Here is a 72,089-nt window from a genome sequence, read left to right as displayed (position 1 = left end):
CATAGACAAGTGGTTTTGTAGGTTAATTGGCCTCTGTAAAATTACCCAAAGTACATAGGGAGTAAATGAGAGAGAGGGATAACATAGAACTAGAGTGAACAGCCAAGAGCTATCAATACAGCAAGGTGCCAGGTCAGGCATCATCTGTGCAGAGAAACAGTTATGTTTCAATGAGCTTTCACAAGAACAAGGAAAACTTTAAAATGACACATGTCGTAGGTAGAAATGAAAAGGAGGCTCGGAAAGAACAAAGAAAATGATAGGCTGCTCGTAAAAGATATTCAATTATACAACGGAAGATGGTCCCAAGTGAGTGAGTAGCAAAAGCTTGTTTGCTATAACTGATCAGCCTAGAGAGAGGTGCAACTAGATAGACAGATGAGAGAGAAAAACATGGAAATTGTTGAAAGTCGCCAAAGGTATCCAACAGGTCAAAGCAGTGCATGTAGAAAGAAGAACTTTGTCACTGTTACAGTTTGATAACCTTTCGTCAGAATCTGCTGGTTCTGAAGAATGCATCTCATTCTTCTAAACTCCAATAACCTATTGAACTTTTTGCCCCATCTGAGAATATCCTATTCACTCCAACACCTGCAGTGAAAGCATCATCATCAGAACAGATATAAAAAAGCTGGAGGAACTGGGATTTTCATTTACCACACAAATGGAATAGATGACAGAACAGAATATCATCATCCAGAGTGCATCACCTCCTGTCTATCCACTATCTATAGGCCACTGGAGGGCATGTCAGTAATAAATAAAAAAAACGTCACAAATAAATTAACACTGCGAAACATTTAAAATATATAATCTGTGATTTATTAGCAATAGGGAATTGAGACTACAGCTCAGAATAATTCATGATTACAATTCATTAAAATGACATGCCTTATTAGTAGTAATAATAATAATCAAATGTATGCATTTGCTTTATTTTTATCAATCATTATTAATAAAATGGTAGACATTTAAAATGTATTGCCATCTTTGGCTTAATAACTATTCAGTTCACATGGAGCTCCTTTTAAAAGTACCTGTATATATATTTTTTTCAATTTTGTCATTGATATGAAAATAAAATGCAAGATATGAAATCTTTCAATGTCCACGGGCCCTCAGCGCATCTCAGCAATCACAGCAAAAGAAGTTGAGTACGGAGTTGTATAATTATTTGCAAATTCTTGTATGCCAAGAATAAAGTAATGCCATCCAGCACGAAGCACTTTAACAATGTTCTATAGAGATTAAGAAAAATAATTATTTCGGTGAGTGAATATGAGAATAACATGTCATTATTATTCTATTTTTCAATTAGGAAATGTCTAACTTAACAATCACTTCAATTCATACTCCAGCAAAGTGCACCACACATAGTGTATAAAGTTATCATACAGTGAGCCCTTAATGCCAATTAGATCACAACACATAATGCCAAGAAGGGCCCAGGCATTTGCCCACTGGAAACTAGAAATACAGGCTCCTCGTATTTTACATGTGGCTTACGTTCTTGTTATTCCAAATGTACGAGCACATAAATCAGACTTTGAACGAACAAGCCCATTATTCCGAAAATGCATGATTCAAACACGCGTAAAGTGTGAGGTGTCTATATATAAATAGGCATAATGCGAATAGATTAATTTAGCTGTTTTTTTCATTTACTTAGATAGTAGGGCAGCAAGAAAATTTAACAGAACAAACACTATAAAATGTCAACTCTATCGAAAGCTAAAAGGGCTGTAGGTACTCATTTTGAATGCTTTATTTTTAACTAGATTATTATGGAACAAAACATAACTATGCCTGCAGTCCTGATTAATGTTATTTTGCAATATGATAGAGGCTGGGATTGGACTTCAGTCTGAAGAAGGGTTTCGGACCAAAACGTTGCCTATTTCCTTCGCTCCAAAGATGCTGCTGCACTCGCTGAGTTTCTCCAGCACTTTTGTCTACCTGGGATTGGACCTGTCTTGTGTACAAGTTCTATTAAATGTGGTAACACCAATGAGCACCAAAATATCTATTGCCCTAGATACTGTAGCATTACCCTCAGGACAAACAAATAAACCCATAATTGTGCAAGTTGTCAGAAATCAAATGCTAGACACCCATCAGAATCCCTGGGAATGTCCTGTTTCACTGGCATGCAAAACCCACCAGAGGAAATGGTGCAGTGGTGTGTGGACATCTATATGGTGTCAAGTTGGGAAAAGAGGAAGTACAACGGGATCTGGGGGTCCTTGCACTGCAACAAGAGCGGAACTCACTATCAAAACATGGGGGGGACGGGGGGGCACAATTTTTCGGCGGCCGCGCGCGTATGCGCACACTCACGCGAGGCTTTGGAGGCTCAATCCAGCGGTAAATGCAGCTCATCTGTGCCTGTCTCACCGGGATACCAGCGCTGCTTCTCCGCGCTGGCCATATTTCCCATAAGCCCAGGCAGGTTAACTTGGCGGGGATGTCGCCCACCTCTCAAAACATGGGGGGGACGTGTCCCCTCTGGCCCCCCCGGGTTTTCCGCCCCCGCTTGCACATCAGTCTATGAAAGTAAGCATGCAGGCACAGCAGGCAGTAAAGAAAGCGAATGGCGTGTTGGCCTTTATAACAAGAGGAATCGAATATAGGAACAAAGAGGTCCTTCTGCAGTTGTACAGAGCCCTAGTGAGACCACACCTGGAGTATTGTGTGCAGTTTTGGTCCCCTAATTTGAGAAAGGACATTCTTGTTATTGAGGGAGTGCAGCGTATGTTTACAAGGTTAATTCCCAGGATGTCATATGCTGAGAGAATGGAGCAGCTGGGCTTGTACACTCTGGAGTTTAGAAGGATGAGAGGGTATCATTGAAACATATAAGATTGTTAAGGACTTGGACACGCAGGAAACATGTTCCCGATGTTGGGGGAGTACAGAACCAGGGGCCACAGTTTAAGAATAAGGAAGAAGCCATTTAGAACGGAGACGAGGAAACCCAGAAATAGCGCAGCTGACGGACATGACATCACATTCGACGATACGTGAGATGACGGGCATGTTTGCCCGGAATAGCATTCCTGACTTGATGATGACAGACAGCGCAAGACAATTTGTCTGTGCTGAGTTTCGTAGGTTCCAGGATGACTGGGAATTTGCCCATGTCACCTCGTCCCATATATCCACAGAGCAATGGGCAGATAGAGCGCTGTGTGCAAACTATAAAAGGTATCATGAGGAAAGCCAAACGTAGTGGCCGTGACCCGATGTACACCATCCTCGAATACCGCAACACCCTCCTTGACCGGACAGGCGTCTATGCCTCCTCACAGTTATTGAACAGTGGACTGTTAAGAAGCAAATTGCCATTGCCTCTATAGTTCTTACTGCCACATCGTGTCCCACCCATGGGACCACAACTGGCCGTCCGGCATGAAAAACAGGCAGCATACTTCAATGAGAAGGCAAGCGCCGAGCTGCTGCCACGCCTGGAACAACAACAGCAGGTGTGGTTTCATGCCAAACCAACCGAGTGGCAACGTGGCAGGGTTGCAAGAGAAAACCTATCCCCTCGGAACTACGTCATCTCTACACCGGGCGGTGCTGAGTTCCGCAAAAACAGGAAGGACATACGACCTGCGCACGAAGCAGCGGAGCCGTGCCCTGGCAACACGCAGCAGACAATTGTGAACACGCTCCCAATAGGAGGAACCCCATTCCCAGAAGGAGCTTGTCTCCCAGGCTCAAGAGAACTATCACAGGCCACATCACCAGGTTCTGTGGTGGGGGAACTGGCTCGAAGTGTGCCAAGCCACACTCGCACACAACAGAAATACGACACAGAACACGGTGGAAATACGACTTGCACGAGAAGTGGGCGATGGTCGAAACCCCCAACTCGACGTTATGTAAAATTGATGGACAATTATTGTATAGTTCTGTAATATGAAGAGCACTGTGTTATTTGTGGTAATTTATCCACAGTAAATTGAGTAAAGGTTCCAGTTATTATTTTGAACCCAGTGGTGGAGGGGGAGATGTGATGTAATTAAAGTAAAGGGGGAGATGTGATGTATATGCAAATATGCCTGTACTTCGTGATTGAGGTCAGGTCACCTTCTAGAAATTTCCGTTGGTTGTTCAGATTAAATCTTACTTACAAGATGGCAGACGTGTATTCATTGTGCTAGTCACAACAGGGCCTTACAGAGAACATTACACCAGGGCTGCCAACTCTCACGCTTTGAGCGTGAGAATCACGCATTTGAACAAATTCTCACGCCCTCGCGCTGATCACAAATTTCTCACGCTCTGTCGTGAGAAATTCTGCGATCAACAAAAATGTCAAAATTTAGATAAACTGCATGGGAGCCGGGGCTGAGGGAGGGATGGAAGCCGAACCAGCGGTGGGGGACCGATGCGGGTTGCCGGCGCTGGCGAGTGTTTGTCGGGCTGGCGAGTGTTTGCCGGGCTGGCGAGTCACTCGCTGCAGCTCCGGCCATGGAGTAGTGCAACAGTCCCGGGCCGTTGGAGGCGTCGGAAGCATTGTGCCGCTGCCGTGAGAGTCTCTGTGCTGAAGGGACAGAGACTCTCAAAGGGAGGCGGAGAGAGAGAGAGGGGGGCAAAGAGAAAGAGGAGAGTTGGAAGCAGAAGCAGCGGCGGGGACAGATGCAGACGGGGAGCGGGACTGGCGAGTCGCTCACTGCAGCTCCAGCCATGGAGCAGCCTCAGTGCAAGAGTCTCGGGCGATCGGATGGCGTCGGAAGCGTTGCGCCGCTGCCGTGAGAGTCTATGTGCCAAATTTGCCCTGGTGACCAGCATTGAACAGGCTGCAGCTCGGTGCATCCTGGAGGACAACCAGTGGCTGCTGGAAGTAAGTACCAAGCACTGGGTAGAAATGGTGGAAGATAGTGGATTTAAAATGGGGGTGGTTGGAGAAAGCATCCTGCTTGCCTGCTAGATTTTCACTTACTGTAACTGCAGGAAAAATGTTCCCAATGTTGGGGGAGTTCAGAACCAGGGGTTGCAGTTTAAGAATAATGGGTAGGCCATTTAGGACTGAGATGAGGACAAACTTTCTTCGCGCACAGAGTTGTGAATCTGTGGAATTCTCTTCCACAGAAGGCAGTGCAGGCCAATTCACTGGATGTTTTCAAGAGAGAGTCACATTTAGTTCTTGGGGCTAACGAAATCAAGGGATATGGGGAAAAAACAGGAAAGAGGTACTGATTTTAGATGAACACCCATGATCATATTGAATGGCAGTGCTGGCTCGAAGGGCCGATGGCCTATTCCTGCACCTATTTTCTATGTTTCTATGCTTGAGTATATGGCAAAAAACTCGATCACTTGATTTTGAAGCATTCATGCATAGTGGAGGTATAATGTAGTCATAGAGTGATACAGTGTGAAAACAGGCCCTTCGGCGCAACTTGCCCACACCCGCCAACATGTCCCAGCTACGCTACCTGCTTTTGGTCCATACCTCCAAACCTGTCCTATCCATGTATCAGTCTAACTGTTTCTTAAATGTTGGGATGGTCCCTGCCTCAACTACCTCCTCTGGCAGCTTGTTCCATACACCCACCACCCTTTGTGTGGAAAAAGTTACCCCTTAAAAAGTTACCTCTTAAAAATACTTCATACAAAAAACATTGAAATCATACTTCTACAATGCACTAAAACATGATTTTACTACATCAAATTTCAAAAGGTCCCTACCCTGGGAGGGGGAACACCCTACTTCCACACCCTCTCCCCACTCGGTTGCTCCACTCCATCAACGGGTACCCCCAAGGCCAATGATCAGTGATCGATCAACCTCCCCTCTTTCAAAAACACTCCGCGGCCACTGGTTCAGACGGAGAACACTGCCAGATGTGAACGGGGAACTGAGGCCAGTTGTCCGTGATGTCTGGATCCCAATGCTCAGCGCTTCATGTTTCGGAGTTGGCTAATGTTATTGATTTGTAATTAGCCTGATTTGTAATTAGTTGACAAAACCTTAATTTATTCATCCGGACTATCTAGGGGGATGGGATTAGTGTAATATTAAAATGACATGTAAGGTGTCAGGCTGTCTGTCACAACATACAGCCCTGATAACCCATTATTTCCTTCAGTTAAATATTGGGAAGGTAGCACTATTGTCATTTGCCACTCAATTATTATGTTTGTTTACCTCACTGACTATTTCTAACCCACCCCAATTCCTTTGACAAGTTGAATAGAAATGTCCCCAATCTCGTTGTTTTATTAATTGAACACGTAGATGAACATCCTCAAGGAGTGTAATCAGATGGAAACTGATTCAGATGCGATATTTAAGAGCTTGTTCAAAGAAGGGGCATATTTTAAAGGAGTGACAGAGATACTTGCAGGGGAATGTGTGAGGAGATTATTATTTGTCTTTAGTTTTAGCTTGAACCAGGACATCTGAAGATTCAAAGTTTAATATAGTAATTGTGCTGATACTGACCCCAACCAGCCACGTAATGAATATCATCCATTCTGGAGGTTTTACTTTTATGATGTCATTTAAACTTCACTTGGATTTCAATCACTTCAATGTAAAAGTAATTGGGAATGGGGAGCATTGGAACAAATAATTGCCCTCGGTACATATTAACTGTAATGTAATAATGTATGCATGTTGGTAGGTGCAATCAAAACAAAGATCTTTTTATCATAGTTGTGTTATGAGTACCACAGAAAATATTATGTACTCTCAAGATCACATTTAATAGAATAATAGTGCTTAAATATATGGTTATTTGACTTTGCATTTCGGAAAAGTCCCAGCTGAGAGGAAGACAGCAAAATACTGAACATATTGGGGGTGAAAATGACATCAGGACAGTTTGTTACGTAAATGAAAGAAATAGACAATAGACAATAGGTGCAGGAGTAGGCCATTCGGCCCTTCAATGTGATCATGGCTGATCATCCCCAATCAGTACCCCGTTCCTGCCTTCTCACCATATCCCCTGACTCCGCTATTTTTAAGAGCCCTATCTAGCTCTCTCTTGAAAGCATCCAGAGAACCGGCCTCCACCGCCCTCTGAGGCAGAGAATTCCACAGACTCCCCACTCTCTGTGAGAAAAAGTGTTTCCTCGTCTCCGTTCTAGATGGCTTACTCCTTATTCTTAAACTGTGGCCCCTGGTTCTGGACTACCCAACATCGGGAACATGTTTCCTGCCTCTAGCGTATCCAAGCCCTTAACAAATGGTAACAGAATACATACAGCTGAGTGAGTATAATTTTATGGATGTGTTCAACCAATTGATGACTTTTTTTTACAAAGTAACTAGCATGTTAGATAACAAGGAAGCCAATGGGTGTAGCAAACTTTGTTATACATAATTTGGTATGTAAAGTGCCCCATAAAGGATTACTGCATTAGATAAGTACCTGTGGGCTTGAACGTAATAGGTTAAGTCCAGGGGGTCAGATATGGGGCTTTATGTGTGGGCCAGATATATTGTCAGTGCAAAGGTGCTAGGAGCAAGACCAAGTGTGCATCCAGAGTCAAGGTCTGGAATAGTATTAGGTGTGCAGTCAAAGCTGGGACCAGGGGAGTGTTCAGCACTGGGAACCTAAGCAGGTAAACAGCTATGATCAGGGCAGAATAGGGGGCCAGGTGTAAGGCTGGACTCAGGGTCAGGAAGTAGAGAGAAGGTATGCAACAGGAGTCAGGGCCAGAAGTAGTACCAGGTGTGCAGTGACCCAGGTTGGTCAGCATGGGCCAAGTGTTTGATTATAACCTGATATCCATCCATGAATACACTAAGCTGCATCATATGAATACAGTATGCACCATATTGCACAATTTCAAGCTGAAAAATGCAAAAGTTCCATACCAATGGGAGGGGACACACCCTCCTCGGTCCCCCCCCCCCCCCCCAGTCGCTTTGCCCCCTCGGGCTTGGTCTCTCGCAATTTCTCACTCACAGGGATGTTTAAAAACGTTTTAGTCTGCGCTGGCTCATTTTTCACGTCGTTAAATACATTATATAAAGTTATAAAGGGAATGTTAGCGATCCGGATGAGAACCAAGGGCATCTGATAAGTTCAATGCAAAATGTTCAATTTTATACACTATGAAACATGTTCTTAATCTATCATTCAAACCAAAGAATCTCACTAGTGAATCCAAACTACAGAATTTTGTCTAACTACTAAACGTATATATTTGAATTAAAAGTTCCATTAAACTATCATACCTGCCATGTAACTCATCTTCATCCACCTAATTTAAGGAAGGGTGTTTAACCAAGAGATAATGCAACAATTTATTTGTATACACATCATTCCAAGACACTTGAACAGAAACTCTGGCGCCAGAATGCTGATTTCGAATCGTTAAAGGGTTGATATTCTGCACACTTTCTTTGCTTACCTTCCTGCATTTTTTAAGCTTTTGTTTTCTTTTGTACTTTTTGTCTGCCCGGCTCTCCTCGTTCGCGCTCTCGGCCGCACACTCGACCAAAGGCTCGTATTTGTCAGGAAGGAAAGCAAGGTGAACCTTTTTACAATTCGGCCTGTTGATTTGTTCTGGTTCTTGAATGTTTTCGAGTGGATGTCCCTCTGCTTCCTGAAGCTCGTCCACAGTCGGCAGAATAGTGACCTGTCTGGACTGAGTTCTGCGGCGCTGTACATTTCTCCAGGTAGTTGCCCTTTCAATTGGCACCAAGTTTTCCCGGTCCGAATTATCCCTTTTGGCCACAAAGTTGCAAATCCCAATAAACGGCAACTGGCCTTTAACCATGTTTTTCCTATTTTCTGAAGGCATCGCTGCAATTCAATAAAACCCGACCTTTTGCACTGTCGCTAAGATAAACAATGCAACAGCGAATCTCGTAGAGTCCTAACCCTTGGACACTTCACCAACTTTATCGTGTTGACATTGTGTCAGACTGAAGCAATCGATGAGACCTGAATTCACAACATTCCTGCAGAGTTTTTTTTGGCAAAACACCTCCCAAGAGCTCAAAAGATCGAGTTAATAATATTTCTACTGAACGATGCAAAGTGTGGTCCCGAGTAGAAATGTCCTTATCCCCTGACTGTTTGAAAAAAGGTCTCGACCCGAAACGTCACCTATTCCTTTTGTCCAGAAAAGCTGTCTGACCCACGGAGTTACTCATGCGGTCTGTGCCTCTCTTCTATGGAAATATTTCTCGTGTTATTATCGCAGCATATTTACAAGGCATTTCCATAGACATATTCCAGGCACGGCCAAATAAAATAAAATGCCGAAACCTGAAAGGTAGGTTTCATGAAGCATTTAGTATGACAGTGGAATTGGGGAACAATTTGGATTAACTAGACCAAGTGCAGACCCGTTGGGTCTGTTCCCCCAACGTGCGGTTGTGGGTGGGGGGAGGCGGCATGCAGCGTCACACACTATCCCCCGCCCCGCACAATTTTTATACTGACGAATTGTAATGTTTATGTTGGCCTAAATTAGGACACCTTGATAGTGTCCTCTGTGATGTTCAAAGGAAAGACTCTGAACTCTCTGAACCCCCGCACTCACGCTAATTACCCCCCTTGATATTAATATTATTAATTTGTTCCTTTTACCCCATAACCACCCTATCTACTGACACATAGCCCCCAACTTGCAGTCACATCTAGAGAGGGTGAGGGGGGGTCGGGCGTAGGTAGAGAGTGAGGGCAGAGAGAGAAGGGGCAGAGACACAGAGAGACACAGAGAGGGGCAAGAGGGATAGGGGGGTGGAGAGGAGGGTAATAGTGGGGATGGGGGGGGGGGGGGGGGGGGGGAGAGAGTGCCTTTTTACTTCAACCCAAACCCAAACAACTATTTGCAGGCAGTGCTTTTTTACCTCTAACCATATTTTCATTTTCAAACCAAATTAAGGGTACTCACAGTGCTGCAGACATTTGTCAGTGTCATTCAAAGCTCTGATTGAGGCACACCACTTGCAGAGACTGATTGAGGCACATCACTTGCAGAGACTGATTGATTGAGAGACTGATTGAGGTACACCACTTCCTGGTTTTATAGTCGCTCCCCCTCCCTCCAGTAGGGGCAGCAGAGAGAATGGGGAATGTTGTAAAAACATTAATATCTCTGTCAATTTTCATCGACGGGAAAAATCCTCGGCACACACGCGGCGGAGGGGGGCTCTGAGCGAGGTGGCCAAAAATTACGGCCGTAGGTGGCGGCATACTCTCGGAAACCGCAGCACAGAAAGCCGAAACCGGTCAAGAACAGAGTTTTAGTAATATAGATTTGGAATATATTTGTTTATTGTCAAGTCAAGTCAAGTTTATTCGTCACATACACATACGAGATGTGCAGTGAAATGAAAAGAACATGTCACGAACATGGATGCAATTAAATTCCTTCTTCACACGAAGTTCACATGAAGGGTAAACAGTATACTTACAGTAATAAACAAACTGTTGAAACTCGATAGGTTAGGCAGCATATTTGGCGGGAAATTGACAGATGACATTTCGGGTGAGGACCCTTCTACAGACATCATCAGGTTATTTGTCTGAAATCTTCCAGCAGTTTGTCTTTCTGCTCAGTATTCCAGCATATGCAGTCTCCTGTGTCTCCATTCACACAATAGTGATAAATGCAATATATACAACCTGCAAGCAAAACATGTGTAGGAAGGAACTGCAGATGCTGGTTTAAACTGAAGATAGACACAAAAAGCTGGAGCAACTCATCGGGACAGGCAGCATCTCTGCCTGAAGAAGGGTCTCGACCGGAAATGCCACCCATTCCTTTTCTCCAGAGATGCTGCCTGTCCCGCTGAGTTACTCCAGCATTTTTGTGTCTACAGTGCAAAACATCAGCGTGGTGCAAGATTGTAGTGCAATCTGAAGTGGTGCAGTACAATAACAGAATAACTGAATGAGGAAGAGATCTAGCTCGGAATACGTGGTAGGAGTATCCGGGAAATAGGCAATTGGTTCAGGAATTCCGTCGCAGTAGGAAAGAAACCTTTCTTACCTCTGGACATCCAGGCTTTCAAGCTCCTGTGTAACCTCCCATAAGGTAGAAGCGAGAAAGAAGAGTGGCCAGGGTGGTCAGTAGCCTGGACTACACCTCCAGCGTTCCTGATGCAGTGCACTGTGGAGATGGACTGAATGGAAGGAAATTAAATACTTGTGATGGACTGGGCAGCATTCACCACTCTACACGTTCATAAGACGATAAGCTATAGGAGCAGAATTAGGCCATTCAGCCCATCTCTGTCCTTCAATCATGGCTGATCTATTTTTTTTTCCCTCTCTACCCCATTCTCCCACCTCTGCATAACCTTTGACACCCTCACTAATCAAGAACCTACCAATCTCCAACTTAAAAATACCCAATGTCTTGGCCCTCACAACCGTCTGGCAATTTCACATATTCACCACGCTCCTCACCATCATCACCATTCACCACCACCCTGCTCATCTCCAATCTAAAGGTCAGTCCTTTTATTCTGAGGCTGTTTTCTGATTCTAGACTATCCTATTACTGGAAACATCCTTTCCACATCCACTCTATCTAGACCTTTCATTATCCAGTAGGTTTCATTGAGATCCCTCCTCATCCTTATAAACTTCAGCGAGTACACTCCTTGTACTCAACCCATATCTCTGGGATCATTTTCGTAAACCTCCTCTGAACCCTCTCTTTTTTTAAAAATTAAAAGCATTGTACATACATCTTAATCACAATATGCAACATAATACGTTTCGTGTACAACTTCTCTTTTTTTTTTTTAAGCTGTAATAGAAAAAGAGAAAAGGGAAAGAAGAGAAGAATGAGGATAGTAGTGAAGTGTAGTCCTCAGTAATTGGCCTTAAATTAATGATGATGTTTAAGTAAACTGCGTTCTTGAGAATGTGAGAGAAAAAAAAAGGAAAGAAAAAAGAAAATAAAACAGGCCCCAAAGAAAAGAGGGCCTTAGAAAGGGAAACAAAATAAGTAAGAAATCCAAAGAAGGTAGAGCTATACAAAAACGAAAGGGAATGTGCCCGATTCATAACGACTCACGCCTATCACCTAGTTTGAACCCTCTCTAAAGCCAGCACATCCTTCCTCATTGGGGCCCAAACCTGCTCAGAATATTGCAAATGTGACCTCACCAGCACCTTATAAAGCCTCTAAATTACATCCTTGCTTTTATATTCTAGTCTCCTCAAAATGAATGTTAGACAGTCAAGATGTCTGTGTTTTAACTACACACTGCTCCCCGGTTCAGGAGCTGCTGACCATTCAAGCTAGACCTTTCTACCTCCCCAGAGAGTTCAGCTCAGTCCTCCTTACAGCTGTTTACATCCCCCCACAGGCTGATAAATCACTAGCCCTGGACGAACTGGATAGGACTGTAAATGAGCTGGAGAACTCCCACCCTGAGGCTGCGTTCATTGTTCTGGGAGACACCAGCAGAGCCAACATGAAGAAGGTTCTCCCAAAATACTTCCAACACATCACTTTTCCCACTAGGGGAGAGCAGACCCTGGACCATTGTTACACCCCATTCAGAGACTGCTATAAGGCCCTCCCCCGCCCTGCCTTTGGTAAGGCAGGTCACTGTTCCGAAACAAGAAACAAGGGTTTCGACCTGAAACGTTTTCCTATTTCCTTCGCTCCATAGATGCTGCCTCACCCGCTGAGTTTCTCCAGCATTTTTGTCTACCTTCACTGTTCCATTTTACTTCGGAGTCACGTGAGTGACTACGTGAAGATGACCCGGTCCAGCCGCACACGCGTCATATCGCCAGACGTATAGCGCAGCGACCGGTTGTAGAGGAGCAGCGGTGAGTGTAAAAAGCCTGAAGGTAAGTGGTTTCACTTTCCCTTTCAGGTCGCTTTCTGCCGGGAGACTTGTGCTGAGTGCCAGACAAGTTTACTATGGAGAAAGTGCGTAAAGGCAAGGGGAGGCGTACCGCAGGTACAACTCGAGAGGACCACGGGTCTGCGAGTAGCGGGCGTCCGATTAAGGAGTCGGTGGCAGCAAAGCCAGCGACTACAGAAGTGGTTACGCAAAGTACCGTTGCAGCGCCTTTAGGGTGCAAGGCCAAGGTAAAGTCTGTCCGGACAGTAGACTCTGAGGAGTCAGACCCGGAGGTTTCCCCGCCTCAGACAGACGTTATGTCTACTCAGGTCGCAAATCTAGAATTCCTCATGGGAAAAATGATTTATCAGGACCCACTCCGGGAAGAGTACAGCCCGCGTTGGCCTACGGGAGAGCCAGCGCAGGGAATACCTGGAAAAGGTCCGGCTCGGCATACAGGCAGAAACTAAAACAGGAAAAAACGATTTCCAGGGACATTTACAAATGGAACAATGAGGCTGATGAGGTCTTGCAGGACTGCTTTGACACAACTGACTGGCAGATGTTTGAGGACGCAGCAGAAGACAACATCAACAAATACACAGACTCTGTCTTAGGCTACATAAGTAAGTGTATCTACAATGCTGTTCCAAAAGCCACCATCTGCACTTACCCAAATCAGAAATCTTGGGTCGGACGGGAAATTCGTACTAAACACAAAGCACGGACCACAGCCTTCAACTCAGGGGACCTCAACACCTACAAAGTAGCCAGATGTGACCTCCGGACGTCAATCAGGAAAGCCAAGAGAGACTACAGAAACAAAGTGGAATCTACCTACTACAGCTCTGACCCCAGACGCATGTGGAGTGGATTCCGCTGCATCACAGACTACAAAGGGAAAAACAGGAGCACTGTTCAGCCTACTGCATTGCTCCCGGACGAGCTTAACATCTTTTACGCCCGGTTTGATGCAGACAACACAACGCCCACCATGAGTCCACTGGTGTGCAGGGGTACTACCACACTGACCCTACAAACAGCAGACGTGAGGCGGTCCTTCAAAAAGGTCAATGACTGCAAAGCTCCAGGGCCGGATGTAATTCCAGGGCGGGCTCTCAGGGAGTGTGCGCTGATCAACTGGCAGAGGTGTTCATCAACATCTTCAATCTCTCCCCGAGTCAGTCTGTGGTTCCCAACCCCTTCAAAGCATCCATCATTGTTCCTGTTCCAAAGAAGCGATTAATCTCCTGTTTAAATGACTACCGTCCTGTCGCACTGACATCAGTCATCATGAAGTGCTTCGAGCGACTAGTCAAAACTCACATCTGCTCCTCTCTCCCTGACACCTTGGACCCTCTTCAGTTTGCATATAGACCAAACAGGGCCACGGACGATGCCATCGCCATGACAACACACACTGCGCTCACCCACCTGGACAAAGGAAATACATATGTGAAAATGCTCTTCATTGACTACAGCTCGGCATTCAACACTATCATTCCCTCAAAACCTGTCCCCAAGCTCCTTGATCTTGGACCTGAGACCTCCATCTGCGGCTGGATATTCGACTTCCTGACGGGCAGGCCCCAGGTGGTGAGAATTGGCAGCCACACCTCTTCCTCACTGATCCTCAACACAGGCTCACCACAGGGCGTTGTTCTCTGTCCTCTCCTGTACTCCCTGTTCACGCACGACTGTACTGCTAAGCACAGCTCCAACATCATCTTAAAGTTTGCAGATGACACGACCATCTTGGGCCTCATCACAGACAACAATGAGATGGCCTATAGAGAGGAGGTAAAGCCACTAAAGAGCTGGTGCCAGGAAAATAACCTCTCTCTCAATGTCAGCAAAACTAAAGAGATGATCGTGGACTACAGGAGACAGCAGCGGAGTGGACACCTCCCCATCCACATCGGTGATACTGAGGTTGAAAGGGTCAGCAGCTTCAAGTTCCTCGGTGTGCACATCACTGAGGACCTCTCTTGGACACTGTACACAGCCACAATAACAAAGAAAGCCCGCCAGCGGCTCTTTTTCCTGAGAAGACTGAGGAAGTTTGGCATGAACGCCAGCATCCTCACAAACTTCTACAGTTGCACCATCTAGACTCTGCTGACGGGTTGCATCACAGTCTGGTACGGGAACTGTTCTGCCCACAGTCACAAATCACTACAGAGAGTGGTGAAGGAGGCACAGCACATCACTGTCTCACGGCCATTCATGACATTTTCCACCGGCGGTGCCTGCGGAAGGCACACAGAATCATCAAGGACCACAGCCACTTAGGACGCAGACTGTTCTCCTTGTTACCATCAGGCAGACGATACAGGAGCAGGGCTGCATGCACCACCAGACTTAAGAACAGTTTTTATCATCATGCCATCAGGCCTCTGAACTCAAAAACACATTTCACATCATATATGTTGATTATTTTATTATTGTCTTTTTACCTTACCAATGTCATTTTTATCTTATTTTATCCATGTAATATTATTGCTGAAGTGACCCGTTGTCTTGTCAAACACATTTCATTGTACCGTTGACCATGTGTTAACCTACATATGACAAATAAAACTGAATTGAATTGAATTAAATCAAGCAGTTGGCTTTACAGCCTGAAAAGGTTCCTGGCAGAATACTAAATTGGAGAAAAGTAGTGAAGTCATTATTGTTAGTGGTAGAACAGACATAGTTGGAGTAGGAGAACTAGAGAGTTTAGGAAGAATGTGATAGGGGCTCAAAGTAATTGCTTCAATGTCCTCTACATTCACTGGAGAAAGACTCATCCAAGGCTGGATTTCATACAAGCGATGTGACAAACAGCTGATGCTGTTAAGAGAGGTCATGGAATCATGCAGCAGAAATACAGGCCCACCGAGTGACCATCATGTACCCATTTACATTTATCTTATATTTTGGTCTCCCCACATTCCCATCAACTCCCCACATAGTCTGCCACTCGTACATACTAGGGACATTCCTAATGGCTAATTAACCTGCACTTCTTTGGAAAGTGGGAGGAATTTGGAGCAGCCTATCCACACAGACAGCAGCGAAGGTTGGGATCTAACCTGGGTCACTGACAGCAGCTCTGCTAACTTGGTTATTGTACTGGCTTTGCTTAACAAACAAGGTTGGAGAAGTGTTATCAGCATGGATCTTTCCCAGATCTCGCTCAGTCCTCATTGTCTCTGTGAGCAAGGCCGGCCTTAGGAGGTGTGCGGCCCAATTGGGAACAATTTTGGTGAGCCCCAGGTTCCCAGCCAAGGTCTGTAGATTCATAGAAATATAATTAAAGTCAATTTATATCTCTATGGTAGAATGGAAAGTAATCAAAATGTGCGCTTAAAAAGTGCATGCGACTTAATGGACCAAACAGATCTAAGCTACAGTTTAATATAAAATTGCATACATGTAAATCTACAAGTAACAAACAAAATGTGTAGATCAACTCTGAAGAGTACATAGTTACAATACCACTTGTTTTAGTGACTGTGAAATGGACAAAAAAAAAGTAATTTAATTAAATAGATCCTGGAAAACCAATAACCATTGGTGAAAAACCAGTCCAGGCATTACATTTTGGGCTTCAGCCCCATCCTACCCTTTGGGCTTCTACCCCATCCTAACTTAGTTGTGTGTGTTAATTGTCTGTGCGTGATGTGTGTGTGGGAGGGAAGGAGGGGAGGGAGGGGGAGAAGGAAGGGAGGAAGGGACAGGAGGTAGAGAAAGGAGGGAGGGAAGGAGCGAAAGAAGGGATGGAGCGAATGAGATAAGGGAACAGAGAGGGAGGGAGGGAAGGAGAGAAGGGAGGGAGGGAAGAAGGGAAGGAGAGAAGGGAGGGAGAGGGCCTGCGGCGGGAGCGGATGCCGGGGTCTGGGCGGACGGGTGTGAGCTGAGCCTGAGGGTTTATAAATGTTGCTCCAACCCCCAGCCCGGCCCTCTCTGTATTGTCAGGGCTGTGTGCGTGAAGCACGGCGACTGGAGGGGTGGCAGCGCTGCCCCAGGATCATGAGGGAACGACCAACCTCCCCCTTTCCCCCTTCTCCATTCCCCCTCATAACCCCCTCCCCGACTACCCCTTCCTTCCCCCTCCACCCCCCTACTCTCTCTCCGCCGCTCTCTCCCCCCGCCACCTGGGGTAGATCAACCCGAGCCGAGAGTAGATTACTCTGGCGCGGGGCCCAATTGGGAGCAATCGGTCCAATCAGCTTAAGGCCGGCCCTGTCTGTGAGTCACACTGCTTTCCTGTCAGACAGTGACCATAGCTCATGATGTCAGTACGGGAGGACAAAGTGGAAATCAATAAAAGGGTAGCATGAACAAGGATTAGGAATTTTGGGATGACGATATTGGATTTGGCCACTTTTCTTCTAGTTGGAAGACAAACCATTTCAAACAGTGTGTCGACATGCAATATAACTTTAATGTGTCTAAAAGCAGAATGATCCATAAAAGCTGAATTGATGGCAACGCTGTTGCCCAGAGTAGGTGAATCGCGGACCAGAGGGCGTAGGTTTATGGTGAAGGGGAAACGATTTAATCGTAATCTGAGCGGTAACCTTTTCACACAAAAAGTGGTGGGGGTATGGAACAAGCTGCCAGATTAAGTTGTTGAGGCAGGGACTATCGCAATGTTTAAGAAACAGTTAGACAGGTACATCGATAGGACAAGTTTGGAGGGATATGTACCAAATGCGGGCAGGTGGGACTAATGTAACTGTGATATGTTGGTCGGTGTGGGAAAACTGGGCTGAAGGTCCTGTTTCCATGCAGTATTACAATATTGCACACAGAGATCACAAATAATTAACTCCCCTACTAAATAAATGATTTACCAAGTCTGCTTAGTCTGGCTTTGGTAAAATGATAGTGGTTCCCAAATGGATTAACGCTGTTGTCCAGCATGATCGGAAATAAGAACCCACCCTGAATGTCCTTGGGAAACTGGTGCAAACTACTATTTGGATACTATGATGAACATTTTGCAATGCTGCTAGATAATGCATTCCAGGAAATTGTACCAGCAAGTTAAGAAACGGCAATATATTTCCAAATCAGTATGGTGCATGACCGGAAGACGAACTTACATGGTGAGATCCATGTTGATGTTTCCAAAGGTCTACCGTCAATGTTTATTATAACGGTGCTGGAGTTAGTTTGTAGAAGGTAGTCACTGCAAGCACAGTCTATTCCCAGTGAAGAAGAGTGTATTTTGACTTTGCTGGATGGTGTGCAGATTAAAGATGTGGCATTGATTTGGGTGGTTTCCAACCGCTTCAGTGTTGTTGAAACTGCACTCACCTACATTATTCCAATTCCCTCCTGTCTCTTGCCTTCTAATTGCAGACAGGCTTAGCAATGCAGGAGAATGAGGTATACCATTCCATTGATTGAACTCCCTTTGAAAAATAATTTTAGAAGAAATTGAATCTGCGAAATCATCATCAAATAATCCTTCTTCTAACATCATGATAAATAAAACAGATAAAGTGGCTAAAGATGGTTTGGCCTATCTGGCTGAAGTTTCCTGCGGCATTATTCCGATTCTGAAATGACTATCCACCATATTCCCTGATGCAAATTGTGGGAAGAGTTTCCAGCTTCATTCTCATTTCAAGCTTGTACCTTGCGTGGAGTTTTGGACATGTAACCAGGAATGAGAGCACGTATGAAAGAGCAGTAAAAGAGAGGAGACACAAAATGCTGGAGTAACTCAAGAGGATCAGGCAGCAAGTCTGGAGAAAAGGAGGTGGGTCAGAACCCTTCTTCATACTGAAAGTAGTGGGGGGGGGGGCGCGGGGAGGCCAGATAAACTAGAGGCGAGAAAAGGCTAGAACAAATCAGGGCCAGCTACAGACGACCCCAGGAAAGGTGGAGCCCATAATGCTTGGGGAAGGTATGGTAACAAGGGGATACAACCAGCGGACCAGGTAGGACTACTGGTAGGACAACTGAGGTTGGGGAGCATGGGGGAGAGGAATGCAAGAATTACTTGTTCATGCCGCTGGGTTGTAATGTGCAGGAAAGAACTGCAGATGCTGGTTTAAATCAAAGGGAGAAACAAAGTCTGAAGGGTCTGGATTCAAAACATTGCCCATTCCTTCTCTCCATAGATGCTGCTTGTCCCGCAGTTACTCCAGCATTTTGTGTCTACCCGTTAGGTTGTAAGCGAAATGTGAGGTGCTGTTCCTCCAATTTGCATGGAAGGAGAAAGCACGCAAGAGGGTCATGATAACATTGTATAGAGTGATGTGTTACTGTCAGCATTGCTGTGCCAGGAACATGAGGAGAAACCTCCCTGCTGCCGTACACTGCATTGCTGGAGGCACCAGGAATTTGACACCAAACTCTCACCTCCCCATTGCTGTGTGCTAGTGGACTGGAAACCTGCTTCCAACCCTTGTTCTCCAATGGTACTCCAGCAACTATGAACAGCCTATGACTCAGTTCTCAGAGATTGAGATGAGGTTGCACTCATGGTTGCACTCTGGTCAGCATGGAGAATGTGGACCAGTGTTTTGGTTTGACAGCTCTATGGCTGCTCTATCTGTTCAGATAGAATAATCAGAATCAGAATAATTTATTGTCATTTGATCATAAGTTCAAACAAAATTACGTTTCTGCAGTCATAATACAAACAAAAAAACCAAAACACACAATTGCACACAAACATCCATCACAGTGAATCCCCAAACACCTCCTCACTGTGATGGAACGCAAAAGTCGTATCTCTTCCCCGTTCTCTGTGCGCATTCCTCTCCCGCAGTCAAGCAGCCAAACTACTGCATCGAGCTGATCGAGGCTCCTGATGTTAAATGATAGAGCCGCCGGCGGGCGATGGTAAGTCCCGTGGCCGTTAAAGCCGCGCAGAGCGATGTAAGGCCCCGCTCCTGGGATTTAAATCCCTCGATTGGGCGGGCGAAGTTTGACGTTGCGGGAGCTCCGAAAAACGGTCTCCCACCAGGGACCCGCGAGCTGCCGATGTTACCGTCCACAGGGCCTGCAGCTAAAACCTCCGAGCTCCGGTCGGGTCGCAGCCGCGCGCCACCACAGCTCTCCGCAGCCCGAAGTCGGCCAGCTCCACGATGGTGAGTCCGCAGGCTCTGCGACTGGAGCACCAGGTCGATTCCAGTTGGAGGCCGCCGGCTCCACGATGTTAGGCCCCAACGACAACAGAGACTCGACAAGGAAAAAGTCGGGCCCCCCCTACAGGGAAGAAATTACAAGTCCCCCCCCCCCACCCACATTTACACAGCTAAAAATAATATACAAACTAAAACCAAGAAATACACTTAACAAGACAAAATCTTGTCCCTGCACAGAATCTCTTCTCCAGAGTAAGGGAATCGAGGACCAGAGGACATAGGTTCAAGGTAAAGGAGAAAAAATGTAATACGAATCTGAGGGATAACATTTTCACACAAAGGATGGTGGACGTATGGATCAAGCTGCCAGAGGAGGTAGTTGAGGCAGGGACTATCGAGACGTTTAAGAAACACGTTAGACAGGTACATGGATAGGACGGGTTTGGAGGGATATGAACCAAACACGGGCAGGTGTGGCTAGGGTAGCTGGGACATGTTGGCCGGTGTGGGCAAGTTGGGCCGAGGGGCCTGTTCCCACACTGTATCACTCTATGACTCTGTGACAGGTTGCCCGGGACCCAACAACAAACTCCCAGCACAGATTATCAGAGAGAAGGAAGCTGCTACCTCCCCCTGTCTGTTCTTGTCCATTGAGCCTGTTACCACAGGGAAGCCTCTGATCTTGGGGAACCTCACAGGCAGCCAAAGAAAAGGGGAAGACAGTCATCTCCATCACATCCAACGCAACATCCCGCGGCTGGAGCCTGGGTCGGCGTCTGGAGAGAGGCCCAGCGACAGCGGAGAGACCCGACCCGGCGCAGTGATCAATGATGGCGCCGACCGACTTACACGCCGCGTGTGATTGGCAGCTGGCCCCAAAGATCCTAGAGGAGCAAGATAGACCACTCCTCCGAAATCCAATGGACTGACGTGTAGTACGTGACGGAACGTCACGGCCGCCATTTTTTAATGCGACACGCGACTTCCGGTATGCCACCCGCTGTGATCCAAAGCAAAGATTATAGAGCTCCGCTATAATCTTTGATCCAAAGCAAATATCCTCGAGTATCTTGTAGCGGGAACAGCCCCCTCCTTTGCGTAGTTTCCCTTACATTGTATTGTGCAGTTTCCCTTGTATTGCTTTAACACACACCGCACAAAATTAAATTTAACGTATACATATTTTATATATTTATATGAATATGTGCCTGTGTGTGAGAGGCAAGTTAGAGATAATTAAGTTTATTCTCATGGATCAGAAGCAACTTTGATTTAAATAATCACTATTAATTTATTTGTCTTGTAAGATGATATACATAAACCATAAAGGCAATTATATATATAATTATATAGTAATAATATATATATGCATATATATATATTTATACACACATATATATACACATACATATATACACATACATATATACACATACATACATACGTATACACATACATATGCACACATACACATACATGCATAGAAACAGAAACATAGAAATTAGGTGCAGGAGTAGGCCATTCGGCCCTTCGAGCCTGCACCGCCATTCAATATGATCATGGCTGATCATTCAACTCAGTATCCCGTATCTGCCTTCTCTCCATACCCCCTGATCCCCTTAGCCACAAGGGCCACATCTAACTCCCTCTTAAATATAGCCAATGAACTGGCCTCAACTAAGTGGCAGCGAGTTCCAGAGATTCGCCACTCTCTGTGTGAAAAAAGTTCTTCTCATCTCGGTTTTTTCCCCCTTATCCTTAAGCTGTGACCCCTTGTCCTGGACTTCCCTAACATCGGGAACAATCTTCCTGCATCTAGCCTGTCCAACCCCTTAAGAATTTTGTAAGTTTCTATAAGATCCCCTCTCAATCTCCTAAATTCTAGAGAGTATAAACCAAGTCTATCCAGTCTTCCTTCATAAGACAGTCCTGACATCCCAGGAATCAGTCTGGTGAACCGTCTCTGCACTCCCTCTATGGCAATAATGTCCTTCCTCAGATTTGGAGACCAAAACTGTACGCAATACTCCAGGTGTGGTCTCACCAAGACCCTGTACAACTGCAGTAGAACCTCCCTGCTCCTATACTCAAATCCTTTTGCAATGAAAGCTAACATACCATTCGTTTTCTTCACTGCCTGCTGCACCTGCATGCCTACCTTCAATGACTGGTGTACCATGATACCCAGGTCTCGCTGCATCTCCCCCTCTCCCAATCGGCCACCATTTAGATAATAGTCTGCTTTCCCGTTTTTGCCACCAAAATGGATAACCTCACATTTATCCACATTATACTGCATCTGCCAAACATTTGCCCACTCACCCAGCCTATCCAAGTCACCTTGCAGTCTCCTAGCATCCTCCTCACAGCTAACACTGCCTCCCAGCTTAGTGCCATCTGCAAACTTGGAGATATTGCCTTCAATTCCCTCATCCAGATCATTAATATATATTGTAAATAGCTGGGGTCCCAGCATTGAGCCTTGCGGTACCCCACTAGTCACTGCCTGCCATTGTGAAAAGGACCCGTTTACTCCTACTCTTTGCATACATACACACATATAAAACATATATATACATACATATATACACACATATACATATACATGCATATATACACATACATGCATATATACACATACATATATATTTATACATATGATCATTTTCCAACGATCAATAGATTTACAATCAGTTACTGTGGATTGGAGGATAGCTAATGCTATCCCACTTTTCAAGAAAGGACCGAGAGAGAAAACGGGGAATTACAGACCAGTTAGCCTGACTTTGGTGGTGTGAAAGATGCTGGAGTCAATTATTAAAGATGTAATAATGGGGCATTTGGATAGCAGTAAAAGGATTAGTCCAAGTCAACATGGATTTATGATTTTACAATGCATTTAAGCCTCCCATTTGTATGAGATGCATTCCTGGAATATGTAGGAAGTTTATTGTAACCTAGTGCTACATGCCTGAACAATGGATGATATATCACTTAAATGCAATTGTTTTCAGTTGTGTGGAGAGACCTGTATATTGAAGATGCTTTTTGCCTCTAATATGTCAATTTACCTTAAATGTAGAAGAGCTTATTAAAATCTTCTTACAAAGACCATTAAGTATGTTCTTTCTATCCTCTTTTGGACCCAAGGCATAGCAGAGCTGCCAACTCTCACAAAGAGGTAAGGGAGGGAGAGAGGGAAGGGAGGGAGAGAGGGAAGGGAGGGAGATCGAGAGAAGAGAGGGGGAGAGAGAGAGAGAGATCGAGAGAGAAGAGAGGGGAGCGAGAGATCGAGAGGAGGGGAGAGATCGAGAGAAGAGAACAGGGAGAAGGGGGACAGGGAAGGGGGACAGGGAGAAGGGGGACAGGGAGAAGGGGGACAGGGAGAGTGGAACGATAGCACATTATAACGCGCAGCCGTCCCATTCCGACCAAAGATTATAGAGCAGAGCTCCACTAGTATCTTTGATTGCGGCCGCCGCCACCGAACCCCCCGACCCACCATTGCACCCAAAGATGATAGAGCAGAGTTATATAATATTTGATTGCACCCTTCTTCACGGCGGGCTTGTGATCTTTGCTTGTGATGTCTTGACAATTCGAGGGATATAACGGGTAACAGCCGCCCATTCTCGGACTTGAATCTGAGCTCGAAAAATCTCCTGGTCACTGGACCTAATGTGTCCGCGGGCCATATTGTGGAGACCAATCCCTTACAAGAACAAAACCAAAAACGTACAGAAGTGTTAAAATTGTCTTTATTATTATGGTAAGTAAAGATCTATTAAAAATAAGTCTAATAACTTTCTAATGTACCGACAAACCCAGTTTCCCAATGGCCGTTGATGGGAGAACAGAAAATAACATTTTCACGACAGAATATCGACTGAAAATAATAAAAATATTTTCTCACCTTTCTTTTTTATTGGGGAACCTAAAGAATGACAGGTCGGGTCGTTTAGATTTACGATTAGAATACTTGATAGCAGAGCAGTGAGATGAAATTTAGATAAGGACGCCATGACAGTGTGGGGGAAGCCCAATAAATGCCTCGAAAAATGGCGTCGACAATCACACACGTGATACTACGCGTTTTTCGAGGAGTGGTCGATCTTGCTCCTCTATAATCTTTGGCTGGCCCCGCCCCCAGCGAGCGCATGTGGCTCCGCCCACCGATGACCACCTTGGGCCCCGCCCCCTGATGATTGACAACCCACCCGCCAGTGATCGCAGGCCCCGCCTCAGGGTGGGCGGTCCTGTACACGAGGCCCCGCCCCGGGTGATTGACAACCCACCCGCCAGTGATCGCAGGCCCCGCCTCGGGGTGGGCGTCCCTGTACACGAGGCCCCGCCCCCTGGTGATTGACAACCCACCCGCCAGTGATCGCAGGCCCCGCCTCAGGGTGGGCGTCCCTATACACGAGGCCCCGCCCCGGGTGATTGACAGGCGCCTCCGCCCGCCAGTGATCGCAGTGGCCACAGGCCCCGCAGGGTGGGCGGTCCAGGCCGGAGAGTGGCCCCGCCCCGGTGATTGGCAGGCGGGTAACCGAGGGCTCCGCCCCGCCCCCCAGTGCCTCACAGGCCCCGCAGCAGTGCGGGCGGTGGCGCCGCCGGCCGGAGAGTGGCTGCGGCCGGTAGGAAGGGGACGGGTAACCGAGGGCGGGGGCACCGTCTGGACGCGCCTGAGTCGGGGTGGGGGAAAACCGCGATCCTCCCTCCGATCCCTTCCCCGCCGATACGGCCGGTCCGACTCTCTGTGGAAGGTGCTAGGCCAGAGCCTCGGCCCCTGGTGCAATCCGGCGGCCTGGGCCGAGAACCGGGCCCTCGGTAGAGGTGGTGCGTGATGGCGCCTCTCCCTGGAGCCCAGAGGGTCCCCTCTCCTCACTCACTCACTCTCACACAGACACACCCTCACTCTCTCTCACACTCAGTCACACACTCTCTCACACACACACAGAAGCACTCACACTCTCACACACAGACAGACAGACCCTCGCTCTCACACACACACAGAAACACTCGCTCTCACACACACACACTCACACACACACACAGAAACACTCACACTCTCACAGACAGACGCTCTCACACACACACAGAAACACTCTCACACACTCACAGAAGCACACTCACACACAGACAGACCCTCACTCAGTCACACACTCTCTCACACACACATACAGACCCTCGCTCTCTCTCTCACACACACACACACAGAAACACTCACTCGCTCACACACAGACAGACCCTCACTCAGTCACACACACATAGACCCTCACTCACACAGAAACTCACTCAATCACTCATTCTCACACAGACGCACTCACTCTCTCACAGTCACTCACCCACTCAGTCACACCCCTCATTGAGACAGACACACTCATACACAGGCACACTCCCCCACTCAGTCACATTCACACACAGACACACTCACTCACAGACACAATCACACCCACTCACTCGCAGATCGACTGTCACACTCACCCACTCTCTCTCACACAGTCACTCGCTCTCCTGCGCAACCCCCACAAATTTCACTCAGCTGCAGTAGACAGGTCTGGGACCATAGCATCTTGCTATGTCAAAAACATTGGTGTAGGTAAAGTACATTGCAACTGCATTATCAATAAAAGATCAATGCCGTGCGGAGGATGGAGAGAGTAATCATAACAGTACTCTAAAGTGTACTGGTTTGTGCATTCAAATAATCTTGGCCCTGTTGAAGTGATCTATACAAATACAAAGTGTTAGAGTAACTCAACGGGTCAGGCAGCATCTGTGGAGGGAATGGAAAGTATTGGGTTGTGACCCCTCCACAGATGCTGACTGACCTACTGAGTTACTCCAGCACATTGTGTTTTGCTTAAAATTCCAGTACCTACAGCTCCTTGTGTCTCCATATTCAGTCTGCTCTGTAGGTGGCTTGTTGTCTGAAATTCGCACAGAATCCCTGTTTTGTAAAGCTGCTGCTGTGTATTGTGGAATATTGTGCTGGTGCATTTTGTACTCAAATTGTGAAGTTCCAATTTATGTGAAGATTTATTAATAACATAATTTCTGTAGTTTATCATGGAAGATCGGATGGAGAGCAGCAGAAAGATAAGGCAGAACCCAAGCACATCCTCAATGGAAGAAAAAAGAAGAGACACAGGTACTTGTTGTTCTGTTAATGCTAGAGATAAGGTTCCGCATGGTAGGCTGTTCTGGAAGATTAGATCGCTTGGGATCCAAGGAGAGATGGCTGAATGGTTAGAAAATTGGCTTTATGGAAGATAGTAGAGGCCTGTGACTAACTAGTGTAATGGCCCAGGTTTCGGTGCTGGACCTGTCACAGTTTGTCATCTATATCAATGATTTGGATGAGAACATGCATGGCAAGATTAGTAAGTTTACTGATGGTACAAAATGGGTGGTTTTGCAGATAGTGAAGATGGTTGTGAAAAATTGCAGCAGGATCTTGATCGATTGGCCAGGTCGGCTGAGGAGTGGTTGATGGAATTTAATAGAGAAATGAGAGGTGTTGCATTTTGGAAGTCTAGCATGGGCAGGACCTACACAGTAAATGGCAGGACTCTGGGGAGTGTGCAGGGCTCAAAATTAACAGCTGCCCAGTTGCCAATGGCCACCTAAAGTCCCGCCGGGCAACCTAAAAGCAGTGCCATTTTGCCCGGCTTGGCAGACACCCGGGACACCTATCATTCAATTCTGAGCGGGGTCCCCTCTCTATCTCTCTCTCTCTGTCACTCTCCGTCTCTGCCCGCCATCCGTATCCGTGTCCGGGCCGCCGGTTCACCACTCTCCACCTGCTCCTCATCCGCCGGCACGGTCGGCCGCCTTGCACATGCGCACTGCCACGGCCTGCACATCCTCCCCTGAACATGCGCACTGCCACAGCCTGCACATCCTCCCCTGAACATGCGCACAACCACAGCCAGCACATCGGCCGTAGTTGTGCGCATGTGCCGCCCTGCACATGCCCACTGCCACGGCAACTGGTTGGCGCCGGGCACTTTCTCCCTCCCTTTGCATTGTGGGAGATCTGGCCGCAATTGCTGTCCGGTCGCCACCTCGCCGCGACCACTGAAAACCAATGCAGGTTCACTCCCTGGAGCTGGAGTAACTCCCTGAAGAAACTCTTGCTTCTTGGTTTCCTGGTCTTCCAAAAATATTCCAAATGGAATTTAAACTGGAGTAGATCCTTCACCACCAAACTCCAAACTCTGAATAATAACGGCCTATTGCACTTTATCTGTTTATTTATTGTGTAAATATATGGTCTATGGTATATAGACACACTGAACTTTTATCTCCTGTTATGTATTATGTTTACATATTCTGTTGTGCTGCAGCAAGCAAGAATTTCATTGTCCTATCTGGGACACATGACAATAAAACTCTCTTGACTCATGACTTAGACTTAAGTAAAAAAGGGTTCTTGGGGGAAAAAAGAACGACCTTAAATTTAGTTGTGTCTGGTTGGGTAACTATGGTAGGGTGAAGACCATTCCATGCTTTAATTGTGCGGGGGAATTCCATGGAGCAGCCAGCATCTCTGGATAGAAGAAGTTGGATGATGTTTCGGGTTGAGATCCTTCTTTAGATTGCGTCTGGTTTTAGTGTTTTTAGTTTAATTTAAAGATACAGCGTGGAAACAGGCCCTTCGGCCCACCGAGTCCATGCCGACCACCGATCACCCGTACACTAGTTCTATCCCACACATGAGCGACGTAAGTCAAGAGTGTTTTATTCTCTCACGTCCCAGTTAAAACAATGAAATCCTTACTTGCAGCAGCAGAACAGAATATGTAAACATAGTACTCTGTAAACAATGTTATAAATGAGAAAACAAAATATATGAATATATAACTACATATATATATGTGTGTGTGTGTATAATATATATATACCCACACACACAATTTCTCTCCTGCGATTAATAAAGTTCTATCATAGTATCGTATGTGTAGGAAGGAACTGCAGATGCAGGTTTAAACTGAAGATAGACACAAAAAGCTAGAGTAACTCAACAGGTCAGACAGAATCTCTGGACAAAAGGAAAATATGTTTTGGGTTGGGTCTTAAAAAGGTTCCTGCACACCTTTGGAATGTGGAAGGAATCAAGAGCACCCAGAGAAAACCCATGCGATCAAAGGGAAAAGGAGCAAACTCCATACAGACAACACCCATATTCAGGATAAATTCCGGGTCTCTGGCATTTTTAGGAAGCAACTTTATGGCCAATGTACTGCCCCATAGTCTTGAACTGAATTAAAACATACAGTAGCTGTAAAGAGGGACATAGCGGCACTTAGAGATTTAAGACTGAAAATGGATAGTTTCTTTTTTTTTAGTAACCGGGGGGGGAAGAGGAAAGGAAGCGGAGACAGTGGGCTGAGGGAGAGCTGGGAAGGGGAGGAGAAAGCAGGGACTACCTGAAATTGGAGAAGTCAATGTTCATACCGCTGGGGTGTAAACTGCCCAGGCGAAATATGAGGTGCTGCTCCTCCAATTTACGGTGGGCCTCACTCTGGCCATGGAGGAGGGCCAGGACAGAAAGGTCGGATTCGGAATGGGAGGAGGAGTTGAAATTCAGAGCCACTGGGAGACCAGGTTGGTTATTGCGAACCGAGCGGAGGTATTGGGCGAAGCGATTGTCAAGCCTACGCTTGGTCTCACCGATGTATAGAAACTTACAAAATTCTTAAGGGGTTGGACAGGCTAGATGCAGGAAGATTGTTCCCGATGTTAGGGAAGTCCAGGACAAGGGGTCACAGCTTAAGGATAAGGGGGAAATCCTTTAAAACCGAGATGAGAAGAACTTTTTTCACACAGAGTGGTGAATCTCTGGAACTCTCTGCCACAGAGGGTAGTTGAGGCCAGTTCATTGGCTATATTTAAGAGGGAGTTAGATGTGGCCCTTGTGGCTAAGGGGATCAGGGGGTATGGAGAGAAGGCAGGTACGGGATACTGTGTTGGATGATCAGCCATGATCATATTGAATGGTGGTGCAGGCTCGAAGGGCCGAATGGCCTACTCCTGCACCTAATTTCTATGTTTCTATGTAGAGCAGCTGACACCTAGAGCAGTGGATGCAATAGATGAGGTTGGAGGTGGTGCAGGTGAACCTCTGCCGCACCTGGAAAGACTGCTTGGGTCCTTGAATGGAGTCAAGTGGGGAGGTAATGCGACAAGTGTAGCATTTCCTGCGGTTGCAAGCAAAAGTGCCAGGAGAGGGGGTGGTTTGAGTGGGAAGGCACGAATTGACCAGGGAGTTACGGAGGGAGCGGTCTCTGCGGAAAGCTGACAGGAGAGGAGATGGGAAAATGTGGCCAGTGGTGAGATCTCGTTGGTAGACAAAAAAGCTGGAGAAAATCAGCGGGTGAGGCAGCATCTATGGAGTGAAGGAATAGGCGACGTTTCGGGTCGAGATCCTTCTTCAGACTGATATCGGTGGGGGGGAGATTCGGAATGGGAGGGGGAGTTGAAGTGCTGAGCCACTGGGAATCAGGTTGGTTATTGCGAACTGAGTGGAGGTGTTGTGCGAAGCGATCACCAAGCCTGTGCTGGGTCTCACCGAGGTTGATCATACGGTGAATAATCCGACCACATTTTTGTTTGGAACGCGGAAAGAAATAATAGAAATTGCATTCATTGCAACGTGCAAAAAGAGTTGAGATACTGTATATACTGTATTATAATTTTGCTGCATGTCATTGTGGTATATATCATGTCTTGATTGGTGAATATGTTTAGTTTGTGACTTTATTTGAAGTAGAAATAATATGTGAAAGCTTCATTGAGCATAATTCCGACTGGTAACTACGCTCTTCGTCCGAGCACATTATCGCACGTGTCATGCAAGCCGTCTTAATGACCACCTAAGCTGTCATTTGGCAACCTAAAAAGCTGCCTAGGTTGCCCGACTGGAAACAGAAAAAAAATTGAGAGCCCTGGTGTGGTACAACAGAGGGATCTAGGAGTGTAGGTGCATGGTTTCTTGAAGGTAGAGTCGCAGGTAGATAGGTTGGTCAAAAAGACTTTTGGGACATTGTCCTTCATCAGTCACAGTATAGAGTATAAAAGTTGAAAAGTCATGTTGCAGTTATATAAGATGTTGGTGATGCCACATTTCGAGTATTGGGTTCAGTTCTGGGCACCATGTTATTAGAAAGATGTTGTCAAGCTGGAAAGGGTACAGAGAAGATTTACAAGGATGTTCCTTGGACTTGAGGCTCTGAGCTATAGGAAGAGGTTGAGTAGGCTGGGACTGTATTCCTTGGAGCACATGAGGATGAGGGTTGATTTTATAATGCTGTATAAAATTGTGAGAGTAATAGATTGGGTAGATGCTCGGAGTCTCTTGCCCAGAGTAGATGAATCGAGGGCCAGAGGACATAGGTTTATGGAGAATAGCAAAAGATTTAATAGAAATCTGAGGGACAACATTTCACAGTTAGTGGTGGGGGTATGGAACTGTTAATCCTGGGCAGCTTGTAGAGGCTAGGACTTTAATCTTAAGGGCTGCTGGGAGACTTAGTCAATTTGGAATTGCTCTCTCCAGAACTGGGGCAAGCTGCGGAGTGGTGCCAGTTTGTCTAGAGCCTAGATACAAGCTGCAGGAAAAGAATAAGAACATCTGCAGACCCTGTCAATTAGGTGCAAAATGCATAGAATGGATTGGATGACTGCAAACCAGACATATAACTTGTAAATAATTGTAAATAATGTTGCAGAGTTCTACTTTGCCGAGTGTTGATTGGATGAGGTATTGAGCCTTGTCTGGATTTCTTGCAGATCAGGGTAAATGTTGCTAAGTTTGCTTCCGTGAGAAGCCCTGTTTGAATACAATGTATTAACTGCTGTATTATTGGGTTAGGGAAATGCCTGTTATTTATGGGGTTAATCGATAACGGTAATTGGATTGTAAAGAGACCACCCCCATGTGGTTCCCGGGACCTATAAAATTCCGCTGCCACGAGATCCCGCATCGATCTTCTGGGAGAACGCTTGGGACTGCGTGACCTTCTGGTGTGTCTCTGTTTGAGCGAGGCCTAGAGGGTTTGATCAGGCAGATAGATATGAGTGGTGGGAACTGTAATTGTGATTTATTTAAAATAAAGATTAGTTGATCAAGTGCTTGATTCAGTGTTTTTTGACTGAAACTAGACTGGGGGAATGCTTAGAACGAGCAATTTACAGAACAAGCTACTGGAGGTGGTAGTTGAGGTAGGGACTATCCCAACGTTAAGAAACAGTTAAACAGGCACATAAATAGGACAGGTTTAGAGGGATATGGGCCAAACACGGGCAAGTGGGACTAGTGTAACCATATAACAATAACCATATAACAATTACAGCACGGAAACAGGCCATCTCGGCCCTACAAGAGCTGGGACATATTGGCTGGTGTTGGGCCCGAGGGCCTGTTTCCACGCTGTTTCATTCTATGGCTGGAGACCTTAATTTGATCACATAAGGATAGTTCAAACAATTTCCAATGCCATTTCAAGAAATTTCATGACCCACTTAAAAAAACTAAAAGGTATAGTGTCAGGATCTTGAAACTCACTAACTTGGCTTTGTAGGATTCCCTCTCATTTATTCCCCGGAATCTACACCAGATTTTCGGATTATGCCTGCTTCTAAAAATAGGAATATGAATGGCCTTGATAATCTTTTGATCCCCAATCTTCCATTCAACAACAAGATAGCAGAAATAAAAGCAGAAAAATACTCAAATCTGAGCAGAACTGGCAGCATCTCAGGTTGGTGAAAAGAAAACATACCATATGACCTTTTTTTTTGCCTTAATTCCTGCTATCTCTTTATGTGGATTGTCCTCGATTGTTAGACTGTGGTCATGTGAAGCATCTTAAGCATTTTGTCAGTTCAAAGGCACATTGGTGCAAATTGTTGATACTTCAATGGAAATTACACAAAATCCTTATTTCAAGCACGTTTGCTTGCTTGTCAATAGCTTATTGTATTTTATGATATTGAGTCTTACTGTTCTGGACACCTGCTGAATGAATTTGTCTCATTTAGTCAAGTGTTAATGGAAGTAGATGGTTAAATGATTAGGTATCAGCATCCAGTAATTGTTAAAATAAAACATAGGAACACTTCAAATTTAGAAGATGAATTGTTAATGATTAGTCATAAAGTCACCGAAACAGGTCTTTTGGTCTAACATGCCCATGCCGTCCAAGATGCCCCCATCTACTCTGTCCTGTTCGCTCCATATCCCTCTAAACCTGTCCTATCAATGTGCCTGTCCAGATGTCTATTAAACATTATAGTACCTGCCTCGACTACCTCTTCTGGCAGCATATTCCATATACCCACCATCTTCTATGTGAAAAAGTTGCTACTCAGGTTCATATTAAATCTTTCCCCTCTCGCCTAACTTTTCTGCATTAAACTCCATTAGCCATTCCAGCTGATCAAGATCTTCTGCAATTTTTTTTATTCTAACTATTGACATGATAATAAAAAGGCTGATATTGTTTGTGAAATGGTATTCACAAGAATAAGGGGTACGCCATTTAGAACGGAGATGAGGAAAAACTTTTCACCAGAGAGTTGTGAATCTGTGGAATTCTCTGCCTCAGAAGGCAGTGGAGGCCAATTCTCAGGATGCTTTCAAGAGAGAGCAAGATAGAGCTCTTAAAGATAGTGGAGTCAGAGGATATGGTGAGAAGGCAGGAACGCGGTACTGAATGTAGATGATCACCCATGATCACAGTGAATGGAAGGGCCGAATGGCCTACTGCACCTATTGTCTATTGTCTAAATATGCTAATTATCTTTTATGAAGGAAAAGATAAAAGAAAAAGGAAACGGAGTAGAAGTAGATCTTCTTCTGTGACTTCAACAACTTCTTCGTCATCCTCATCATCGAATTCATCATCAAGTTTGTCGTCATCCTCATCGTCTTCAAAAAGCCGAAACAGATCAAGCAGTAGAGGTGAGTATGCAAAACATTGTTCCTGGGTGAAATTTACACTGACATCCCAGAGCAAACCTGACCTCACCTTACGGGTGGAGGAAGGAACTGCAGATGCTGGTTTATACCGAAGATGGACACATCAATGCTGACTCAGCGCGTCAGGCAGCATCTCTGGTGGAAAGAAATAGGTGAGCCTTTGGGGCGGAACCCTTCTTCTTCTACTCTGTCAAATCCTCCAAATCTGAAGAAGGGTTCTGACCAAAAACGTTGTCTATTATGTTTCTCCGGAGATGCTGCCTGACCCGCTGAGTTACTACAGCATTTTGTGTCTCACCCTATCGGTGCTGTTTCCTTTGTCCTATGTAATCCCACTCCCCTCACCACCACCACCGCAAATTAAAACTAACATAGCCTCTTTCCCAGCCCTAACAAAGAGTCAACTATTTGAAATGTTACATTTTCTTTCCAATGATGCAGCCTGATCTGTAGAACCTTTTCAGTGTTTTTTTTTTGTTTTTATGTCAAATCTGATGTTGCTTTCCCCTTTTGTTAAAGTCAAGACATCTTTTAGATCAGTTGTCCGTTACCAATCGTGTATCCCTTTATTTCCTCCAGTCCCCAAAAATAATTTTGAATTGGGTCTTTAATTTACTTATGGTTACTGAGCATCCTCTGCCTTCGAGAATGCCTAAGTTTTACAACCTCTAGTAAAGAAATGTATTTCTCTCCACTTTAAATAAATGATCCCTTATCCCAAATCCATGCTTTCCTATTGTAGACATTCTAGCAAAGGGAGAAAAGTTCTAATTTTCTACCTTGTCAAATCCTCCCAGTAAAATGCGTAGGAAAAAATTGCAGATGCTGGTTTAAACTGAAGATAGACACAAAAAGCTGGAGTACCTCAGCTTCTGGAGAGAAGGAATGGGTGACGTTTTGGGTCGAGACCCTTCTTCAGACTGGAATCCTCGACCGAAACATCACCCAATCCTTCTCTCCAGAGATGCTGGTGTTCCGCTGAGTTACTTCAACTTTTTGTGTCTCTCTCCAAGTAAAATATTTATGTTCCCCATACTCAGTAATTTGTTATTTTTGGTTGTTTGTCATCTTTCATTCATCTTTACAATATCCTACTCTTTTTCTAATGTCTTTAAGTTTATTCTCTCCATGGTTCCTAGAATTGTATGTTGCACTTCAGTTGATGATTAACCTGTGTGATTCTTTACCTTTATATTCAGTTTTCTGTTTATAAACCTCAAATAACCCCATTCAAAAGTTTTGGGGAAATACTGAAAATATTTTTTTACATGGGACACAAATGTCACTTTGCTCATATGCAGTATTCACTATTTTGCCATATATTACAAAATGAAATGAGCATTAGCTTAACATAAAACTGCAGTTGATAGATTTTAATTTTTCATTGTTGTGCATTCATGCAGCATTACCAAAACAGCTTGAAACTGAGACCTGATCAGGAATTAAATATGAATGTTAGAAGATCGCTTATTTTATTTTGGGCTCAACTTTGTACTACATTTTCTCACAAATCAGTGTGACGATCCTGTCCTTTTGTGATACATGTCCAGGATGATTAGAGTGCATAGTGCAAAAGAAGGCTGGACAGCATTTGGATTGATGTATTATTTTGATCATGTGTTGAGTTAGACTGACACCATGGTGAATCTGATCATTTGGGTCCAGTTGCAGCTGAGTGGCCCTCTTCCTTCTCATCCATATCTCTGAATAAGACAGCAACTTTTGCAAACCATATGGACAAGAAGTGAGCAATCGGGTAGAAGTGCAAATTAAAAGATCAGAGAACTTGAAAAAGTGCAGTGGAAGGAAAGGCGTGTAAGAAGCTGAGGTGGAGGATCAAGCGCAGGCTTGGCGATCGTTTCGCTGTGCACCTCCACTCAGTCCACCTAAACCTATCTGATCTCCAGGTTGAAGAAATATCTCGACCCGAAACTTCATCCATTCCTTCTCTCCAGAGACTCTGCCTGTCCCGCTAAGTTACTCCAGCATTTTGTGTCTATGTTCTATGAAGTTTTTGATCAGAAATCAAAATGTTTGCAGAAGTGTTTTATCATTTTTATCAACACTTGTATCAATTCTTTCTCTAGAAGCATTGTTGGGTGTTTTGCAAATGATCTTTTAATGGTTTGAACGAAATGAGAAAAAAATTGAAATTTGATAAATTCTCCTTCAAAACAAGAACAAACAGATGCTTTTTAAACAGATTTCTTTTAAGAGGTTGGCATGTTTAAATATTGAACACAATTTACCACACATTACTTTTGTCTGATCCTATAACTGCTTTGACAGAATCACAGAAAAAATCAAAAATTAAAAAAAGGAAGAAAGAAAAACAGCATAAAAAGGTGAAGAATTTTATTTTTCATTTTTAAATATTTACAAGAAAATGACGGATGAGCTAAATACAATATTTTAATACATAGCTGCCAAATCAATTCATGAAAAATCATTATCTTAGTTTTATCTACAATGTGCTTCATTTTAGAGAGGCAAAAAGGAGAAAAAGAAAAAGCAAAAGAAGAAAAAGAATGCATCTTCGGGGCCTGTTCAGATTTCTAAGGTAATTCAGCATTCAATTGATAAATTTAAAACATTTCGAACAAAGCCGTAACAGCTAATTCACTTTGTTAAAAAGAAAAGTAAGATATTGGCACTTTTGCATAATTTCCATTAACTAAGCACATCACATATTAAAGCAGTTAATTAACATTTGTACATCTGATGTAAAATATATATATCGCCATCTCTCTTACAGTGGGTATGTTACATGTTATCAGTAGTGTAGAATATTTCCCAAAATGACACTTTTAGATCAATAATGGTGTACATGGTCACAGCAAAGAGATTCCACCTTGAAATGCCAATCTGTACTATTCTGTAAGAGTTCCCTGTCAGTAATGAAATATTATTTTTTGAGTATGTACAGACACTCCCCAACTTGCATTCTGTAACCCCTTACATGAATCAGATTTTATGCAAGTTGGAATTTCCTTAAAACTAGGTAGAAACAAAGAACTGCTGATGATGATTAATACACAAAACAACACAGAATGCTGGAGCAACTTGGCAGGTCATGTAGCCTCTCTGGAAAACATGGAAAGGTGATGTTTCTGATCCGAACCCTTCTTCGGACAGGGTCTTGACCCGAAAGGTGACCTATCCATGTTCTCCAAAGAAGTGCTGTCAGCCAGAGGCTACAATGTGAGCTGCAGCAACAGCTGCATCAACCTGACAGAGCGGCAGCTGGTGAAGAAGGGCCGGTTGGTGCACCTTGTGGAAGATGTCGGCTTTCTGCTGCAAGTTGCTTGCCTTCCCAATGTTGCACCAACAGTGACCAAGGCTGTAAGAGCAGCAAGCCCGGGCGACACTTCTATATATGAAGCAGATGGGAAGTCCTCGCTCTTCTCCTGTTGCAATATCGCAGGTCATTCAGGAAACGGGACTGCTTACTATTAATTGTTTACGCAAGTGTGAGTTAATGTAAGTCACTTATAGCTAACTTTAAGTAAAACCCTTTTATTGGTTGATAACAACGGAACATTATCTCAAAATCGAACCTTGTCTTTGGGAGCGAAGAAACTTCTGTTTCTGTCACCCGCAGAGGATAGTCAAGATGATTTGTGTATGGCCAGTAGAGGGTAAATTCATTTAATTTGAGATTGATTATTAAAAATCTGAAAAAAAAAAATAATGGTGAGAAGATGGGTATGCGAGTTTTGGTAGCAGATCTGTCTTGATCTTATTGAGTGATGGAGCATGTTTAAATGTCTAAGAGAACATTGCACACAAAAAATCACAAAGTGAGCATTTTAAAGAGGCTAAGGGTTTAACACGTTGGACCTACAGTTAATATTTTAAAGTTATGCATTTTTGAGCCACAATCAAGTTTCGTCTTAATATTCCCGATTTGTAGCAGATACTTTCCTATCTTTAGTCTCCAGCACAATTGAGATTGAATTTCAAAAATAAATTGTTTGCAGACAACTGAAGGGATTTTGGACAAGACATGGGAAGTTATTAAACTTATGGACGTGTGTTTTTTTTTAGTGATGTGAGAGGAGAACAGTATAGGGCAAGAAGGTAATCCATGTAAGAGTGGGGAGAACATCAATAAATATAAAATGGAAATAAAAATATGCAGAGTTGGCAAGAAGAAAATTAAAAATGTACTTTGTAGGTATGTTACAAAACCTACCTGAATCGTGGCTGAGCATCTGCCCTACTCCGTGTGCGCGATTTTGGCGCTGTTTAGAGGGGGCGGGTTTAAAACGCGGTTTTTACTAGGCTGTTGCAAACGAAAATGTTCAGCCTAGTAAATCGTTAACGGAAAATCGCTGAAAGACCCCGTCGCAAAAGGTATTATTAGTTTTTATGGCCTTGTAAAATAGTTATAGTAGTTTAAAAATCACTCTCTAAACTCGCAACCTCTCGCAGCCCCAGGGTTTTATAAAGCAAACAATTAAAGGTATGTACCTTATTTTTACATTAAATGGGGCTTGTATATAACCCTGTATATAAAGTTTTCTATAGCGAGTAGTTCATTTTGGGCTCTTTATATCCCGCAGTATTTTTCTGGGCACTTGAGGGCACAAATCCAGCGCAATGTGAACGTTCTAAACCAGCGCGTTCACAGGAACCCACTAGAAAGCCGATTTAAAATAGACTTTAATTTACAGCAATTGAACACTAAATTCCTTCCATTTGGCCTATTAATTGATGTAAATGAGATTTAAAAATCATGTTTTATTGTGAATTATTTGTGAATATTATTTGGACACTTAGGCTATTTAAAAATGTTAATCATTTATTAAGAAATGGATAGATGTTTAGATCTAGTAATTGAAGTTTGAAATTAGCTACTATTGGGTAACTAACTAATTATATGCTTTAATTTCAGGTCCTCCTAGTAAGATTATTTTATATTTGTTTCAGAATGGTTCAATCTATGATAACTGAAAATGTCATTCAGTTCTCTTAATTTTTAAGAAGGTTATGGGCTTTTGACTGTCCACGATCACAGCTTTTTTGTTATGTCCATAGAAAATCAATAGGGAACAAGATGCTAATTTCCGAGTATGAAAATGGCCACAACTTTTTTATTACTTGAGATATGAAAGTGAATTAGGTGTCAAATTAAACTTGTTGTTATGCGTTATCTGATGGGATAAATTGCAGACTTGATTTTTTAAATCTCAACATTTTGTAACATTGCTATACTTTGAAGTATCTCTTGCATTTGGGTTAACTTTTACTTATTTTCAGCTGGAGGTTAACTTTTTATTGCTGAATGCTTATGAGGCGATTCTTACAAATAGTTTCGTTCTAGCCATTTTTGACAAGAATAGTTAATAAAAATTAAGAATTTAATAATTGAAAGAAAATCAGCAGTTCATGTAAATGAGATGGACGAAACAAAGGTTGCTAAATTTGCAAGTGACACAAGGTAGGTTAGAAAGTGTTGTGGAGAGGTCATAGGGCTACAAGTGAATACAAGGATGCATGCGTGGGCAAAGATTTGACAGGTGACTTCTGTGGCAAATGTCATTGTTTATTTTGACAAGATAACCAGCATGTATGTAGGGAGAAATAATGTTAACATTTCCAGTCAATGACCTTTGATCAGCACAATTCCTGACCTGTGTATTTCTAGTCTTAGAAACAGAAAAGTAGGTGCAGAAGTAGGCCATTCGGCCCTTTGAGCCAGCACAGATCATCTAAAATCTGTACCCCGTTCCTGCTTTTTCCCATATCCCTTGATTCCTTTAGCCCTAAGAGCTAAATCTAACTCTCTTTTGAAAACATCCAGTGAATTGGCCTCCACTGCCTTCTGTGGCAGAGAATTCCACAGATTCACAACTCTGGGTGAAGACGTTTTTCTGCATCTGTCCTAAATGACCTACCCCTTATTCTTAAACTGACTGTTTGTAAACTGGTTCTGGACTCCCCCATCATTGGGAGCACTTTTCCTGCATCTAGCCTGTCCAATCCTTTAAGAATTTTATATGTGTCTATAAGATCCACTCATCCTTCTAAATATCACTGAATACAAGTCCAGACGACCTATTCTTTCATCATGCGTGAGTCCCGCCATCCCGAGAATTAACCTGGTGAACCTACGCTGCACTCCCTCAATAGCAATAATGTCCTTCCACAAATTTTGCACACCCTGAATAGCAATAATGTCCTTCCTCAAATTAGACCAAAATTGCACACAAAGTCTCACCAGGGCCCTGTATAATTGAGTAGGACCTACTTGCTCCTAAACTCAAATCCTCGCGCAATGAAGGCCAACATGCCATTAGCTTTCTTCACTGCCTGCTGCACCTACATGCTTACTTTCAGTGACTGATGTACAAGCACACCCAGGTCTTGTTGCACATCCCCGTTTCCTAATCTGACACCATTCAGTTAATCTGCCTTCCTGTTCTTGCCACCAAAGTGGATAACCTCACATTTATCCACATTATACTGCATCTGCCCACTCACCCAACCTATCCAAGTCACCCTGCAGCCTCATAGCATCCTCATCGCAGCTCACACTGCCACCCAGCTTTGTGTCATCCGCAAACTTGGAGATGTCACATTTAATTTCCTCGTCTAAATCGTTAATATATATTGTAAATAATGGGTCCCTGCACCGAGCCTTGTGGCACCAAACTAGTCACTGCCTGCCATTCTGAAAAGGACCCGTTAATTCCTACTCTTTGCTTCCTGTCTGCCAACCAGTTCTCTATCCGTCAATACCCTACCCCCAATACCATGTGCTCTAATTTTGTACACTAATCTCTTTTGTGGACCTTGTCAAAGGCTTTTTGAAAGTTCAGAAACACCACATCCACTGGCCCTCCCTCATCCATTCTACTTGTTACATCCTCAAAATTCCAGAAGCTTATTCAAGCATGATTTCCCCTTCATAAATCCATGCTGCATTTGACCGACTCTGACACTGCTTTCCAAATGCGCTGCTATAACATCCTTAATAATCGACTCCAGTATCTTCCCCACTACTGATGTAAGGCTTATGGGTCTATAATTCCCCGTTTTCTCATCGCCCTCTTTTCTTTAAAAAGTAGGGTTACATTGGCTACCCTCCAGTCCACAGGAACTGATCCAGAGTCGAGAGAACATTGGTAAATTATTATCAATGCATCCACGATTTCTAAGGTCACCTCCTTGCATATCCTCGGTAGCAGACCATCAGGCCCTGGTGATTTATCTGCCTTCAGTCCCGACAGTTTACCTAACACCATTTCCGGACTAATGTGGTTTCCCTTCAGTCCCCTACTATTTCTGGGAGATTATTTGTGTCTTCCTTAGTGAAGACAGAACCAAAGTACTTGTTTAACTGTTCTGCCATTTCTTTGTTTTGCAATTATAAATTCACCCGTCTCTGATTGTGAGGGACCTACATTTGTCTTCATTAATCTTTTCCTTTTTACATATCTAAAGAAGCTTTTAGAGTCAGTATTTATATTCCACGCAAGCTTTCTTTCATGCTCTTTTTTCCCCCTCCTAATCCTTTTGTCTTCTTCTGTTGTGTTCTAAATTTCTTCCAGTCCTCCAGTTTGCTGCTTCCTCTGGCCAATTTATATGCCTTTATATGTGGATTTAACACTATCCTTGATTTCCCTCGTTAGCCATTATTGAGCCGCCTTCCCCATTTTATTTTTTCGCCAGACAGGGATGAACATTTTTTTTAGTTTATCCATGCGGTCTTTAAATCTTTGCCATTTCATCTCCACCATCAACCCTTAAAGTATAATTTGCAAGTCTATCCCAGCCAATTCCCGTCTCATACCTTCGAAGTCTCCTTTCTTTAAGTTCAGGACCCTAGTCTCTGAAGTAACCATGTCACTCTCCATCCTAATGCAGAATTCGACCATATTACGGTCACTGTTGTCCAAGGGGCTTTGCACGACAAAATCACGAATTAATCCTTCCTCATTACACAATACCCAGTCTTGGATGGCCTGTCCTCCAGTCGGTTCTTCTACATATTGGTTTTAAAAAGTATACATTCCAGGAAATCCTCCTCCTCAGCGCTGCTACCAATTTGGTTGGCCCAATCTTTTTGTAGATTAAAGTCACCCATGGTAACTGCTGTACCTTTGCTACACGCATCCCTAATTTCCTGCTCGATGTTATCCCCAACCTCCCTAATGCTGCTTGGTGGACTGTATACACCTCCAACAAGTGTTTTCTGGTCTTGGCTATTTCGCAGTTCTACCCATACCGATTCTACAGCATCCAAGCTAATGTCTCTCCTTGCTACTGCATTAATCTCCTCTTTAACCAGCAATGCCAACCCACCTCCTCTTCCTTTCTGTCTATCCTTCCTGAATATCGAATACCCCTGGGGGTGGAAGATTGCAACCTTTATGTGGTCCGCCCTGTTTTGACTAATGCAATCAACCTGGCGTGCACAATCAAATAAGATCAAATAGAACAAGTTGTCCTATAACTTTAGGCTGTGCACGCCATACGCAAGAAGAAGAAGAATACCCCTGCATGTTTAGCTCCCAGCCTTCATCAGCCTGGAGCCATGTCTCCATAATTCCAACTAGAAACATAGAAAATAGGTGCAGGAGTAGGCCATTCAGCCCTTCGAGCCTGTACTGCCATTCATGGCTGATCATCCAACTAAGTATCCTGTACCTGCCTTCTCTCCATACCCCCTGATCCCTTTAGCCACAAGGGCCACATCTAACGCCCTCTTAAATATATTGAATTGATTGAATTGAATTGAATTTCCTTTATTGTCATTCAGACCTTACGGTCTGAACGAAATTTCGTCTGAACGAAATTCAATAAACAATGAACTGGCCTCAACTACCTTCTGTGGCATGTTCCTTAACTACTAACTGCACATTCAATTCATCCATCTTATTAGGAATGTTCCTCGCATTAAGGCACAAAGCTTTCAGGTTTAGTTTTTCTTATCTCCCTTCTACCTTTTGCTTCTGTCCTCCTTTTATACCCCTTTATCTCTTTGCATTGGTTCCCATCCCCCTGCCCTGTTAGTTTAAACTTGACCTTTCCTACACTCTCCCGTTAACTGCATGCATACGCTTCCAATTTGTTCACTCCAACCCCCACTTTTTTTACTTTAACCACCGGTGTAGCACTAGCAAACCTGCCAGCCAGAATGTCGGTCCCCTTCCAATTAAGGTGCAACCCATCCCTTTTGTACAGGTAACCACTGCCCCAGAAGAGATTCCAGTGCTCTAGATAGAAATCTAAATCCCTGCCCCCAGTACCATCTCCTCAGCCACACATTCAGATCCCCTATTGCCCTGTTCCTACCCTCACCAGCAAGAAGTACTGGAAGCAACCATGAGATAACCACCCTTGAAGTCCTGCTTTTCAGCCTCCTACCTAGTTCTCTATACTTACATTGCAGAACCTCCTTCCCCTTCTTACCCAAGTCATTTGTGCCAACACGCACAACTACTTCCGGCTGTTCACCTTCCCTCTCGAGGATGTCAGTCTGAGACATCTTGGACCCTGGCACCAGGGAGGCAGCACACCTTCCTCGAGTCTCGCATGTCGCCACAGAATCTCCTGTCCGCACCTCTGACAATTTTGGTCCTTGGCTGCCTCCGTTGCTAGAGTGAGGCTTCACGCAAACGGGAAGAACAGCATCTCATATTCTACTTGCGTAACGTGCAACCCAATGGTATGAACATAAAAATTTTCAATTTCAAGTAATACCCCTCTCCAGTGCATACCTATCTCTCCCACCATTTCCCACCACCCCAGTCACCCTGCCCCTTTCCCCTCAATTATGCCCCTCTCCCAGCTCTTGACCCATATTTCTATTTATCCTCCTTCCCTGTCCCTTCCACACATATCCCTCACTCTGGTTTTACATTTCATTCCCTCTGTCCTTATTCCTTATTTATTCCTTAATATTTCCTTATGAATTAGGTTTTGTTACTCTCTCCACCCATCACCAATCACCCACCTCACCTTAGTCCATTATTGCTTGCCAGCTTTTGCTTCTGGTCCCATTCCCAACTTTCTCTTCCCTGACTATCAGTATGGGGGTCCTGACCTGAAATGTTCTGTCCAATCCCTTCACAGAAGCTGCCTGACCCACTAAGTTTGTATTAACGTTTAAAAATTAAATTCCCCCAAATTATGTACAAATTTGAAAGGAATAATTCCAACAATTTGCAGATTCATCTACAGGCACAAGAGGGCGATCTGTGCATTGTTATTTTTACAAGGTATGGATTTGTGTGTTCTCCTTGCAGTTTCTGAAAGACCGTGACAAAAATGATAAATATAGCACGATTACAGGAAAGAAAATAAAAATGAAAGTTAAAAAGACCAGAGGTGATAAACAGGTATGTTATTTTTTTTTTTACTCTTAAAATTTGAAGGAAAACAATATTTGTAAAACACTGTACAGCCTCTTACTTGATGTGTGTAAAGTATAAAAAGAAAGGGGGAAAAATGCATCAATTTCCTGCAATAGAATTTAAACCATATTACTAGGAGTTCTCATGATATTCAACTATGTTCCACTATCATCAGGCACATCTGTGCAAATTTGGACCGGTTTGCTAAAGTTTTGATGTTCCTGTTTGTCTCCTCCAAGAATTGTTAAATTTTGAACTCATCCTAAGAAATGGCTATGCCTTCTGTTAAACCATGTTGCCTTTAAGTTTTTTGGTGCTTTCTGGGATGATTCACCAGCTAAAGAAAAATGAATGTATTCCTGTTGTCTCAACGGTTCCATTTAATAATCTATTAAAACAGGTAACTTTTTCCTTTCCACAGCGAGACAGAAATCGAGCCGAACTCCTTCAATTCTTGAACTCTGCTATGTAGAGAAGATGTGCATCACTGGGAATTCTAAACCACGAAGGGAAGGCTCTAAGCAGCATGGTCTTTGTCGGTGAAGGCTTTTGTGTCTGGTTGCACAGCTCAGGGAAAACCCCTTCAAAATCGAATGGAGGAGATTTTTCTATTCCAGCCATGAAGGTTTAAATCTGACAATGATTTTGAAAAACTTAACATAAAACAACCTAAACAAGACTGGTATCCTTCCGGATATTTCTCAATCTATTACCAAAGTAGCCACTTGGAAAAAGAATTCTCAAGAGCTCGGATTGTTACGTTGCTTGGAAAATTGCCTTGTTGGACAGAATTTCGTATTTGGGCAATGTTTACAACATTTTATACATTCCAAGTTTCTGAGAAAATGCAAGGCACATTAATTTTAATAAAAAATTCAATGATAGAGGCATAGGATATTGTTTCTTAAATGATAACTATCCTATAAGGCTTAAATATTGTATTGAACTATCTTGTCGGATCCTTAAGAATAGAATACTTGCACTCGTAATTTGAGAATTGTCGGCATAAAATAAGATTATGGAAGTGAATATATCATTGTCACCTGGTTGGACAGAAACACACTGCACTTGGCCCCCACAGAGGTATTTTAAGTTAGATTCCTGCACTGAATGTATTTTGATTATTTGAAAACTATGCGGTGAAAAAACAAAGGAGGAATTAACTATCATGTGGACGATCGTGCATAAGAGAATAATAGTATGTAAATCTGGATAGAACCCACAAATTAATTCCTTAGACTTGTGCATCTCTCATGCTTCATTGTTTTATGTATGTACTCATCAGAAATGTTCCTGATTATGATTTGAAATCTGGTTTTACTTTTCCATTAATTATATAATGTTCAGGTAGCTCACATGTCAGTTGCTGTTATGAGGTTGATGACATCATGTACTGATGGAAATCTATATGCCTACATAAAAACAAAAGTTGAAAACTTCTGATTATTTTGATGTATTTTCAACTGTGAAATTAATTCCTAGGCCTAAAAGATAATGCTCACTGGTTGGTTTAGCTTAGTCACATTTGTTTTTAGATGCCTTTTGTTTAAATGCCACTCATCTTTTTTCCCTCTGTATACATGAGGTTGTACAAAATTCTTGTCTGCGTTCATTTTCAACAAACTTCCCTCGTCTGTCTCCTCTATGGATTTTGGACACACATTGGTTCCTGGTTAACCAAGATCTTAATCTGAAATTTTCATCTTGGAATTTCCTTGAGCCTTCCTACCCTACAAGACGTGGCATCTTCCATTTCTGACTTATTGAGCATCCCCAGATGTAACCATTCCACCTTTGGCAACTGTGACTTAAGCTGGTCTTCACTTACAAATTCCCTCCCTAGATGTACAACTCTTTTATTTTCACCCTCCCTTCTATCTTGTTGATTAAGCTTTTAGTCATTATGATAATATCTGCTTATATAACACTAGCAAATTATGTTTGTGAAGTGCCTTAGAATATTTTAGTATCTTAAAATAGTTTTTTAGTGTGATGGCATTCTGAATATTCAGACAGTAATCTGTGAAACTTGAAAAATGACTTGTGTTGCCATCTGCAAATTGCAGCTATTTTAGAAAGAGAAAAATTGAAGCATGCATGCATGACATTTTAATGCTTTATTTAGATTTACTCCAGGGTCTGATCAGATTTTCTGCAAAAAAATTGTTCAAGATAATGTTGATTACTTTTTTAATGTTGCTGCATTTTCAGCTCAAGTTTGCAGCACTTGAAAGAAAATAATTTACTTTGAATATAGGTAAGGAAAATAGATAAGCTCATGAGTCATCTCTCATATACTGTACATGCCAGATAGTGAGTGTAACTAAGTAGATGTAGAGCAGCATATTTCTTGTTGAGATAGCAATTAAATAAATAGGTGCTCCTTTGGTAAATAATATAAACGCTAGAAGCTATTTTTTTCTTGGCATTGATACTGCAGGTAAAGGAATAGAAAGACAAAACTGCAATTGCTGTAAATCTTAAAGAAAACACAATGCTGGAAAAACTCGGTTGGTTAGGCCGCATCTGTGGAAATGAATAAACGGTATATCTTGCCTTTGAAGCTCTTATCTAGTTGTATAAGTGCATTGCTGCAGAAGTGACCACATTATAATGATGCCCAATTGAAAAATAAAACAGAGTGTAAATGTATATAAACACAGCAATGACTTGTAAAACGGCTGCAAAGTTACCTTTGTTGGCGTTCCAACTGAGAACTTGGTTAAGTTGCAGAAGACACCTTGCTAGGGACCCGCACAGCAAAGGGGCTGTCATACTGACATGGATCACACAGGGTGCCAAATCTAGCCTGTGCTCAAAACTAATCAAAATTGAGCCAGCTAAGCCCTTGTGAACTTGGCATAGATGGTACTGTCATTTGTGACGATCAGAAATATTCGTGCTTAAGAGATTTAAGTTAAGTTTATGATATTTGAAAAAATATAGTTGGGCTTTGAAGTGATCTAGAGTAATTATTTATGAAATGTGCTTGAAATCTTAGAAAGATTAAATACACATTTTGAAGCTATCTGCACACCTTTGATGGATTGAAAAGAAAATTACCCAAGGAATCTGTAGCAGGTCCCTGCCACTCAAGCCTGGGATCAAAACAAATTGTACCTACTCTTACCTTGCAGAGTACTAGTGTGCAGTATATACAACAGGTTTCCACTCTACAGAGGTCAACGTTATTTATCCCGTTTAATATAAGTTATCAAGAAAATTATGAAGTAAATTTAAATGGTATTTGAATACGCAAGTTAAAGTGGTGCTTTTCTACGGTCCCAAGGACATGAAGGTCTTCATGAAAACACGAAAATACAATATAATCAACATGCAATGGTCGGGGAATATGAAGTGAGTTTTAAATGACACTCCCCCACTCCCAGCAATCACAGTTTATGATGCCAATTTTAACCTGCCTCATGTCTCACCCTTTAAAAGAGATGATATTTGACTTGTCACTGTTCATACTGGTATAATTTTCTCTATTATTCACCGTACACTTTTTTCTGTCGCCAACCACTGGGTACTTTTGTCTTCAAATTAGTGTTGCCCTTGCTCCACAATAATTCAACCTGATATCCACTTTAGTACACTTCTCTCCTCTCAGTTTCCTCGATACACATGACAATTAACTAAACTAAACTCTGCCCATTCTCAACACAGAGCCGTCATTTCATTCCAGTGTCAAACTTATCCTGCAGGTAGTATTACACTCAACACTTCCCTATGTTCATCTGCCTTCCTAGTCCCCCCAATTTAGTTTATTCCTCTTTGTATATAAATTATCATTAATTGCATCTAGAAATACAAAAATGCCTGATTTACCTTCTACGCTCCCTATTCAAACCTTTTTAACCTTTAAGAAGCATAATAACATTGCTAGCTTCACCTTAGTAAGAAAAGTAAATGGTAGAAGTACTACAGACGCGTCAATATGTTGCCTCTCCTCCATTTCAGTGGTAAAAATTATAAAGAAATGTGTAACTAAAAAGATTTTGCAATAAAGGTGTGGCTATGACCTTTCCAAAATTTTCTGCTTGCACATCCAGAATAATACATCATTTTTATTCTGTATTTGTAAACAGTTACTTAAAAGTAAATTTTGCTTGGGGGCAAATATATTACTTTTTTATATAGACTGTGATTTGATGTAATTGGTTTAAAGGGAATTTCACACAGCTTTCCTTCATCATTCCTGAAAATGGTGAAATGTACTTGTTGGTCAGTCTGGAAAGAAGAAGAGTTAATTCCTTTGGATTCTCGCACCATTGACACAAAAATCATTACAAAGAACCAGTGTGATTTTATTTATGGACAATAAATCCTCTGCTTATACTGCGATATGTTCCTTTACATCTCATGACACGATGGTTGATTTTTCCCCACAGTGTGAGCTTTGTACTGTGCAAATTTGCCCTTTAATTTTGCAGTAGAAATATACTAATGTAATTATTCTGCATGACTGTCACAGCTTGAAAATAATTTATTCAATTGATTTGTAAAAACATACGTTCAAATACAGTATGACTTTAAATGCTATTTGTGTAAAAATCCAATTGTTGTTGACCTCAAATGACCTCAAATTTTTGGACATTATGAAACTTTTAAAAAAGCATTAAAGCACAGAGCTTTGGCCCTGTCTCCATTGACAATGTGGTACATTGAACAATATGTATTGTACATATTTGGTGAAGGAAACAAATAAGTATAGTTATTTTGGGATATCACGATGTGGTTGTATAAAACATTGGTCATACAGCTCTTTGAGTATTGTGTGCATTTCTGGTTGCTACAATACAGGAATGTTGTGGCAGCAATAGAGAGAAGAGAGAAAGAACCAGGTTGTTGCCAGGCTGTAGTTATAAAGGTAAATTGTTTATTCTCACTGGAGTGTAGAAGCTGTGATTTTATAAAGGTTTGTAACATTGTAAACATCATAATTAATATAGACAATTTATCTTTGTCCAGGGTAGAATCTAAACCGGAGGACATTGGTTTAAGGTGAAAAGGGAGAAATTTGGAGGAGATCTAAGGGGTTAGGTTTTCACAGTGTGTTGGTTATCTGCAAACAACTGCCATGGGAATAGGTAGAAGCTGGTACATTAACATTTAAATGGTACTTGCACAGGTAGTTGGATAGACCCCCAATATTGCGTACTGTGTTTGCAATGCTGCTGAGAATAAAATATATAGCTCAACATTAAATTAATGATTTATTCTCCAGCTTTCAAATTTCCTTGATTTTATCTATTTTGTTAATGCTATCCCAGATAGTAATTTGCTGAATGATTCCAAATTCTGCGTATACACCCTTTATATTGGTCTTTTTTCTATCTATAGTCATGCTTTGAAGCTTCTTATCTCTATCTTTCCCTCTTGCATCATTTAAACATTTGTAGTCCAAGCCAGGGGCAATTGATTACTCTCCATTTGGCATTGGCTTTTTGCAAATTATGTACTGTCTGCATTAGGTAGACTCAAAATGCTGGCGTAACTCAGCGGGACAGGCAGCATCTCTGGAGAGAACGAGCGGGTGACGTTTTGGGTCGAGACCCTTCTTCAGACTGCATAAACTGTCTGCATAATATGCCTTCACATTTTTGAAAATTAAGCTGCATAGTAATCATCACATCCTAAAGGAAAAGAATACCAAAGCACATTGTGCAGAACAGTACATAGTTTACAAATTTTTCCACTTGATTCAATTCAGATTGGAACAGAAGGATCTCGATCTGTTGTGATGTCATGTATGTGTTTTTTAAAGCAACCAAATATATATCTTCAAAAATGCCGTAGAAGGTGTGGAAACGGGTCTTTCACCCCATCAACTATGCACTGACCATCAACCACCCATTTACATTACATTAATCCCATTTTTATTCCTATCCCAAGTTGTTATCAACTCTCTGCAGATTCTACTACTGACCTACCAAGGGCAATTTATACTGGCCATTTAACGTCTCAACCTGGACATCGTTGGGATTTGAGAGCACCCAGAGGAAACCCATGTACTCATTGGCAGAATGTGCAAACTCAACACAGATACCAACCAAAGTCTGGAATGAACCCACATATCAGTGAAGGCACCAACTCTACCAGCTGTGCCACCGTAAAGGCATGTATGTACTGTTCACTGTTCCAGGAGCAATCCATGCAAAGAATGTGAATGACAGTAAACATTGGGATCAGTGAGTGTTTAACATATTCGGTCTGGACAAGATGTTTATTCCGAAAGAATTAGACAATGAACTTCATCGCCTAATGAACTTGATTGCAGTTTAAAAACAAAATGTCTTTGTAGTGTTGATTCAAACTAGTTTGTATGGTATTAAATACATTATGGTTGTCAGACTTTTTAAGTGTTGATATTCTCAAAATCAGGTCATGAGTACAAGCTCTACTCCAGAGACCTCATCTTGTCTGTCATTTTGTTCAGAGTCCCACCCTCCGAACAACCGTGTCACCGACCGGAAAGCGCCCCGGTCGGCCTGACTCGCCCCAAAGGCCTCCCAGGGATGTCAAGGCCTGTCTGGGCCGAAGGAGCCTCAGTGGTAGTGATGATGGGAGCCTCGGCGGCAACGGGAGCCATGGCGGGGGCATCGAGGGCCTCAGTGGCAACGGGAGCCTCGGTGGTGGCGGGAACATCGCGGTCGATGAGCGTTGGGGGGGGATGGGGACCCGGCATGGGGGGGACCACTGAAGAACTAAGGGACCCGGTGTGGGGGGAGGGGGGGTAGTTTAGAATCTTCTGCCCAGGGGATAAGTGTGTTAGTTCATTTGTTTCGGTGAAGGCACTGTACACACGGCAACCAGACAACAGTCGCTTGTCTTTTTCTTTTTGTTTTCACTTTTAATTTCAAGTTTTCATGTACCTTGTGTGTTGTGTCTGTTGGCAGACCAATTTCCCTCTGGGGATGAATAACGTTTTATCGTATCGTAATTGCAGCACAGCAGAAAAAGCATTAACTAAAGACTTGTGCATAATACGTAGAAGTGCCGGACAGGTCTCTTGCAACTGGCTAACATTTCGCCTCCATGCATTGATACAAAAGTAGATTATTTGGTAATTTATTTTGTTGCTGCTTGTGAGATCTTGCATTGTGCCAGCTGACTGCACCACAACATTTTACTATACTTCAAAATTGCCTTCATTGGCTGTGCACCCCTTTAGAACATCTATGACACTATATAAATACAACTCTGCTTTTCTGCCTATATTCTTAAAACAAATTCTGTCAATCTATTTAGTGAGCCATGTTGGCCTCCCCTATTTTTTGGCTTTGTTTTGGCTTTGTTTCGGCTTTCACTTTCACAAGTGGGTATTGTCCCTTTTTATAATCTCATCCTGCCTTGAATACCAATTCTTACTGTGAAAAATGTAGCTGAAAGCATATGATATCAAACTGTATGTTAGCAAATAAACTATGGAATGCAGAGAGTGATCATAATGTTTTATTGTCTTTTTTAGACAATCATACACACATTTCTGAAATTTCTGCTTTGCAACATCTTGCTCAATACACAAGTTCAGATATTGCTTAGGTTCAAATGGATTTTTCTGGACTGGAAATAAATTGTTCAAAGTCATATATAAACTTCACACTTTATAAAAGTCAAGAATCAAGAGTGTTTTATTGTCATATGAACTGAAACAGAACAATGAAATTCTCACTTGCAGCATTAACATTGGACTGATAGAAATGGGAACTGCACTTAAATGACAGCAAACTGTTTTGAGGGACAGCTCTGCCGGGCTACTCTCCTCTGTCTAATTACACATCTGTACAATAGTATCAACAGGTGTGTGGGGTGGAAGATTGCAACCTTCACGTGGTTCGCCCTGTTTTGACGAATGCAATTAACCCAGCCTGCACAATCAAATAAGATCAAATAGAACAAGTTGTCCTACAACTTTAGGCAGCACACGCCATAAGCAAGAAGAAGAACAGGTGTGTGGGACCTGTTATCGGATGAAAAAAAATCCAAATAAGTTGTGGAAACACGCATTTATCAATGTCGAGAAAATATTAGGTGTGTCAGAACTCCATGCTATTCCTAGTCTCATTTTTTAAGCATCATTGGATCCATAAAGAAGGATGGATTGTGTCATAAAAATCTCCCTTCCAATTAGCATCCAAGGCAGAAAAAGCATGCTTCTTTAGGACAAAATAATCCCATTAGTGGGTCTTCTGAAAACAAATGCAACACTTAATTACTGATTGATTAACAGATACACCATGGAAGCAGATCCTTTGGCCCACTGAGTCCATGCCGCCCATTAATTACTCATTGAAGCTAGTTCTATGCTAACCCACTTTCGTATCCACTCCCTCCCTACACACTTGGGGTAATTTACAGAGGTCGATAACCATCAAATACTCACATCTTTGGGATGTGGGACGAAACCGGAGACCTGAAGGAAGCCCCATGCTGTCATGGAGAAATTGCACATAGACAGCACCTGAGGTCTGGATCAAACCCTGGTCTCTGATACTGTGAGGCAGTACCTCTACCAGCTGCACCATTGTGCCAAATAGTAATCTTGATGCAGCATAGATCAAATAAACCACGCAGCTGTATGATGGCTTATACGTAACTGGCAGCAGGGCTGATAATTGTAGGAATTGTATGTTTTCCCCAATTAACTATTAGAGAAAGGTTATGAAACCTTAAGCATATGTAAAATGTTTGAGTGCAGTATTCTGCATAGAGTCTTTCTTCCCATTATGTTTCATGATAGTCCATGTACCAATAACGTGTGCCTGTGATATGCTGATCTAAAATAACAAAGGATCCGTTCATTATTCGTCTCATATGGGACATTTTCATTGCTATTGTAAACACCAGAGGTATTATGTATAGTTGAAAAGTAGCGAGACATTTCTCTTATATAACAACATACCAAAGCAAGATGATTAGAAACCTGCGTCATGTTCAGCCTTGGACCACCAATCCTTCACAGATTTCTTTTAATTTTGTTACTGTATCCATGCATCATTTTGCCAACAATGTCTCAAAATGCTAAAGTGTAGTCCAGTTGTCCTTTCTGTAATTTATCTTCCTTCCCTTCGAGGAAGTGAGGGGGGAAAGGAGGGGGAGAGGTAGAGGGAGGGGGAGGGGGGAGCTGGTCACTACTTTATGCCCCGACCCACAATGTATGTAGATTTTGAGGAACTGATCTGCATCATTCATATTGATATGGGGTGTGCCAAGGGCACTTTACCAGGTCGCAAACATACGGTTGACATTATCAGAAAAACGTCTGTTAGCCCTCCTCTATTCCTAGCTTCTAACTTGTACCATTTGAAGGGATTAATTGTAATAGGATACATAGCATGATATTTGAAGACAGTGAAAATAAAACTGATTTATGTGGAAATAACTGAAATAGTCTCCATTTGCAACACACCTCTTAAAAATATCTAATAAAAAACATCACATTTCATTATTGATCTTGCACTATGGAAACTTGTTTATGGAGAAACACCTAAAATGCCAATGGATTATTTTTTTATAGACCACTACAAACATGTAGAGGAAAGAACTGCAGATGCTGGCTTAAATCGAAGATAGACACAAAATGATGGAGTAACTCAGCGGAACAGGCAGCATCTCAGGAGAGAAGGAATGGGTGACGTTTAGGGTCAAGACCCTTCTTCAAACAACAAACATTCCTTGGTATATCAGCAATACATGATGATATACTAATAATTCATATGTAAGTGAAATGACACGAGTTTATGTTCAACAGAAATTTGTTTAACGTCAGGTTTCCAAATCACTTGTTTGTTCTGTATTTTTGTTAGAAACCAATTTCAGTTGTACTATATTCAGGAATAGGCCATTCATTTCTCATCCGCAAGTTCACAAGAGCAAATGCTGATTACAGCAGGTGGACAATACACATTCACATCAGGCACAGTTTCTGGAAGATTGCGGGCACATTAGCCTGGTGTGCAAGATTCGCATTTCAAAAGCCTTAATATTATATACAAGCTTAAATAAAAACCGCACAATGGCAGAAGGGAAATTTAAATTCAGCTGGATTGTGAAATCAATAAGCAAGTATCAGAAATGGTGATCATGATACTGCTGGATTGTTATAAATATACAACTAATTCACTAATGTTCCTTCCGGGAATTAAATTTGCTGTCTAACGCGTCTGCCCTCTATGTGACTCCAGATCCATAGCAACGTAGTTGACTTAACTCTCGTCTGAAATCAAATAGCAAGCCAACAATTACAGGAGATGAACAATAAATGCTGACCTTGCCAATTGTGCCATATCTTCTGAATGAATAGTTCAAAGTCGATCTTAAATTGAATGATTAAGTACATTTGATGGACTCTGCACGGTCACTTAAATTAGATTGCACCATCCATCATAACTCTTTTAAAGTCTTGAACTCTGGCATGCTCCATACGCGCCTTGGTGCAACAAAGGTTTGCTCCACATCTTCTGAAACTGTCTTGATGTCACTGTTGAAGGGATAGATCCTCACTCGAGATTTAAATGTCATCATGGTGTGACTCACTGTCCGTTTCTTGCTCCACTGCCTGGTTAATTTCCTTGTTTCTTGATCTTCCTTCATTCTCCCCATAGTTTCCTGAAGAACGGATTGGAATAACTGCACCACTTCATGGACCTCAGGTTCATCTTCAACCATCATTTGCCGAAATCTGCACAGATAAAATAGATACCTTTGTGTTTTTTAATTTGTAAATTCAATGGAAGTATAGGTCAGAGGGTGAATGGTTGCAGCAGGTCCTCACCAGGAATGATGCATTTACAAAGGAACGGGAGAAGGAGGAGGATGTTCTGTCCTTGAGCTGTTTCACCACTCGACGCGAGCACGGCTGTTGCAAACGCCCATGATATCCTTCACTGCCTTCAATAGATTTTGTTCACCAGTGTTAGATTTAAAGTTAGCATTGAAGGGAGTTCCAAATTTCTACCACTCTGGCAAGTGAATTTCCTAAATTCACTTCTGAGAGAGCTGGTTGTAATGTTTAGATCATGACCCTTAGTGCTGAATTCGCCAACTGGCTGAATGTTTTGTTTTCTCTCTCTCCTTCTGTCTCTCCCTCTATCTCTGTCTGTTTGTTTGTCTCTCTGTCTGTCTGTCTGTCTGTCTGTCTCTCCCTCTCCCTCTCCCTTTCTCTCGCCTTCCTTAACTTTCTAAATACCAGGAAATACAGCCCAGCTTTCTGAAATCACTCTTCACAACGTTAAATCTATGTCTCTCTGATTCCCAAATTCCCAAGGCCCATCTGTTCTTCCGAATGGATAGCATTAGAGCTGCTCATGATGTCCCAAGTGTGGTCTAATCTTGGGATGAAACATGTACACTTTTTAATAGAGTTTGACAAGATAAATGCAAAGATAATGTTTCCTCTGGCTGTGATATCTAGCTCCATGGTTTGGCATCTGAAAATATATGATTAGCTATTAAGGATAAGGGTGAAAAAGATGTCTCTACCAGGTGGGTCATGAATCCTTGCAATTCACTACCCATGAACATTGAAGAAGATCAATAATTATATTCAGGGCAGAGATTTTTTGATATTAAAGGTATCAAAGGATCTGAAGTTAGTGTGATGTAAAAGATCAAGCATAATTTTCAGAGCAGATAACAGGGGTTGGATGAGTTACTCCAACTTCTGTTACTATGTATATCCTTATAAATTTAAAGCAATCCCATAAACCCTAAATAAGGCAGCATAATGCAAAATAATCAGTCTGGATATGATGGTCCTTGTTGTCAAATAGCTTCCTGTTTTCACAATCTAGTTTTGTGAGATAAAATATTAAAAAAATAATATTAACCAGCTGGATTAAGGTGAACAGATCCTTGGAGCCGTATCTCAATACACAATGAAGACGTTTTCAAAAAGGGTTAAGTTGGTGAGAGTAAAAAGAAAAACAAAATTAAATGAATTGTTTCATGACATAACTACAGCTAAGAGTGTTTCAAGCCTGGAATTAATTCTTGCCACAGTGGACGTCTGAGGGCCATCTAAAAATAGATTTGCATGTATTAAATATACAAATTATCGGATAGTTGTATTAGTATTTATTATTTTATTCTATCATTGTTTTATCATTCATAATTATATACTATTAATTTTATAATATTAATAATTAAATAATAATTTACTAAACAATGATTCAATTAATTAGATTATTATTTGATTATTAATATTATATAATTAATAGTATATTATTATGAATGATAAAACAATGATAAAATAAAATAATAAATGCTAATTCAACTATCCTATAATTTGGTAATTTAATACAATTTTTAGATGGCATAATTAATCCAGACCATTAATGCATTAAATAATGATTTAATTAATACATTAATAGTATAGATTAATTAAGATGAATGTAATGAAATGTAAATTAATATAAATGAATTAATAACATATTATTATTATGTTATTTTATAATTTATATATTTTTATATCAGAAAAATTTCCACGGATTTTTTTTCAGCAGAGATAGATAGATTCTTGGTTAGAATGGGTGTCAGGGATTATGGGGAGAAGGCAGGAGAATGGGATTGTATGGCGGAGTAGACTTGATGGGCTGAATGTCCTGATTCTGCTCCTAAACTTATGAACTTATGAAGTTTAACCTCTATGAGTAGCCCAATGAAATGATCTATCAATCTTTTTACAATGTATTCACTTCATTAATTGGTAAAACAATTGTTTCTGACTGCCAAGACAGGTGGACAAAGTATCACCAAAAGATACATGAGTTGACAGAGGTCGATGATTCAAGCACAAAGATGGAGATTAAAATGAAAAACATTGCATTTACAAGGTGCTTTCCATGTCATGTTCAGCACTTCATAGAGCATCAGCCTTGTGGCACCTCACTAGTCACTGCCAGCCATTCTGAAAGGGGCCTGTTAATCCCTATTCTTTGTTTCCTGTCTGCCAACCAATTTTCTATCCATATAAATATCCTGCCAATACCATGTGCCCTAAGTTTGTCCACTAAACTCCTGTGTGGGACCTTATCAAAAGCTTTCTGAAAGTCCAGGTACATTACATCCACTGCCTCTCCCTTGTCCATTTTACTTGTTACATCCTCAAAAAATTCCAGAAGATTTGTCAAGCATCGTAAATCCATACTGGACAGATCCTGTTACTGCTATCCTAATGCGCCGTTATTATATCTGTGATAATCGACTCCAGCATCTTCCCCACCACCGATGTCAGGCTAACTGGTATATAATTCCTGCTTTCTCTCTCTCTCCTTTCTTGAAAAGTGGGATAACATTAGCTACCCACCAATCCACAGGCTGATCCAGAATCTATAGAACATTGGAAAATGATCACCAATGCGTCCACGATTTCTTGAGCCACCTCCTTGTATACCCTGGGATGCAGACCATCAGGCCCCAGTGATTTATCAGCCTTCCATCCCATCAGTCCACCCAAACCATTTCCTGACAAATGTGAATTTCCTTCAGTTCCTCCATCACCCTAGGTCCTCTGTCCCCTAGTACATCTGGGAGATTGTTTGTGTCTTCCTTAATGAAGACAGAATCACAATACCTGTTCAACTCATTTACCATTTCCTTGTTCCCCATAATAAATTCACCTATTTCTGTCTTCAAGGGACACACATTTGTATTTTCCTCTTCACATACCTAAAGAAGTTTTTGCTATCCTCCTTTATATTCTTGGCTAGCTTACCTTCGTACTTCAACTTTCTCCCCGCATTTCCTTTTTAGTTACCTTATGTTGTTCTTTAAAAGTTTCCCAATCCTCTGGCTCCCAGCTCATCTTCGCTATGTTATACATCTTCTCTTTTATTTGTCACTGTTAGATTGGAAACAGAGCCATCAGAGCTGCAACCTGCTTGTTCCCACAAGCAACAAGATTATGGCCAGATCATCTCTTCAATCATGTCAACTTAAATGTAAGTAGCAGCCACAGTAGTTCATCTTCATCCAAGGCCATTTGCGTCCACCTTTGATCACAGATGAGGCTCAAGTTAACATCTACTCTGAGAAGCAACAAACAGCGCTCTGTCAGTGTCGATCCTTGTGTGCAAGTCTTGAGATAACAGCTCCCTGACTCCAGGGTGAAGATCCTATCAAAGACAATCCTACCTCGTGATGGCAAGGCCAAGCACCGATTGTCAGGGAAGGAGGGCAGGGGGGGAAATAGAGTAATATGTATGATACACAGTAGACAACCTGGGGAACATGTTTGTAAAATGCTTGATGAATGGATTCCAATATTTACACTGGGTCAAAGGTCAATGGATCTTCAGGATGTTATTGACAGTGAACATTTTCTGGGAGAAGTGACAATTAGTGCACGGAGGTAAAATATTGGTTAGACTTTAAAACTTCACAAAATATTCATAAAATGAGATGTCCTGAGGAACCAGCCCCATGTGATTAACATCGATGTTCCCTACATAAGCGTCTGATTGAAAGAATTATCTCAGTGTAAGGTAAAGATCTCAATTTTAATTCCATGTCGATTTTAGGTCGATGGCCAACAAGATGAACTGGAAATGTAACCAGTGAGGGCCAAGCCTCATTTAACATCAGCCTACCTACTTCTTACTCCAAAGGACTAGTTGTTCATTATGAAGGAATGTAAAATCATGCTGCCTCTTTATTCTAATAACACAGGTGATGAGAAGCACTTTGCATTATTGGGGCTTGGTAATGTACTATCAGTTTGCACATGCTGGCTCGGGCTAATAAAATCTTGGCGGACAAGGCTTCTTGAAGTTTCAGTGAGAGATCCCATAAGACATCAAAATTAAAATAACTACAGCATTTAATTAAGATTAAATAAATTAAAGTTAAAATGGAAGTAAAATTAAAGTAATTGCAATGAATAGAAAGATACTACCGGAGAGCTCAGCTACAAAAAATGCAGGTAAACCAATTTGCTGTAGTAAATAAGCATCGTGCAGCCACATGTACAAAAATATTTAATGTCAAGCCTGTCATTTTCAGTGAGGCTGAATAATCAGTCTGCCTGCCCTTTTTCAAACTTCCGTATCTACAATTCACATTTGTCAGGAAATAGATTGGGTGGACTGATGGGACGGAAGGCTGATAAATCACTGGGGCCTGATGGTCTGCATCCCAGGGTATACATCGAGGTGGCTCAAGAAATCGTGGACGCATTGGTGATCATTTTCCAATGTTCTATAGATTCTGGATCAGCCTGTGGATTGGTGGGTAGTTAATGTTATCATAAAAGATGCTTATTGACATAAAAGATGCTTATTTCAAAACATCAAGTCTACGGTGCCACACAGAGCAATCTCATTCCCTTCTTTTCCTTCATAAAAAATCTATTCTCCCTGCATTATCATCAGTCCCCCTCCTCTCCCTCCCCCCCCCCCCTCTCCCCCCCGACAGAATGTAGCCCTCACCGAGTCGTTAGCGGTGATGCAGGCCCGTACAAAACTTTTCAAAAATGGGCGTGGCATGACAGGATTACAAAATCTTTATGTGAAATAATGTGCGCACAGCGCACATCATGAGTGCGAAGTGCAAAGTCCCTTGCAGCCGGGGACCAGTGTCCGCTTAAGGGCCCTGGAAGCTCTGGGGTTTTAGATGCTACCTGGTGCATTCTGGGCCTTATTTTGGCAATTTTTGCACCAATTTCATGACCAATATTTCAGAAATAATTTTGGTTGAGTCAAGAGTAATCAGTGGGTGGAATAGGATGATTGGGGTCATTGTTGTATACATTAAAAAAAAATCAAGAATTGTTGTCCTTGTTTTAATAATCAAGTTATACTGTTGTAAAATGCTATGTGAAATGCTATAATGGAGCATGCAAAAAGTGCAAATAAAATACTGTAAGTTTTTGCAGTAAAGAAAACATTTTTTTAGAAAATGTTTAATTTGTTGATTTGATTGCCTGTTGCTGTTAGACTGGGTTAGTGTGTGCAGTGCACCTTTAAAGGTCCTCCTGACCTAACCACATCATATCAATTTCCACATGGAATAGTGATATGAATACATTTAGTTCGACTTCAATTTCCATCATGAAAATTGAAGTCAAACTAAATTTACATTACTATGATCACTTTCATACTAACCTATTTTACTGTCATACTATTATAACAAATTCTAGTTCCATGATGACTCATAAACAAGATCACAAGTAACATTTTGAATTCTCAAACACAATGTGATTGTGAATAATTGCAGAGCTGCCAAGTTTCACCGAGCATTTCCGTATTTTGATGGCTGAAAATCAATATTTTGTTGGGGAAATCGGTATTTCTCACATAAATGCAATAGAACGTACTACACAGAAACTGGATTTTTGAAAATCAGTATTTTGCATGCAACCTCGTGTATTCTCAAATATCAGTATGGAATACTGAAAATCAGTACTACTGATTTGTGAAACCATTTTTGAAATGTGAATTTATGATTCTTGATTTTGATTCATCATATACATATAATTATTAAAAGTCTGACCCTGGATGTGTGTGTGTGTGTGTGTGTGTGTGTGTGTGTGTGTGTGTGTGTGTGTGTGTATGTGTGATCACATCTTCTCGAAAAAACGATGCGCTAACGGTAACATCTTTACATATTCCGGTAGAGATTTTCTCCGTGGAGTCCAAAATGCCTTATCTGAAAAGTTCATGCTTTATTTCTCAAGTTATTAATGAAAATATTCAAAAATCTGAAAAAACATTGAAAAAAAACAGCTGTCTTTCACTGTGATGTCACAATGGATCTGTACACTGTGTTCCACACGCTGCAAGTGAAGAACGGGTCTTTCTCAGGTCGTGGTTCCGTCTCGGGGCCTCGGTCCCTCTCTGCCCCTCTCTCTCTCTCTCTCTCTCTCTCTCTCTCTCTCTCTCTCTCTCTCTCTCTCTCTCTCTCTCTCTCTCTCTCTCTCTCTCTCTCTCTCTCTCTCTCTCTCTCTCTCTCTCTCTCTCCCTGTCTCTGCCTCTCTCTCTCTCTCTCTGCTCTCTCTCTCTCTATCTCTGCCTCTCTCTCTCTGTCTCTCCTCTCTCTCTCTCTCTCTCTCTCTGTGCCCTACTCTCTCTGCCCCTCTCACTCTGCCCCTCTCTCTCTCTGCCCTCTCTCTCTGCCCTCTATCTCTCTCTGCTCTCTCTCTCTGCCCTCACACGCTGCCTTCTCTCTCTACCCCCTCCCTCTCCAGCTGCGCCCTGTGAGTTGGCGGCTATGCATGAGTGTATAGGGTGGGGGATGGGGTAAAAGGAGCGAATGAATAATATTAATATATCAAGAGGGGTGGTTAGTGTGTGTGTGTATGGGGGGGGGTGGGTACTGTGTGTGTGTGTGGGTGTAGTGGTTAGTGTGTGTGTGATGCTGCAGGCCACCCCCCCCCCCCCCCCCCCTCCATCCACCGCCCCCCCCCCCCCCCCCCCCTCTGCAGCTGCACATTGAGGGGACAGGACCCAACGGGTCCCACTTGGTTGAGTAACTATTACGAGTCTGATCTTGGAAGTGTGTGTGTTTGTTCATGTGTGTGTGTTTGTTTGTGTATAATCACATCTTCTCGAAAAAAAAACAACGCGCTAATGGTAATTGTTTTAAAATATTCCGGTAGACATTTTTCCCCTGGAGTCCAAAATAGACTTATCTGAAAATGTCATGCTGTATTTCTCGAGTTATTAATGAAAATCTTCAAACTTTTGACAAGCTTTGAAGTCTGCACTTTGTTCGTGCAGCAAGTGTCGTCAGCCCCCCCCCCCCCACCCCCCTCCCTTTGGTTGATGCCCCCTCCTTGCTGCCCACTCCCCGCTGCTCACCCCTCTCCCCCCCCACCTCCCCCCCCTCCTCCTCCTCTCCCCTCTCCTACTCTCTCCCTCCTCCTCCTCATCTCCTCTTCCCCTCCCTCCCCTCACCCCCTCCTCTCCCCTCCTCCTCTATCCCCCCCCTCCTCTTCCCCCGGCCTTTCTCATCTCCCCCCAGTTCCCTGTCCCCTTGGACAGTTTGTTCGAGCACTGCGGACTCAAGCCCGAGGTGATCGAGAATCTGGCCAGGGAGAAGTTTGCCGCCTACGCCGCCGTCGAAAGCCTTGCCCTGAAGTTTTGCAGCGTGAGCTGCCCAGACTCAGAGAACGAGCCGTCCAGGCACAGCAGCAGCGATAGCGGCAACGAGCCTCTCCGGGGGAGGAACAAGCCCCTGCCCTCTGCCCTCTCGGTCATCGAGCACAACGCCAGGTCATCCAGTGGCTGTACGGCTGCAAAAATGCAAAGGAGCACAAAGGCAAGGCTCCCTCTGTCCTGGTGTAAATTAAAAAAATATTGCTCCCCAATTTTTTTTAACTCTAGATTTTTGGGGGAAAAGTGGGGTGCGACCGCACCCATCGCACCCCACCTTCGGACGGTCATGTGATGCACAGTCATCATTTATCCTGCTAGTCTGCGCTTCTTTGGATGTGGGACGAAACCTGAATACTGAGAAGAAATACAGCTTATTCAACTGTGGTGACCATAGGGAGAATGAGAAACGTCCACACAGAGAGCATTGGAGATTAAGGTTGAACCTGGACACTGGAACTGCACAGCAGCAACTCTATTCACTGCACCACTCTGCAGTGTTTCTTAATCAGTCTAGTTCATCCAAAGGATCATTTAACAAGTTACTATTAGAGTGCAGCAAAGTTACCTAAGTACCGTTGGTCCACAGTAACTGGGATGGATTTTGGAACAGGCTTCCTCAAGGTCAAGTCTCTCCCCAGGGGTCATGCCTGAACTGTGTTGAGGGTGGCTGACCAGCCAGCTGTAATCCACGCCTGTTTTTATTCTTCTGTACTCATCTTCTCGCTCCCTTTGCATCTTCTCAGCTTGTTTTAGCTGCCAATCAAGTTCCATCATGAGAGTCTCCACGACCATCTCTGTGGGGTTCCTCTGCGCGAATCTATGATAGGGTTCGTTCCATTTGAACCATGAAGATATCGACATTGTTCACTGGTGGCAGCGTGCTCTGGAAGTGCAGGAAGGAAGATTTAGTAACCTACACAAGTTTTCTCTTAAAGTCACAGAAGCCATAGTATTTCTGCCTTAGCCACTGAGGACAACCATAATAAACAAGTGTTAAGTGATTGCACTTAAGGGAAATTCAACACCAACTGAAATACTTACTGTACGAGGCACTCATAGTCATACAGTTATACAACGTGAAACAGGCCCTTCGGACCAACTTGCCCACGCCGACCAACATGTCCCATCTATACAAGTCCCACTTGCCTGCATTTGGCACATATCCCTCTAAACCTGTCCTATCCATGTACCTGTCTAAATGTTTCTTAAACATTGTAATAGGACCTGCCTCAACTACCTCATCCGGGACTGACTGAAAAGCTCTTTCAAAGATATGGGTCAAATAAAGTCTTACTCTATCTTTCTGTATTTCTCCTATTCTGTAACCCAAGCATGAATAGTTTGAAATAATCACTTGACAGTCATAGTCATAGAGTCATACAGCATGGAACTAGACTCTTTGGCCCAACTCGTTCATACCAACCAAAATGCCCATCTAAACTAGTCCTTTTGCCCACGTTTGGCCCAGATCCCTCTAAACCTTTCTAGTCCACGTACCTGTCTTTTAAATATTGTTATTGTGGGAATGTTTTTACCTGCCTCAACCATTTTCTCTGGCAGCTCATTCCACAGATGGAACCCCCTGTGCGTGATGAAGTTGTCCCTCTGGTCCCTTTGAAATCTTTCCCCTCTCATCTTAAAGCGGCACAGATTCCCATTCCCTTAAAAGACTGTGTGCATACATCTTATCTATGCCCCTCATTACTTTATACACCTCTATTAGCTCCTCCCTCAGCCTCCTACACCTGAAGAAATAAAGTCCTTGCCTGCCCAACCTGTTCCAATAACTCAGGCCCTCGGGTGCTGATGACATTCTCATCAATCTACTTTGCATTCTTTCCCACTTAAAGAAATCTTTCCTCGAGCAGGGTAACTAAAACTGAACACAATAATCCAAGTACAGCCCTAGCAACACCTTGCTCAACTGTATCATAATGCTCCTGCATTCATTGCCCTGTCTGATGAAGACCAGCATGTCAAACACCTTCTTCACCACCCCGTCAACCTGTAACACCTATTTCAGGGAATTATATGTTTTATTCCCAGATCCCTGTGTTTCCATGACTTCCTCAGGCACCTAACATTCACCATCAAAGTCCTACCCTCATTTGACTTCCCAAAATTCGACACCGCATCCTTATGTGCGTTAAACAGCACTCATAATTTCTCAGCCAACTAACCTAGTTGACCAAGATCCTGCTGTAATTGTTGATAACCTTCTTCATTATCTACAATATCATCTATTTTAATGTCACTGCAAACTTACTAATTATACCTTATACATTCTCATCCAAATTGTTGATTTGAATGATAAACCACAATGGGCCCTGTACCAATCCCTAAGGCACACTATGAGTCATAGGCCTCCAGTCCAAAAACATCCTTCCTTCATCAGCCTCTGCTTCTTACCATCAAGCCAATTATGTATCCAATTAGTCAGCTCTCCCCCGTTCCCATGCGATCTAACCTTTCAAACTAATCTACCATGCGGGATCTTGTCTAAGGCCTTGCTGAAGTCCATATAGATCACATCCACTGTCCTGCCCTCAACAGTCCTCTCAGTTACCTGGCAACACAGTGGCACAACGGTAGAGTTTCTGCCTTACAGTGCTTGTGGCGCTGGAGACCCAGGTGCTGTCTGTACGGAGTTTGTACGTTCTCCCCGTGACCTGGGTGGGTTTTCTCCGAGATCTTCGGTTTCTTCCCACACTCCAAAGACGTACAGGTTTGTAGGTAAATTGGCTTGGTAAATGTAAACATTTCCCTAGTGTGTGTAGGATAGTGTTAACGTGCAGGGATTGCTGGTCGCCGTGGACCTGGTGGGCCGAAGGGCCTGTTTCCGTGCTGTATCTTTAAACTAAACTAAACTAAACTAAACCTCTTTCAAAAATCCTAATGGATTTGTGAGACATGATTCCCCAAGCACAAAGCCAGGCTGACTATCCCTAAAGAGTCGTTGACTATCCAAATGCTGTAGATCATGTCCGTCAACAGTAGCTTACCCACCATTGATGTCAGGCTCACCAGCCTGTAGTTCCCTAACTGTCCTTGCTCTCCTTTTTAAGTAACAATCAGCATTAGCCACCCTCTAGTCTCGCAGAAATTCTAAATATAATGTAAATATCTCCACAACTATTTATCTCCAGCTTCACACAAAGTCCGGGTCTGCATTTGGACAGGCTCTATGGCAATGGTTCCCAACGTGGGGCGTACGCCCCACAGGGGGGCAATTTGATTTTTAAGGGGGGCAATTGAGCGCCCTTAAAAATAAGAGATTATTCTAATATAGAAATTTTCTCTCTCTTTATTACCTGTGAATACTCTTTTATTATCATATTTATCATTATTATTATTTTAATACCACCTAATGTTTTTTTCTTTTTTTTACAATTTTTTAGTAATTTCTTGCTCAGAACTTTAACTGTCTTTTGTTTATTTCATTTTTCTTTTTCATGGATGCCATGTTCTTTTGAAGCTTGTTTAAACCAAGGTATTGGTGTTTTAAGCTTCATCAGCTGAAACGGAGTTCACTTTTTAAATATTAAGAATTATATACCACCACATGGGGGGGGGGGGGGGGGGGGGGCATCAGGATTTTAGAGGTGATTAGGTGGGGCATGGCCAAAAAAAGGTTGGGAACCACTGCTCTACGGGCTTACCTGACTTAGTGTGCTTTAAGACCACCAACACCTCCTCTTTGGTAATCCAGGAGTCTCTGTATTGGTGGTGAATGAAATCAGGATTTTCTAAGGCGTTGTTTAAAAACAAACAAACAAGAAAAAATGTTCCTAGCTTCTAGTGTCTATCTTTGGTTTAAACCCACATCTGCAGTTCCTTCCTACACAAAAAAAAATCAGTTAATTTAGAAGTGTAAAATCTAATTGAGGTAGAAAACACAAAAGACAGACAAAACAAAATTATTCTCTAATGTTATTTCTCAAATTCGATTTGATTTGATTGATTTGATTTGATTTAATTTATTGTCATTGTCTTCAATGAAGAGACAACAAAATTATTTTTCCCTTACAGCCATACAAAAAAATAAAATGTAAAAAACACAGAACACAGTAGTCCGCAACACAAACCTCCCCACAGCGGCACCAAAGTTCCACTCTGTGAGGGAAGGAACCATAGTCCAGTCTATCTTCCACCAATCATTTGCCAGGCTTTGTCCCACCTCGACTTCTTTTTTTACCAGCTTTCTCCACTCTTACTCCAATTATTGTGGAGAAGAGTTCCAACTCAAAACATTGTTCATTCCCTCCACAGATGCCGCCTGATCCACTGAGATTTTCTAGCACTGTGTGTTTTGCTCAAGATTCCAGCATCTGCAATTTCTTGTGTCCCCAATATTGACATTTATTACCAGGAGATGGTTAGTTAGGTTAATAATTTTTTAATAAAATGTTTATCGTTAATATATGATAATTAGATGCTCAATGGTGTTTAGTTTATTTAAGTTTAGTTTAGTTTAGAGATAAGACATGGAAAAAAGGTACTTTGGCACACGGAATCATTCACAGTAGTTTTATGTTATCCCAACTTTTCATCTGCTCCTTACACACTAGGGACAATTGGCCTACAAAACTCTTTGGGATGTGGGAGAAAACAAAAGCACCTGGAGGAAACCCACACAGTTACTGGGAGAATGTGCAAACATCACGCAGACAACACCCAAAGTCAGGATCGAACTCCAGTATCTGGCGCTGTGAGGCAACAGCTCCACCAACAGCGCCACTGTAGCCAAACCAGGCAAATTAGGAAACATATACAATTTATCTACACCCCTCTCCATAATTCAATAACAGCACAATTTAAGTTATGAATAATATTCAAAATAACTTTTTTTCATATTTCAGCCTTCACATTTTTTTCGAAAAGTTGTAATTCCTTCAGCCAGTAGTCTATTAATGTCTCTCCTAGATATTAACTTTTCATGTGTAAACATACGCTGTGATAATCATTAGACCCCCACGACTGTGGGGCTAGAAGTCAATGTCCTCTCAGCAAACATATTTACCCATCAGTACATCTACAATGGAAACATAATGGCTGCATTGTTGAGATGCACTGGTCCACTAACACAATTACAGCATCTGCTCCCACTTCCACGCTAATTGTACCACAGAGTCTAATCGATCAAACACCAGCACAAATAAAACACTCACATGGAAATCAATGATGAGCATTGACTCTGTCGTAGCAATTATTTTCCCCATGCTAGTGTGGACTAGGCCATAGACAAAATGGAAACCAAGTGTTGGAGTAACTTAGCGGTTCAGGCAGGATCTCTGGAGAAATAGGATGGGTGATGTTTTAGGATGGGAACCTTCTTCAGACTTCAGGGAACTGGAAGTAAAAAAACTCAGAAGAAAGCAGCGCCGGCAACAGATGACCAAGAAAGGGTGGAGCCCACAACAGCCCTTTGTTGGCTGGGGAAGAGGTGATAACGAAGAAATACAAGGATGCGAGCAGTGGAAATAATATGTGGTGGGGAGTGGGAAAATGCGAGAGGTAGCTACCAGTATTCATCTTTCTCCAGTGAGTGATGCTGAGCATTTTTTATAAAGCCCCTTTAATATTTACAAATGAAATGGTGTGCAAGGACAGATGTATCACAGGGAAAGCTAAATCAACTGTGGGAAGCTGATTCATTTGTTGGGATCATTCCCTTTGCCCACATTTCAATTTCATCCCACTGTTAAAATCTCATTGTAGGAGCAATTGATGGGAAGCAGGCAGAATAGCAGGCAGCTGACACAAAGGCTGAGATTGATGTGGGCAGGGTCATACCATTTTTGACGGGTGAATTATGTGCAATAAATATGGTTTGAACACCTATTTCTGTTGAGAATTCCAATTGTTAAGGAAGGGACGAGTTTATGTGTAAGAAGGAACTGCAGATGCTGGTTGACACCGAAGATAGACACAAAATGCTGGAGTATCTATTCAGATCCTGAAGAAGGGTCTCGACCCGAAACATCACATATTCGTTTCCTCCAGAGATGCTGCCTCACCCACTGAGTTACACCAGCATTTTGTGTCGATCTTAAAGGAAAACTTTAGTCAGGTCAAGGCATTGGGCGAATCCTTCAAAAAAAAATGTTCGAGGTTGTGGGCAAACAGGGCAGTTTAAAGCAATAGAGATGTTTAATCTAAACTTGGCAGCCTTCTCTGAGAGGAATGTATCAGTTAGAACAGTTGAAGAAGGAGATTTGGTCAGGGACACAACACCACAAATCTTCAACACTGAGTCGTCATAAATGATTCAAAATCCCAGATGGTTGCAGCAAGAATAGTTCCCAAGCCAGAAAATTAACAAAGCAAGGAAGTTAGGAATATTCTCTGAATATTCTAACTGAGGCATATGTCAAACCAGGAGCTGCATGAGAGGACAAATGCAAAATCTATTGTCCAAGCACTAAAAGGTGACACCGAGAACCAACTAATACCAAAGATAGACACAAAAAGCTGGAGTAACTAAATGGAGCAGGTAGCATCTCTGAAGAGAAGGAATGGGTGACATTTCGGGTCGAGACACCTTCTTCAGACTGGTCTCGACCTGAAACGTCAGACATTCCTTCTCTCCAGAGATGTTGCCTGTCCCGCTGAGTTACTCCAGCTTTTTGTGTCAATCTTCGGCTTAAACCAGCATCTGCAGTTCCTTACTAACAGTTATATTATCAAAAACAGCACTCCATGAGAAATCAGAGCAAAAGAATAAACACCTTGTCACACAGAGACAAAGTGAACTACAGTGGAGATAAGGGTGAAGGAGTCTTTAGACTGGCCACACACGGACTGATAGCTGTGAGGTTGTTTTGCAGGTCAAGGATGTTGTTTGAGGCATGAATAGAAAATAATGAGCTTGTCCAAACCGTGTGAAACTGTATTCAAATTGCAATGTGAGTTTGTCTATGAGCATTCATCCAAATTGATTTGCTGTTAATCCTAAAACAACACATGATAGGAGCTATTATTATCTAGTTGGTAGGTGAGACAGTGGTTTTTTTGTTACCTTGGGATACTTTATTTTCAAACGTTATTTAACTAATTCAGGGACCTGCTTTGCATTCTGTGTTTTGAATAGTCCCTGCATTGGTTGCTTTTATCTGAATGATTTAATATATTTTCCAGTTTTAACAAATAGCAGTGAAATGTACTGTATCCATTTTCAATCAACAAATATAGATATAATCTGTTCTCATAATCACAAAGCAAAATCATCTAACCGCATTAGAATAACTGTGTGCATGCACAATTATCATTATTAAGGATACCATAAAGGAGTATATATTGTGTTTTCAGGATTGATACTTAATGTTGATTATTTGATTCAATTCCTCTCTGGTACATCACTAAAAGATAATTTCATCCAGAACTTTGCACAACAGCGGGGAAAGCTGTTGGAAATGTGTCTGGCTGCCTCTTCTTATGTTAGGAAAGCATTAAAAAAAACCAGAGCAACCTCCTCCCCCATTCCTATGCGCTCTCCCCCTTCCCCCCACCCCCCACCCACGCACCTTGTCCCCTTACACCTATACTCCTCGCTTTACATTTCACTCCTCTTCCCTCCTTCACTCTTTTGTCTCCTTGAGTCCTGTAGTCCCCTTTCGATTCCTTTTCATCTCCAGCCTTTGTCCACCTATCTACCAAGCAACCCCCACCCTCTCTTCTCTCCCGCCCCAAATTGTTTCCACCTTTCTCCCCTCCCCCCAACGCTGCTAAAATGAGGGCCCCTGTTGAGATAGACCCAAAGTGCTGGAGTAACTCAGTGGGTCAGGCAGCAACTCTGGGGAACAAGGATGGCTTCCAGCATCTGCAGTTCCACGTGTCTGCATTAAAAGCAGAGCTGGTGGATTGACAAGCCAACAGATCACAGACAATTGCATCACTTACTCGTGTTGAAGGCAGATTCTCCTTGCTCGCATCCAGCTGGAAGGACATGGGAGGCAAAGACCCGCTGTAGTGCAGCAACTTTATTCCTGCTGTCCGCCAACTGGAGAAGCAGTTGTAGAATCTGCCCCCTCGGAACCTGTTGCCTCCGTTGCACCTTCACTGATGATTCACTGGCGAAGCCTTCGCTCTCCTGTGATGGTTTTGCCGTTGCCATGGAGATTGTCTAAGCCGATTTCCACATTGAGCTTTGTCTACAGCGATCATTTTGAGCGCATCCTTGTGCGGAGAGAGAGAGGCGCGTAGGCTGGTGTAGGCGCACCGACAACATCAGTGGACAACATCAGGTCCTCTCACCAGCCCCAGAATGAGACACGGTATTAAAGCAAATCGCATCAATTGCTGCCCGGACTCAGAATTTTCCAGTCCGGGGTTGATGATATGGCTGTATTCCTGTTTCAAGTGTCTCCTTCTGCTTTTAACTGGATTACATGTACTTTGCTAAATGAAACACGAAAAACAGTTGTCTGATAAAGCGGGGAGCTTGGAATAATCCTCTTTGATAATCACAAGAGGATTTCTTTAATCTTACCTGTTCTAATAGTTGGCAATTTGTTTCCTACCGTTCATTTCGTTTGCATTTTCTTTCTTTAATAAAACAAATAATTGCTTCCTTCTTGGTTCTTTTGGGTGTTGTTATTATTGGGACAAAGTGGAGACAGTTTCTTGCATAACATCAAGAGCACTTTCTATTGTTGCATATTATGTGGAAGATTGTTATTATGCATTTATATAAGTGCAGCCTTTGGGAAGAAAGAGTGTAAGATATTAATCAATACATGACAGGAATGCTGGATTTGATTATTAAACCAGGAAATATTGTAGAGCGATCGTTTCACATCCTTCTACTGACCTTCTCAGTTTCACAGCCTCCTGTTTCAGCTCATGACTAGTCAAGATAGGTACTGCATCAGGCCTATTAACTCCTCTGCCCACAAGGTCAGGTGTGGCTTCAGATCCCAGGGTAGACATTCAGAACCCTTTTCATAAGTTCATAAGATCATAGGTGAAAAGAGCAGAATTAGGCCACCCGGCCCATCAAGTCTACTCCGCCATTCAATCCTGGCTGATCTAACAGGGTGAAGACAGCCAAAGACTGGAAGGTATAGCTTTAAGGTAGGAGGGGCAAAGTCTAAAGGAGATGTGCGGGGAAAGGAAGTACAGAGGACGGTGGGTGCCTGGAACACGCTGCCGGGAGTGGTGGTGGAGTCAGATACTACAGTGGGGTTAAAGAAGATTTCAGATTGGCAAATGGATGTACAGCGAATGGAGGGACATGGATCACCTACAGGCAGAGATCAGTTTATCTTGTCATTATTTTCGGCATTGACATTGGAGACTAAATGGCCTGTTCCTGTGCTGTACTTTTCTATGTTCCATGTTGATCCTCAGTGCCTTCCCCAGTGTCTGCTGATTAAGTGGCTATAATGCTTGACATTAATAATCCTGTGTAAGCTGTCAGGTTTCTCTCCCTTGGCTATTGCTACCTCTTACCCTTTCCTAACATCGAAACTTGAATGAACTAAGCATTGAAACAAAGAACTGCAGATGCTGGTTAATACCGAAGAAGGGTCTCGACCAGAAACACCACCTATCCATCTTCTCCATAGATGCTGCCTCGCCTGCTGAGGTACACTAGCACATGAGTAACTGCTGAGCTACCTGCTGAGTTACTCTAGCACTTGAGTGAAATAATATGTTTTACAAATTAATACTGGCAAAACAGTTCCTATTATTATCCATAAACAATCAGCATTAATTCTTCAATTGCCTTTTCGGCTGAATATTGAACTGAGATTTCTCTCCCTTAACCACCCTAGAAACTAAAATTATTCTCTCCTGTAACAGTGGCTGCATCCACACAATTATCTGCCACTTTACGCTTCCCCATGGTTTGAACATTTTGACTTTGACCCTATGGCCCAAGGTATTGCACCAGCTTCAAATGAGCAATCTCCAATCACAACTGCAAAAAGCTTCTCCTGCGAACCTAGTCCTTTCAAGCTTCAAGCTGGGTCACCAGGTTCGATAACCTCTGAAAATCTTTGCTTCAACGATGCTTCTAAGCTTCTTCTAATGTTGCCAATTTTCTCTTTATCCATCAACTCTGTCATCCTGCTTAATATACTTTGATCAAGTGTAAGGGGGTGTAAGGAGGCGCTGGCTCTTGGACACCTCCTCCTACTTATCCTTGGACCATGACCATCTATCTCTGGGGTGTTATAACATTGGAACTGTTTGGTCAATTGGTATATTAAAGAATGATATGTTAATATTTCAAATGTAACTTCATCAGAACTCATCAGTGACACACATACATTTATACATTTACTTGATTAAAAATGCTTGCTGTGCTAAAGCATTCTTTCATTGGTCAGCAGTTGCTCCTTCAAAACCTCTTCCAAACCTGTGTGGCCCATCACCATTGAACAATGCAGTCATACTTTAAGGCATCGTAGTTACATAGATTTTGAGAAGGGAGAAATAGCTACTTTGCCTAATTGGCCTCTGCCAGTGTGTTAATGCTTTGCATGAACCTCTTTCCCAAGTGTCCAGGGGAATGTATACATCAATTAGCCACGGAATACTCCGCTGTAGCTGAATATATATTCATGACCTAACAGGTTTGATCAGTGAAATAAAAGCAAATCCTATCCTGGCAAACTTATCCCAAGCCACTATTCAAAAACACGGGTCCAATTGTCCTCCCTCGCTTGAAGTGTTTAAAAAACTCCCCTAAATGCAGCTTATACATTGGACAACATGATAGACAATACAAATCTGAGGAATGAAAGTATTTTA

At 42.7% G+C, this 72,089-nt stretch overlaps 3 protein-coding genes across 3 annotated transcripts in view; 1 reads left to right on the top strand and 2 right to left on the bottom strand.

Moving 5' to 3' along the window:
- Positions 1-9,295, bottom strand: part of LOC129699751 (required for drug-induced death protein 1-like) — a 10,128-nt gene extending 833 nt beyond the window's left edge. Inside the window, exons 1-2 of the mRNA XM_055639791.1 lie at positions 8,377-9,295; positions 1-1,238 (exon numbers count right to left, since the gene is read on the bottom strand). The exon at positions 1-1,238 is cut by the window's left edge and continues 833 nt beyond it. Coding sequence (XP_055495766.1) covers positions 1,119-1,238; positions 8,377-8,769 — 513 coding nt within the window. The 5' untranslated portion in view covers positions 8,770-9,295 and the 3' untranslated portion in view covers positions 1-1,118. The remainder of the gene's footprint in view (positions 1,239-8,376) is intronic.
- A 15,145-nt stretch (positions 9,296-24,440) lies between these two features.
- Positions 24,441-44,672, top strand: si:ch211-22i13.2 (uncharacterized protein LOC553945 homolog). Its single transcript, XM_055639790.1, has 7 exons — positions 24,441-24,518; positions 25,948-26,035; positions 32,702-32,851; positions 35,159-35,214; positions 35,355-35,429; positions 43,126-43,218; positions 43,655-44,672. Exons 2-7 carry the CDS (start codon positions 25,954-25,956, stop codon positions 43,703-43,705), a joined length of 507 nt encoding a protein of 168 aa, XP_055495765.1. The 5' UTR covers positions 24,441-24,518; positions 25,948-25,953; the 3' UTR covers positions 43,706-44,672.
- Positions 44,673-52,346: 7,674 nt separating this feature from the next.
- On the bottom strand, positions 52,347-70,363 carry rd3 (retinal degeneration 3, GUCY2D regulator). Its single transcript, XM_055639788.1, has 3 exons — positions 69,231-70,363; positions 61,897-62,214; positions 52,347-53,920 (listed from the first exon to the last, which is right to left on the bottom strand). Exons 2-3 carry the CDS (start codon positions 62,190-62,192, stop codon positions 53,623-53,625), a joined length of 594 nt encoding a protein of 197 aa, XP_055495763.1. The 5' UTR covers positions 62,193-62,214; positions 69,231-70,363; the 3' UTR covers positions 52,347-53,622.
- Between the last annotated feature and the right edge of the window lie 1,726 nt (positions 70,364-72,089).

The sequence above is a fragment of the Leucoraja erinacea genome, chromosome 8 (assembly GCF_028641065.1).
Source record: "Leucoraja erinacea ecotype New England chromosome 8, Leri_hhj_1, whole genome shotgun sequence".
Taxonomy (NCBI): domain Eukaryota; kingdom Metazoa; phylum Chordata; class Chondrichthyes; order Rajiformes; family Rajidae; genus Leucoraja; species Leucoraja erinaceus.
Note: the sequence above shows the minus strand (reverse complement) of the source record. Positions and strands in the feature narration are given on the sequence as shown.

Coding starts and splice junctions, on each gene's coding strand:
- si:ch211-22i13.2 (XM_055639790.1), top strand. CDS start 25,954: ATGGAAGATCGGATGGAGAGCAGCAGAAAGATAAGGCAGAACCCAAGC. Junction 35,430..43,125: donor GGCCTGTTCAGATTTCTAAG/GTAATTCAGCAT, acceptor TTCTCCTTGCAG/TTTCTGAAAGACCGTGACAA. Junction 43,219..43,654: donor AGACCAGAGGTGATAAACAG/GTATGTTATTTT, acceptor TCCTTTCCACAG/CGAGACAGAAATCGAGCCGA.
- rd3 (XM_055639788.1), bottom strand. CDS start 62,192: ATGTCGATATCTTCATGGTTCAAATGGAACGAACCCTATCATAGATTC. Junction 53,921..61,896: donor TGTGGACCAACGGTACTTAG/GTAACTTTGCTG, acceptor TTATCTGTGCAG/ATTTCGGCAAATGATGGTTG.